The sequence below is a fragment of the Ctenopharyngodon idella genome, chromosome 19, assembly GCF_019924925.1.
Source record: "Ctenopharyngodon idella isolate HZGC_01 chromosome 19, HZGC01, whole genome shotgun sequence".
In the NCBI taxonomy this organism is placed as follows: domain Eukaryota; kingdom Metazoa; phylum Chordata; class Actinopteri; order Cypriniformes; family Xenocyprididae; genus Ctenopharyngodon; species Ctenopharyngodon idella.
This window is the reverse complement of record NC_067238.1, coordinates 28,154,629-28,215,576: the sequence shown is the minus strand read 5'-3', so window position 1 is coordinate 28,215,576 and position 60,948 is coordinate 28,154,629. Positions and strand designations below refer to the sequence as shown.

General features: G+C 35.9%; 1 protein-coding gene across 3 annotated transcripts; it reads right to left on the bottom strand.

The window, feature by feature from the left end:
* Positions 1 to 3,927: 3,927 nt before the first annotated feature.
* sfpq (splicing factor proline/glutamine-rich) lies at positions 3,928 to 29,222 on the bottom strand. 3 transcript variants are annotated; one of them, XM_051873247.1, is made up of 14 exons: positions 28,487 to 29,221; positions 27,849 to 28,037; positions 27,464 to 27,765; positions 27,264 to 27,359; positions 26,732 to 26,928; positions 26,540 to 26,624; positions 26,345 to 26,459; positions 26,197 to 26,245; positions 24,421 to 24,530; positions 15,226 to 20,714; positions 7,058 to 15,140; positions 4,826 to 4,878; positions 4,660 to 4,738; positions 3,928 to 4,048 (listed from the first exon to the last, which is right to left on the bottom strand). In XM_051873247.1, exons 1-10 carry the CDS (start codon positions 29,051 to 29,053, stop codon positions 20,595 to 20,597), a joined length of 1,830 nt encoding a protein of 609 aa, XP_051729207.1. In that variant the 5' UTR covers positions 29,054 to 29,221; the 3' UTR covers positions 3,928 to 4,048; positions 4,660 to 4,738; positions 4,826 to 4,878; positions 7,058 to 15,140; positions 15,226 to 20,594. The 3 variants fall into 3 exon arrangements, with proteins under 3 accessions (XP_051729207.1, XP_051729206.1, XP_051729208.1); XM_051873246.1 differs by having other exon boundaries at positions 7,058 to 20,714; XM_051873248.1 differs by lacking the exons at positions 7,058 to 15,140; positions 15,226 to 20,714 and having other exon boundaries at positions 28,487 to 29,222.
* Between the last annotated feature and the right edge of the window lie 31,726 nt (positions 29,223 to 60,948).

Here is a 60,948-nt window from a genome sequence, read left to right as displayed (position 1 = left end):
GCTGTAAGCCTCTGATCTCTGTGAACCGCCGCTGACTGCGAGAAAAGGTTTGTGTAACCTTTGGTACAGGCCTCAGAGGCTGAGAGAAATGCATGTAAACTTGATGATAGCTCTGCTGAGGGGTCTTTGTGTTCTCAGGGGTCTTGCAGGAGGAAAGAGATGGGCCACTTTTGAGTAAAAGGGGGTGGCGGTTTTTTGAAAACCCCTCGAAAACCGCCCTCTGGCCTGGGGTGAACAGGGAAGGCTCACTGATACTGTGAGATCAGAGGAGAGACCAAAACAGACACACATGAGGTTAATCAGAAAATCTTCAGGTTATACAGCTGAAGGAATGGACATATTAAGGACTATCAAATACCTACACTACCGTTCAAAAGTTTGGGGTCAGTAAGATTATTATTATTATTATTATTATTATTTTATTTTTGAAAGAAAAGTGTTAGTTCACCCAAAAATGAAAATACTCATATCGTTCCACACAGGTAAGGGTCCGTATACACCAAGAACAATAACTATAAAGATAACGATAAAGATATAGTTTTAAAAATCGTTCTAAATATAAAAGAATAGCACTGTCCACACTACAGCTATAACGATAACGATATAGGGAAACAATATCGTTGGGATCGCTTTCAGAACGATTTTTCCCCCTGCTGTTGAACGATAAAACACTGCCAGCCAATCAGAATCCATTCTCGCTCGCGCATTTAAAATGGCCGACGACTTTGCGGAGAAGTTAATCGCCGAGGTCCAGAAAAAGCCACATCTGTTTGACAAGTCAAACCCCATTTTCAAGGATACTTTAAAGAAAATGGATATATGGATAACAATCGGGCATACCCTTGGAATAAATGGTGAGAAGTATTAACGATGAGATCATTATGCCAGGCTAGCAAATAGTGTAATAAAATTACCTCAGGTATCTAGCGTATCAGGTATCTAGTTTCGACAGCATTGTCTTACTTCCTTTGAAGTTGCAGTGAAAAAGACTATACGTTTTTATTCCAATATATTGACTACAGCTAAGTTCACTGTTAGATTAGATCGTTACACTAACTATTCACTAGAAACATAGCATGCTGAGGACATCTGCTGGTTTAAACCGTGTAAATGCAACAAGAACAGCAAAAACGTGTTGTACACACTTTAAAACCGCAGCGCGTGAGTTTAGAATAAACAGACCGTTATCGTTAGTTGGTGTGAACGCAAATTGTCGTTATAGTTATCTTTTTAGTTGTTGTTCTTGGTGTGAAGGGCCTTAATGATGCTAAAAATTCAGCTATGAGATCACATGAATAATAAATTACATTTAAAATGTTTTCAAATAGAAAGTTATTTAAAATAGATTTAAAAAAAGAAAAAGAAAATCTTATTGACCCCAAACTTTTGAACAGTAGTGACTTTAAAGGGATAGTTCACCCAAAAATGAAAATTCTGTCACCGTTTACTCACCCTCAAGTTATTCCAAACCTGTACGAGTTTCTTTCTTCTGCTGAACACAAAAAATATTTTGAAGAATATGGGTAATCAAACATTGTATTCCAAAGTATGGAGAAAAAAAAAAAAAAAACTATGGAAGTCAATGGGGACTAGGTACCAGTATTCTTCAGAATGTCTTATTTTGTGTTCAGCAGAAGAAAAAAAATCATACAGGTTTAGGTCAACTTGAGGCTGGGTAAATGACAACAGAATTTCCATTTTTGGGTGAACTATCCCTTTAAGATATTATAATTTTGATAACTTTGAAATACCAACTGATCTGCCAGTCTAGAAACACAGAACAAATGGGTCATTAAACTCTAAATCAACTGCTATTATTATTATTATGAAAAAAAAAAAAAAAAAAAAAATCATTTTGATAATCTTTAGTTGGTTCAGGTTGTAAAATGTGGTGAGACTTCCCAAAAAATACAGAGATTTTTTGAATGAATAATTCATATTTAAAAAAAAAAAAAAAAAAAAAAATTACGTCTTCCTTTCCTCTGTTGATTTTAAAACATATCCATCATACATTGTGCTGCTTGAGAAACCCTGGCAACATTAGCTGCTGTCATTGGATAATCAGTGTAATATAGCTGTTGTTTTTTTCCTGTGAGCTGTTTGGGTGTGTTGCCATGCAAGAGGAATGTTTCTCAGGTTTCTTTCTCTTCAGGTTTGACACTTCCTGTTACTAGCTGATGAAGAGATGTGTCTGCAGTCACATTTGTACAGCTTTGAAGTTTAATGCAAACCCCAACAAGCTCTGCTAATTCTGGGTATTGCACTGCTGTAAGTATTAAACTTGTTCTGAATATTAAAAATAATAAACTTATTTTAAAATGTTTTATTGAAATACTATAAACATTAAAAATAAAATACAATTTCATATGTGCCTTCAATTTTTTATTTAAGGATATTAATATCAGAGTAGCTTAACCAGGTCCTGTTATGCAACAATACAGTTGTAGTAAAGATTCCACTGTAAAAATTGGTAATTTGCCATTAACCTAAAGTGCTATTTCTACCTGATTTAGTGCATAAAAATGTTTTTTTTTTATGTTGCTATAAATCAACATATTCAGATGGATTCAGTGATGTTAATAGTTTTGACTTGAATAAAACCAGTCAAATTAGCAGTTACCATTTTTAGATTAACATTTTTTCCCAGTCTATACAATTGACTTTTCTAAAATGTATCCTGTAGTCCCAGCCAATAGATCCTAGACTTCGAGGCGTCAGATATCAGCTTACCTGAGAGGCACCATGGTGGTCCGACCATGTGTTGATCTGGACAATGATGGAAGCCTGAAATCATCTCTGCTCCGTGAGCCAGGAAGTGGAAGCACAGAGCTGGAGAGCAGGTACGTCCGGACCAGAGTGCGATTTCTCTGCATTGCCCACTGATGCTTTAACTCCACAGTGTTCACACTCAGCCCAGAAGGTCTCGTGGTTGCACTCATGTCTGTACCGACAGCACCAGACGGACTGCAGCCGCCCCTCGGGGGTGCATGTGTCCACATACAGTGATCAATCATTCATGCACATTAAAAATACATCAGGTAAGCCCATTGGTTGCACACCACCAAATTCTCCCTCCCTGTCTCCCTTTCCCTCGTTCCGTTGTCATCTTACATCTCACAGAAAGACTTGAGCGTTTCTGACATCTTGGCACATGGAGATATCTGATGTCCGGGTTGTCTTTGAATCATCTTCAGTTCAATAAATCCCAACATTGGCAAATAAATTCTCTACCTCAGATGAACCATTTAAAATAAACTAGAATGCATGTTGTAGTAGCGTGTTGATTTAAAATTACCCTGAAAAGGAACATGTCCCAACCTGAATACTCATAAATCCAAGTATTCTTAGAATTGTGCATCACATCGAACTTTTTCTGCCAACTGCTATGTCAGTAAATATTTATGGTGATTAAGTGATCATATTGAGTCACTGTTAAATTAATCAGACTACAAGGATGTGATATCCTATTTGACAATCATAACTAACAATCCTTGAGAAAAGTGTTTGCTAAAAACACTGCCCAAAAACTCTAACCCACATTTACCTCACCACACTTCTCAGACTGCAGGTTTATTTTCCTTTTTGAACTATTTCCAGAAGTAGCTGTCAGCCAATAGGACACAACAGTGATAAAACAAGAGAAACATAGCACCTTGACCTTAATTGATACTGGACAGCAGCCTGGGTCCTACTGGGTTACAGAGGTCTGTCTGTGTTTATAGACCTGCAGAACTCTTAAACATGTTATTTTCCTCTCTCTTTCTTAAAGAAATCTTGCCAGTATGTTTAATAAAAAGACATTGGATTGATATGCTAAACCAAAATACTAATATTCTAGAAACAACTCCAAAACAAGTTAGCTACATGATCAAGGTTCTGCATTTTCAGGTAATGGTTTCATCTTTAAAAAATAAATTCACACAAAAACCAGGGATCTTGACAGTTTATTAACAGAAAAAAAATATGGATACAATTATGATGCATCCAGTGCTGCTCTAAAGATTTCCCAGCTGCCACGTCTCCATCTGTATGTCACACTCCCACAGGACTATACAGGACAAAGATAGATAAGGTAAAAATAAGTAATCTGGTTCCATAACAGTATTTTCTCATCTTGAATTACAAACAGTAAATTTAAAGAGAACCTTTTATGCCTTTTCACAGGATGTAATACAAGTCTCTGGTGTCCCCAGAATGTGTCTGAATTTATATCTCAAAATACCCCACGGATCATTTATTATAGCTTGTCAAATTTGCCCCAATTTGGGTGAGAGCAAAAACACTCAATTTTTGTGTCCCTTTAAATGCAAATGAGCTGCTGCTCCAAGCCCACTTTCCAGAAGAGGGCGGAGCTTTAACAGCTCACACTTTGGTTGCTCAAAAACAACAAAGCTGGAGGATCTCACGCAGCCAAAATTAGGATTGTCAGTAACAGTTTTAGAATGTTGCAACTTTTAGAATGCATCTGGACGTTTCTGAATGGTTAGTGGATAAATGTATGTAGTTGCTGTGGAGTTGATTCAACTCATCGACTAGCATGTGCCGTCATGTTAATCTTTTGTGCAAATCCAGCGTTGAACTGACCCTTGTTTATGAAGCAGTCCGGCGTAATATAAATATCTATCTAAAAAGATATTTTTCTATTATAACATCACAAACCTGCATATTATCGTCCGCTGTGCAGGAACATCTAGTGCCGAACAAGTCATTAGTTCATAGAACAGGTTCCTTGGTAGATCTAAAAAGACAAGAACTTTTTACTCCATCACACAAACACGTGCGGGATCATCATTTGCTTTCATCATTGTCTTCGGTGAATGCTTACCCATTTCTGAAACTGTATGATGCTTCTTAACCTCCTTCAATCACCTGAGGCCCCTGCAGTAAGAGAAAGACAGTGAGGATACAGAAGTAAACCAATACAAAGTCCTACCTTAACTGCTGTACATGACTGAATCAAAGCAGGCTATTATCATTAACATCTAACACTACATATATGAAATGGAAAACAAAAGGAATTATAGCTACTTTAGTTCTCTTTCCAAAACCAAAATCCCCCCCCATCATGAAAAAAAAAAAAAAAAGCACATAACGTGCAAGTAAGTGGTTAGGAATATACAAGTTAAACATAGCTAAGTCACATTTTTTTTTTTGAATATACTGCTGAAGAGCAAATATTACTTCATCTCATGCAAAAACACGGATGCTGTACAGCGTAAATGACACTTGGACTCATTTCCATACAGACGACACCACCTCAAACACAAATCGCAGATTTCTAAAAGATAAGGATGTTGGGTTAAAGATCTGCCTCTCTGAGGAAGCTGCTAGGTCAAAAGGGTAGTTCTGGCATCACACTCCATAGAGCTGAAAACTCATGGTCAATACTAGGGTTATCAAAATGACAGATTGGGACCAAGGTGAATGGATCACAGTGTAGATAGACACCTACACACATCCAGACAGTCAAAATGCTGATCCAGCATTATACATATGTTGTAAAGATCTGCTCCATTCATCCACAGGAGCAGGAATACTCGCGCACACTCACCAGAGTGAATTTAGGGCACCATCAATACAGTAACATGGCTGCGATACACTGCTGGAGAATGATTCATTGGCATGAGTGCAATACTTTTGTGAAGAATAAAAGAACACAATAGATTAGGGAAAACACCAAAGAAATGTACCTTAAAGCACTTTGGTTACTCAGAGTATGTCCCACCCCAGTCCACATTGAAAAGTTCATAAAGAGTGGAGGCAGTATTTCTGTGATATATAAATATACCAAATAGTTATGAATATATATATATATACACCAAATAGTTATGAAGTAAACAGACTGGATAGACTGCCAGGATTGAGAAGAGAGAGAGAGAGAGAAAGAAAAACGACTTACACTGCACAAATGCACTTTGCAATGACAAAACACTTAAAGGATATCCAATATAGTGATTTGTTGCACACTACAACAGATCATGTTGATAGGTTTAAGCACTCAAGAGATTGGAAAGAATATGAGTGGGACAAGTCTGCTGTGGTATGTCGTGGAATCTAATATGCTTGTCATCAGAAAATACAACTGAATTAATAGAAATTGTCTACCAAGATAATCCAAACCACCCAAAATCAGTCATTATCAGGGAAACTACTAATTACAGACAACTAATAAATATAATTGTAAAACTGACAGCGACAGGAAAGACTTTTATATTATAAAAAAATTCTACATAAAACAAATTATGAACTGTTCAAAGATTCATGAAAAGTATCACGGTTTCCACAAAAATATTAATATTAAATTTCTTGAGCATCAAATCAGCATATCAGAATGATTTCTGAGGGATCATGTGACACTGAAAATTCAGCTTTGTTATATAAATTACAGGAATAAATTTATATTTTAATATATTTATAAATGTAAGAATTTTAAATTGTAATCTCACAATATTACTGTTTTCACTGCGTTTTGATCAAATAAATGCAGCCTTGGTGAGAATAAACTAAAAAAAAAAAAAAAAATTACAAAAAACAAAAACCTTACCGACCACAAACTTCGGAAGTGTATGTGTATAGAAGCAATGAACAAGCAATTGTGTCATAGATTTTGCAGCTTCACTTCAGCTGCAAATGACAATGCAATTGATTTTTTTTATTACTTTGTTTTCAAAAAAAAAAAAAAAAAAAAAAAAAAAAAAAAAAAAAGTAATAGTGTGATTTCTCCAAGCACTCTACAATACTGAGATCTGTGCAAATCCATGTTGCTGTTTTTCCAGTCATTAAAAAAAAAAGATGGGAAAAAGTAAAATCTGGTATACAAAAAAAAGGAAATTACTCTGAAATTTTTTTTCCTGAGTCTGTTCCAAAAGCAAAATCATGTTTAGAAAGTCCCCACACAAAACCGTGAAATTCGTTGTGCCTTTTAACTAAAATCAAAAATGCTTTATCTGAACATTTCCATTCAGATTTAAGTTCAAAGCACCTTAGCGTTCATAAACAGACCATATTTTGTTTCGTCCCTGCCTAAGCAGAAAGAAAATACTGCTTCTCACAGTACCTTGAGTCAATAGAATGCCACCACCCCCTCGATCGTGAGGTTCTTGATATTTCATTAGTGTGCAGTGTTAAAATGCATGATGCCTGGTGAAGCAGTGATGCTGCTGCTGTCCCCGAAGACAGCTACTGTGAGGAAGACATTACAGAGCAGCTGAAATACACACAGAGGGAGCCAAAGTACCAAACACATTTCAAATATTGCTTACAAAAACAATTTCTGCACTGTGAATCCATTTTCAGGAGTGTGATGCCAGAACCCTGGTAGTATTTCAACACAGCTGATGAAAGTAGTACTTTATTTTCATGGAACAAAGACAAGATCACTTACCTTTTCCGGTGATATGCAAGCACACCTCTTGATGCAAATAAGTCCAGGCTCAACTGTCCACTGATCTGTAGAACTAATCCTCAATGTTACCAACTGCTGGAGTCTGTGGGTAAGCTGGACACTGGCCCCTAATGCTCAGCTATAGCACCACCATTCACTCAATACACAGTACAGAGACAAGCTCTTGCCATGTTGCTAAAATCTCAGGAGCCTGAAAAAGGCAAGTTTCCAATGTATTCTGCCAAGGGGATAAACAGTCTTAACCATAGAGTCTGAGTCACACTATAAATAGTATATGGAAATTCATGGTCCCAGTGTACAGTGCTAACTACATGCAGGGGATGTCAAAAAACTGGCAAAAGTTGGCTGTGTGAATTCCTACTAGCTTATCAAAATGTCAGAAAATGAATTAAGATTTAAAAAAATTATACACTATATAAAAATTAATTCCAATGGCTCCAAGCTGGATACAAGTCAAATGTCTACCCAAAAATTAAAAGTGTGTCGTTTACAATCTCTTGTGTCACTCCAAACCAATGCGGCCTTCTTCTAAGGCCCTATTTACACCTGGTATTAAGATGCATTTTGGTCGAACGGATCACAAGTAGATGAGAGAGAGACACATTCCTGTTTACACCTGATGTTTTATAGGGGGCATTTACACAACACAGTTTTAAACTAAAAAAGGAAAATGTGTGTATTTGGCCATTCATTTACATGACAATGGCATTTGGGGGGCCTGAAAATGCAAACTTTTGAAAGGAGGTTTCAAAGTGCAAGTTTTGGAAAACGATACTATCGTCTCTGTGCAAACTACAAAAATCTTTAGATCTGAAAAGGAAATGGAACAAACATACGGAGAGCATCAGCTTTCATTTCTGCTCTCATAGCCACAAGACCGCACTGAACCTGGTGAGTTTTTAGGGATTAAGTGAGAGAACATTGTGCTTAGTACCTTTGTCTTCAAACCAAACTTGGGATTTCAGCTGTCAGCTGAAGACCCATCTGGCTAGCGCGTTTCCCATAATGTTTACACATTAGGTCAGAAGGTGGAGAGTGGACAATCTTTTGTGGCTGTTCCAACGCATTCGACAACCCATGAGCATTTACACTATGAAAGCAATCCTGTCAAATGCATTTTCAACTACCTCAGAAAGAGGTTGAATGTAGACAAGCTCAAACCATTTTAGACCCTGTTTACACCTGTATAGGGCCCTATGATTTCCGCAATGCAGAAAAAGCGGACAGAATCACGGAATCCATTCATAAAAAACGGAATTTACTATATAACGCGGAATGTCACGGAATTTGTCAAATTTTTGATGAATGAATAAAAAGCAAGTCAGTACACTTAAATTAAAATCGCAATATAGACTAGTGTCTGTGAATATTAAACCGCAACAAGACTATTTAAATGAATCCTGCATGTCTGTGTGTCTCTGAAATTAATGGCGCAGAAGCGCGGTTTCATTTACCTCACACACACACACTGAAGCATGTGTTACGCTCGGTGTTTTCATCCTCTGTCACCTCACTATATGAGGACATGAACGCACAAAATTCATCTCCAGAGCTGCTCTGAGTCACTTCATCAGCATTTTACCGCTTTAAGAAAATCTATCATCATAAACACACAGAAACTCAAAGCTCTTGGCAACCCGTCAAAATAAAAGTTCGATTTAACTTGACAACATATTACTGTTGTACAGTAGAATTTAGATGTTTCAATGTAATACTAACACTAATAGACTTATTAAAACTATTTTTAATTAATCTGTTTTTCTTCCATGTTTTAATTTTAACAGTAAAGCTCTGCAGCACTTTGTTTGATAAAAAGTTTAATTTCATGATTAAAAGATAAATTAATGTTATCCGTTCATTTGATTGCCAGAAAAATTAAAATATGCAACAGAATTTCTGAAAAAAACCCCCCCAAAATTTCATAATACATTTAATTAATAAATTAATTAAAATAAAATAATAAAAATTAGACATTCTTTTTGATTATTAAAATTGAACTATTAAAATCAAGTCCAAAAAATTAAAATGGAAAAAAAACGGAATCCAGAAAAATTAAAACGGAAAAAAACGGAATTTGGAAAAAAATAAAACGGCTTTCATAGGGCCCTACCTGTATATATCGTCATCCACTTGTGATCGGATCAAACAAAACATCCCAACACCAGGTGAAAACAGGGCTTAAAGGTGCAGTCACATTTATCATTGAGCTGACAAATTTCACACATTTGTCTTTGTAGTCAACCTCTTTTTGAGTCATCTGAACTCAAATCATATTGAGGCAACTCTGAGAGGACTATGGAATCTTAATTGGTTATTCCACTTAATCAATTTCTGTATTTTACAACTTCTAAATAAGTATGTATTGTAAGTATATATTGAAATACACTGTACATTTCATACGGACTTGTATAGCGCTTTTTGATGAGCGTGAAAAATGCTGTCCACTATATATTTGTGTTACTTGGAAGAAATAACTTACAGGTTTGGAATAACACAAGGGTGAGTAATTTTCATTGAGTGACCCATCTTTTAAAATATGGTCTGAAGTTGACTAGTGATTTTTTTCCCCTAATCCCTCATCTCCCCAGTGTGAATCTGGACTAAAAATGTTAAAAAATAAATAAAAATATCCACCTTATTCTTCAAAACGGAAGTAAGATTTTCTGTGAATGTGCTGAGACTTCCGATTAATTTGCCACTATAGGGAAACAACTGGAATAACAAAATGTAAATGAAATTATTTGCACTAAAAAAACAGTTTTAACACAATTACAATAAATTAAAATAGTATGATAACTAGTAACAGTTTCCAATATCAAGCAGCATAACAGCCAGTTTTTGTACAGCTAAAATAAAGTGGGTGAGACCGGAAGCCTCAACACATTCAAGTTATAATGGCAATGCCTGCTCTTACTTTAAAAATAAGGTGGATACTAGTAAACTGTAGAGCTAAATTGAAACAGGCACAATTAAAATGTTTTGCTTGCAGGACTTGGCAGACTGTAAAATAATCATGCGATTTGCACTTACCAAGCCTGGAGGTGGTGTAGTGTTCTTGAAAATTGAGAAGCCAGTTAATTTTTATCTTTCTCTTCCTGCTAATATCCAAGAAACTAGCTACAAGAGCTTCAGGTGGGAATGAGAAAACTCTTCCCATACATTCAATGCTTTTTTTCCCCCAAGAAGGCTAAAAAGATTGAGAAGGTGCAAAGGCAGGAGAATATTCAGATGAATTCATTTCCTGATGCTTCTAAACAAGCCTCATGTCTGTCTAAACACTGAATACTTAAAGGGGTCATGAATTGAGAAATCAAATTTTCCTTGATTTTTTTTGACATGTAGGTCATTGTACTATAAAAACTTTGTGTAAGTTTCAGAACTCAAAACTTCCTTGTTAGTCCCAAAACAGCTTTTATTGAATCCAAGCTCAGAAAACGTCTCGTTTAAAATTGTCACATTATGATGTAATAGTGAGGCGAAAGACAGCCTCTGCAGAATCAGATCAATGCCTACATCATTGCGTCTTTGGCCCCACCCACTGGCATGTTAGTGAGACAAGGACAGAAGAGAGATACAGGATCACTGGACTAAAAATCATCCAAAGGATCGTAATGCTAGGAAAGTGGTTATTAACTATGTGAATGTCTCTGTCCGTTACATTTTACAGTGGATTCTTTGATAAATCAGTCGTAATTTCAGCGCAGGCTTTGCAAACAGACTTTTACTGTAAGATACGGACCAGACAGTGCCCAATCTGTGATCAGTGATTTCTGATATGTAATGATTCATGTACAATCAGATGTTTTGTCTCAATCGTTTATGCGTCAGTAAATCAAGCCAGTGACTAAATGGTCAACTTCACATTGCTTCTCTTACTAGCATGAAAATAATGTTATTTAAACTGTGATTAAATTAAATAAAGCATTTAAATAACCCCTTTTATAATCGCTGGAGCTGTCAATCACAAGCACGAGTTTATCAGTGACTGAGTTCTGGACTCTCTGCAGAACTCTGTTATAATCAATGATGCTGTCTAAACTGCACAATGAATCTCTTATTTACATTGTGTTTGCACTGTTACGATGAAAGCATTTGAAATCGAATCGAAATCGAGCTGCAATGACAAGATCATGCATTCAACACATTAAACGGTCATCGGCTACAATGCTCATCACTGCAACCTTTCATGTCACAGGTGTAGATCTAAATATAATGCTATAAGCAACACTTTATGATTGTTTAATCTCAAAAGCTGTAATAAAAGAATGCAGTAAAAGTTTTAGAGAGCTCCATATGTAAAATCTAAAACTTATTTCATATGCAAAGACGTTAACCAATCATAGCAGTGGGCGTTTACATTGAAATGTCTCAGCAGACATGCCCCATCCAAGAAATAGCCTAAAATCAGAGTAGAAAATGGCCTTTTATTAAATTATGACAATTTTTGATGCAAAAAAAAAAAAAAAAAATCATACTAATGTTACTAAGTGAACCTCAGGAAACATTGTAAAAAAAAAAAAAAAAAAAAAAAAAAATTATATATCAGTTCTTGACCCCTTTAAGTTCATTTGAAAACTGACTGGTTGGTTTAGAGTAGTCTTTCCAAAATAACAGATTGTGTTTTTTGACAATGCATAGCAATTTGAAAGCAGTTCATCTTCCTCAAAACTAGCAAATTTAAGTATTATGTAAATGTGGATTTATGACTCTACAGGACAAAACCCCCAAGTTGCCAACATCAAGGACAATCCTCAGCAGTTCTTTATATGGTTTATCACTTGTTTCTTGAAGAAATCAGCTTCTGCAATTTGATGGTTTGATTAGATTCATAAATTCAGAAAAAAAAAAAAAAAAAAAAAAAAAAAAAAAAAAAAAAGGAAACTTATGGTAAAAATATTTCGACCCTCAACAATGCAGTCTAGGAAATGTAGTCTAAATTGAACAAAGCTGCTCAAAAAGGAACCACATAATAGAACAACTTCAATAATCACAAATAAATTGGCTATTCTACAATTATGGAACACAGTAATGAAATTCTAGAATTAAGAACTATGGCCAGATTAACAAAGCTTCTTTAAAACATTTTCAGTAACACTTTACAATAAGGTTTCATTAATATGAACTAAGAATTAATAATTCTACAGCATTTATTAATCTTAGTTCATGTTTATTTTAACATTAACTAATACATTATTAATATCAAATGTTGTATTTGTAAACATTAGGCTTGTTATTGCACTGAACTAACATGAACAGCTGGATTTTTATTATTAACAAAGATTAATAAATACTGTAACAAATGTATTGCTCATAGTTCATGTTAGTTGATGCATTAATGTTAACAAATGAGACCTTATTGTAAAGTGTTACATTTCCTTAAAAGCATTGTTACAAACTCCTGGGAATTTATCTCGTGTAATTCTTGAAAAATTCTCAAGTTCTCAATTATTTAAGAAAATAGGCTTTGGTGTTATCCAATTTTATGTTGGCCTCACTGATTAACTTAAGGCTGTCTTTTTGGCTGTCTGTAGATTAATGTAATAATCTGCAGCAGTGTCACATTGTTTAACGTGCTGTATATTTGTAATTATTTAATTCTCAATTTCAATTCCAATACCACAGTAAAAACTACTAAAGGCTTGAGGCAAATATTCATGAAAATGTTCCATGAAAGTCATGAGAATAAATTAAGAATAAATAATGAATTTTTTTTTTTTTTTTGCAATCCTAAATGTTTGCTCACTCTATGTATTTGTGTTTTATAATGGGGTATTTTTGCGCAATTGCTTACAAACAGCACAAGCTTGATTTCAAATTTTGAATTGAATTTACAGTCAAGTAAAATGAGAACAAATTAATTTCAAGCAGTAGCAAAAATACATACAATAGAATAATAGACTGGATAGTCACTGTAATTAAGAACAGTAAATTCACCGTAAATTAAAAACCGATAAATCCTTAAAAGTTAAAGTTATTCAGTCGAGAGCAGTTAATTCTGTAATTAGGCTAACTATAATAAATCCAAGCATGGATCTTGACTATATTGTTTGCGACTGCAGAATAAAAGCACCTTACGCAACCTGTTTGACAAAGTCTTTTCTCCTGTCGTTTTAATAGAAAAACGTTCATGTAATTTGGAATTATTAGGAATTTCAGTGTTTCAATTATTGAGTGTTTTTACTTTTGTAGTGTGTTAATTTGATAAACACCCTATAATAAATCAGGAAACTAGATTTAAAAGGTAAAACAAAAGATGCGTATGAGTTGATATTCTGAAAGTGCAAAAATTCTGATAAAATGTCAAATTTCTTAAAACGACAACAATCGTGATAATTGAACAAAATAATTTAACAATTATGCAGCATGACAAAATTGTGACAGTTTTCATTGGATAAAACTCGACCAAAATGCCCAGATATTTAGTCGACTAAAACTTGACTAAACAAAAACAGTACAAGCTTGACTAAATGATAAACTAAAAAGTACATTTGAGACAGAACTAAAATAAATAAATAATAGCTGACAAAATTAACACTAATGTGAAAGCTATTTTACGTGAATATGACACGAGTGAAGCACAAAGCTTTCCCTTACAGAAAACCACATGAATTTCATGTATTCCATGTGATCATAGTTGCATACTTTACTGTGGTAAAGTAGAAAAACGCCATAGAACAGATACCTTTTTATTTGTACATCAAATTCTATTTAACAATGTGCTTGACAAACTTGACGTGCCTTATCAAGTCTATCGGATAGCACATTTCACACACTGATAATTTAGTTTGGCTTTCTCTGGCAGCGCAACATCAAATATAGCCTGATTGTCTTGCACCTGTGGAAGATAAAAATTTGCTCAGACCTTTTACAAGTGTCAGTTGCTTTGGAACATCGGGAGAAAACCAAGATATTAGACAAGAGATGGTCTCTGTCCTGCACGTGTCCCACATCCCTCTCAAAGTGCAGAGTAGTATACATGATGCATTTATCTTAACTTCACATTACAAGCACAATTTCTGCATTGTGTATTATTTGCAAAAATAATAGGCTATAATGGATGCTTGCCAAGACAGGCATTTTGACAATTGTGTATTTGATGCAAAAGAGAACTGAATTTGGGAGTCTCAAAGGCAGCTTTATGCGTGCGCTTCGATTGTGTACCCGATCGGGCCAATGACAATTCAGTCAAGTTCCCAGGCAGTTCTTATAGTCAAACCGTGAAACGCATCCTGTATCTGTGTGTGCCTGCTGTCTTACCTTTTGGGGATTTAAGACAAGTGTAAGTTATCCTAACTTTGAGTTTTTTTTTTTTTTTTTTTTTTAAATGATTACAACCTTTTTTTTCCAGGAATTCAAGGTCCTCTTTAGTTTGTCTTTAGAACAATCTTAAAAAAGGGTAAGAACATTAAAAAAAACATTTTTTTTGTAATACAAAATGTTCTAAACTTTATTTTTAAAGTTAGAAAACAAAATAGCAACTATGAAAACTGTATTCTGAATGTTCATGAATCCTGCCCTAGCACTTTAGAATTAATACTAATACTCTAAATTTGGGACAAAGATGTAAGAAGCCACACTAATAACTGTAAAGAAGCAAAACAAACTTGGTTGTTCCAAATCTGACAAACAGGCCAACAAGGATTTGGTCAATGATAAATAAGTGGTTACATACCATAATGTCATATTTTGTAGTGGATTAGGGCTCACATATTCATTCTGCCCAAAAACAGATGACCTAAAGCAAAAGGTGACAAACTGACATGAAGTGACCAACAACTGTCTGTTTTAAGAGATAAAACTAAGAACAAGATGTAACATACAGGTGTGTTCAATGATGACTTGTCTACTTGCTACCAAGGGTCTTGAACAAAGCTCCTGAAGTTTTAATGCCTCGACCTCACAATCTTTGGCAAATCCAGCGACTAGTTCTTCCTCTGAAGTGCTCATTGAAGACTGGTAAATTGTAAGTATTTCCAGGTAGACTGATAAAAAAACCTAAGCACCCTGAAAATTAAAAGCCAGCCAATCAGACTAGAGACTGGTATTCTGCAAAATCTCCAGCCATTTTGTCAGTATTATGCATTAGATGCATGGTGAGCAGTCCATGGGCATGCCGTATGAGGCTGAGATTAAGTGGATAAATGGCTAAAATCCAAAACAGTTCCAAACTCGAAGATACTTCGGAAGTCACGAACAAACCTGTTAAGGAAGAAAATGTATAGAAAACCAACACAATAGACAATACATTTTACCAAACAATGTATCTGGGAAAATCTGTATGTGAAATTACCTTTTTCCAGCTCCATTCTTGATGTTAAAATAACTACATAAGCCATGTAACGTTTTGTATTTAAATCACATTAAATGTACGCTAGCAATAAAACTTCAACTATTACACATGGCTTTCAAATTAGGAAATGTGTTATAATTACAGTACCATTACATTTTTTTTTTTTTTTAAATGTAGAAAGAAATGAAGAATGTAGAAGAAATGAAGCTAATTGTTTGCTGTGGCAATGGCAAAATAGAGTGACTTGTAAATGACCAATGGCATGGGTCAGGAATAAGGAATTCTCTCTACACAGGAAAGTGAAGCCCAAAATGTAGGCCTCGCATCATGTAAAGTGCAATGAAATTAATTTCACAATTATATTAATAGTAGAAAAAATTAATGTGATAATTGACAAATTGATTGCTTCTGCCTCCATGCTTTGACAGCAGCATAACGTGCTAGAAGAAAAGCGTGACAGCATTAACAGTAACTTTGTGGAGAAGGAAGACAAACTTAAAATATTGGCTTTGTGTGATGTTATGCCAATATGGGTTTCTCAAAAAAAATAAAAAATAAAAAAAAGGAACTTTAATCAATGATATCTTACAATATAGAAGTCAAGCTTTAATATGAAAAATGGTGTTATAATTGTTATAATTATTCTAACAGAGAAATATGAGTACAGTAGAGAACTGTTATTGTTATCTTACAATATCAAAAGTCAAGCTTTAATATGAAAAATGCAATGCGTTATTCTACCAGAGCAGGTATGAGTACAGTAGAGAACTGTTAGTTAACTGACCTAGGTTTCACAAAGATAAGAAAGGTGTAAACTATTTTTAGAAACAGTATTGCTCACAACACAAGTCAGAAGCCTTGCTTCTTGCTCATTTTGATTTGTAGTTTGCATTATTCTTAGAATTGTTCTTGTATTTTGCTCATTTACAAGCTGCACAATATAACCTGCAATTGGCCTTACTCTAAAGTGGTTGTCATTTAAGGTCTTGCAAATTTACAGACAACAAATTTAAAAATAACATTCTATGCAGCACCTCTCAAATCATACTATGACATGGAGGGTGAAGCAAATCAAGCAATTTAATTGTCTTGGAACACTGAAAAATGCTACTATGCAAATTGATTTTGTTTTGACTGGCAAAATGAAATAATCAACAAACAATGAGGTGGTGTTGTGGATTCTACACATTGAACAAAATTCAACCATTTAAACTATGTGCTTTCATGCATAGATGAGAGTAGCAATGTTTTTTTTATTTGAGTCATCCATCATAACTAGAGAAGGATATTCTTTTAAATGGTAGAAATTAAATCACTACAAGAAACATGCTACTTGGTGAACAAGTATCTGTGTCCCTGTAACGTCTGCACAGGTAGTTGAATTTCACTAGTTCTACTTGCATAATAACTAGGGCTGGGTGATTTATTTATTTATTTATTTTTTGGTAAAGTTTTTTTTTTTTTTTTTTTTTGAAGTTTTCATATCCTACCTAATGTTGTCCTCCAAACAATGCGTAAATTGAAAATTGGCTATGAAAACAAATACAGTGAATGTATTGATGTAGGCTAGGCTGTAAATTGTGCAAAAAAAAAAAAAAAAAAAAAAAAAAAAAAAAAAAAACTTAATATAAACATTCTAAACAATGTTCGAAAATTTCAAACAGTCTAAAATAATTTTTGTAAAATGTATATATTTTAGAATTATTGCAAGCCATCTGTTTGACATGCATGCGCACAGCGGCGCTCATTCAGAGAAGTTTACTTGCTTAACTTTCTAACATTTACAGATGAGCATATACCATGAAACGCAAGTTATCTACTAAGGAAAACATCTCAAACATCAGAGCAAGCTGCATTAATCTATGCTTACGAGCTAGTTTAAAGCACTTAAAGCAAGTCTCATGTTTAGGACAATTTAGATCTTGCACTTTTCCACAGCAGCCCACTCTGAAAATAAATGTTACTGCTTACCCTATTATCACATTGTGAATATATATTGATATAGCTTACAAAATCTATACACCACCTAGACCTAGTAAGATCATGTCAAATCATAAAATGTTATAGTTTGAGTAATTCACCTATAATGGCAGCAGTATACTTTTCAAATGGATACATGTAAATCATGTAAACAAAATAGGTTTATAATGTGTGTGAAAGTTCATCCAAGAACACAAACACTAATTAGTTTGTTTCTCTAATCCCTTTTGGTTTCATAAAACTTAGGCATTGCTTGTGAGCAAAAACTATAGAAAGACAGTTCACTCCTATTAGTTATGAATGGGAGAAACTGCAATGCACAATATGGCAGAATAGGTTCCGCCTTCTAAGTAAAAGGGCCAATCTCTCATTGAAAGTCATTACGTCACTGCAGCTGCTGTTAGAAATGAAACCTGATTAATCCAAGCCATTCCCATAGAAACCTGACACTCACGCTTAAGACTGCACATGCACATTGGCTCGTCTAGCCTGAAAAATAAGCCTTTTTTTTAAACGCTATGAGCATAATTGTTATTGCTGATTTGAAATGGTATTTAATTGTGAGTTCGCCAAGCAGTTAAGATTTCAGAATTCCCCAATTAAATAGATAGGACTTGGTCTTGGATGCCCGAAATAGCTGCCCGGAGGCATTGCAAATATGGTCGCCAAGTGAACAGATTTTCCTTGAAAGGGATTTGCTGAGAATCAACTGTCCACACATGGCAGGAATGGTTTGTTTAAATTTTTTTTTTAAATCAATGTTTTCCCAAGCTTTTGCAAAAAAACAAAAACAAAACAAAAAAAAAACCCCTGAAGTTTGCTTGTACGCCATGCCAGCTTCTGTGGCTATTTTCATGGAGAGAAAAACTTATATCAACTATATCAGGTGTTTACAATTTTATTTTTCCTTAAAAACAAACTATACTTGGTTTAACTTTGTTAAAAACTTCTTCAAAAGAGTTACCTGAATAAAACAGGTTTCTCACAGGGTTAAAACCAGCACAATCTAATAAAACATGCTTCAATGATAAAGAGTTTTGACAGAAAGAACATTTTGGTGGATAAGAAATTGAAGTAAAACAAATATTCATCAGGAGGATTCTGTTCAAGTTCCAAATTTCCAAGGATTCCGTCAAGAGCCAAAATGTGTCCATGACACCACTCTGGGTTCTACTTTGTAAACAAATGAAACCAAGTCAGATTGTTTAAGCTATACTTCCAAATAAAAAAAAAAAAAAAAAAAAAAAAAATTGATATCACCAGCAATCCATATTTAACTTGATAGTCAGGTTGGCAGTGATAAATCTAAACTTAACTATAATAGAAAAGGTATCTAGGGCTGCCCCCTAATAGTAGACTACAATGTTAGTCGATAAGAGGAGGCTTAGTTGACAAATTTTATTACTTTAGTCACCAAAAAAAAAAAAAAAAAAAAAAAAAAACTCCACAGGATGTGGCAAAGTCACACAGCCCTTGATGGACAGATCGTTAACGGCGGGTCCTTGTGGTAATTACAGCATGTCGTGCAGGAAATCCAAATGTTCGCCTATCATTCATCGACCTCAAATAAGGCCTATCATTTGAAACATACAAGTAATAGCAACTTTACATGGCTACTCACTCTAACGTTAACCTAGATAAATGTTCGCTATCATTAGTGTTTGTGCGGAGTGTGAAAGCTAAAGTATTAGCACACTTACTGCATGTCGGTCACTTGCATTTATTACTTATAACAGCGGCGGGGGGGGCTAATACATCATTCGAAAAAGGTCTACCTTTTATTTGTGTAAACTCAAAAAAGCGTTGTGCTTTTGAAAGAAACAAAACAACAGGATGCGCTTTCTGCAGTCTGTCTCCTTGAACTGGAGCATGTCACAAAGATGAACCGAAACTCTATACCTATACGAAAGTAACACATAGGCTACTTGCCTCAGACATGAGAAATATCTATAGAAAGCTTGAAATGTCTACTTTTAGAGAAACCAACGCAAATTAAAAACAAATACTCCGATTATGTAATCCGTATGAAAGTGTCATTTCACTCCATAGGCGCCTTCACTATACTGCGGAGATGCCGAGGCAGCATCGTCAACATCTTTGCAGTCGACTCAGAAAACACAATTTTTTAAATAATGTCTCATTGCTATTTTCCCAACACAATCATAATTATTACTTATGCCAGTGCTTTGCTGCAAACTTTAATCGTGCGCTTGAGTGCAGAATAGGCTATATATATATTACGCCAATATATATTAAAGGCTGATTATGTTTTAGTACCCCCCCCCCCACCAGTATATACTTAATAAAATTAAATATAAACATGCGATTAGTTGACTAATGGCTTGAATGAATGACTACTAGTCGACTAGAAATATCTTAAGTCGGGGGCAGCCCTAAAAGGTATCCATAAGAACAACTCCAAGCGACAACCTTTAAGATTAAGAAAATGTACTAGATGCCTACATGTGTCAGATGTGTCAGGTGTTAGATGCCCGACACATCAGAAAATTAAACATTGTGCCAACAACACCTGAATGGGGTTTGGGAGAACAAACTGCACTCTTTATTGAAAATGTACATGTAGTATTTTAAATGTTAATGGCACAGAACACAGCCATAGAAAGATCAGAACAAATTTACAATATTTCACCAGCATAACACAAGTAACATGACAAGATAAAGACTAATAAGAAAGGGGATTACATGTTGGCAGCACTAAGCCAGTGCTGACTTCAATGGTTTTATTAAACCTATTAAGAATGCAAAATAAAAATAGGACGAAAAAAAATCTTGCCACAAATGGGATGAGTTTTCAGGCTAAAATTGCAAGAAAATTCTTTAAACTTAAATACATCAATTATGACTCCAGAATCGAGCCTCTGGAATTCCACATACAAACTTTGCTTTTAAAGTGCCAGATCAGAAGCGTGGCTTCTTGGCAGATCCATCATATTCCTCACGGACCCTGCCAAATCCTGGGTTTCCAGCACCCATGCCCCTTGGACCACCTGGCCCACCTTGCGGGAAACGCTCATTGCGCTACATGGACCATTTTCAGTTATGTATCAGTTGGGGATTTAGTTTTGTAGAAATTATGGAGTTTACATCCATGGGTATGGGAGAAAAGCAACAAAGGGTAACGAGTTCCATGAGTTCATTTTTTGAGCAAAGTATTATTTAAGTGGGATCCAAGGAAAACAATCGGCGAAACAGTTCCAACACGCAGATCCACAGGTGCCAGAGGTGACATAGGAAAAGGAAGAGAGGGTAATGTATTCATTAGTCAAATACCATTACATTGCATTCCAATAGCGCTGCTGAGATAAATACTGCAGGATACTTAAACTAGCTCCACTTGCATGGGAGATTTAGAAGCAAAATTGTGTCAAAGTTGAGCTTACTGTTGGATGCCCCAAATTTACGATTATGGCAAAGAGGTTTGTACTTTATTACTAGACAAAACCCTCAGCCATATGGGCAATTACAAACTACTACATTATGAGTACAAAATTAACCAATCATTTTAATTATCCTTCTAAAATGTATTTCTGAACATATGGATTTAGTATTTATGAATTTTATAGGGTATTGTTTCACCAGGCCTTGTGTTTGAAAAGATGGCACATTGTTTATTCAAAGACTACACGTCAATAATTTTTTTTTTTTTTTTTTTTTTAAGTATTATACAAATCACTTTTGAAATACTGGTAATGATTGGGTTTTTACATTCATGTATTATGATTTTAGAAAAAAAAATTTTTGCAAACTATTTAGCCATCATATAGTTCAATGTTAAAAATCCGACTTAAATTTATTGTAATTACGATGTTCATCTCGATGACATGCAGTCGTGATGGTTAACTGGATGAAATAAAATGTCTGCAAATGTGACAAACGGCATCCTGAGTTTGCAGTAGAAACGCATGCAGCATTTTCCTATTTTATCTTTTTTTTCCAAAGTTTAACTGTAAAGTTTAGCCCATCTAAACTGACAACACAAAAATGTGATGCAGTCAATCAAATTTGTTACAAATTTTAGATGATCAATTCTTTAAAAACTGTGAAAGCGTAGGGTTGTTAAACTTAAAATTAAACATTGCTACAGCACATTGACAATCTGCAAATAGAACTGCCACTATATCCACTTGTTTCAAATCCAATTTTTTTCTGCAAAAACGGCTGACTGTTTAATGTCAACCTGAAACTGCACTTGCAACCCATTTTTGTTTGCTAAAGCAACTTTTCTAAGCCAAACAATTTTCAACAGAATAAAAAATTCTAAGGCAGGACTTGAAGGCAAAGTCAAACATGCCAGACTTGAAGGTGAGTGGAGGAATATTCTTCTCTTAAAACACAACCAGCACTCATAGGACTAAATTTAAGTGGCCTTGGTGACATAAGCCAAAGACAATAGTTTGAGGTGGAGCAAGTAATAACATTTGATAAATTACAAAATGTTTATCAGAACAACATACACAAAAACAGTAACTTGTATTGAAGAGAGTACATGGGGTCCATTTTGATTTCGTGTTGACTTTAAGGCTACGTTCACACTCTGTCAGTCCAAATCCGATTATGTGTATCGGATTGGAATCGGATCTAAAATTATTGACTTCCACACTGTGTCAGATCTGATTTGTGTGTCCATGCTGCTTTTCTCCCCCACACCAATATCTGCATTAGTTTCTATGGCAATGAAGTTGAGTTGGTAGGCAAATGCCAAAAATGAAACAACCGCAGCATGGAGGGGTTTGCAGTACAGATGTTGTCTTATTTACAGCATGAAATTGTAGCCGCCGCACACTGGACTACTGCGTTATGATGAGTCAACGGCAGAAAACACGTCTCCGTTATATTGTTATTTCTCTCGTTTGGCACTTTGCAACAACACAACCTTGTTTCTGCACCGACTCTCAGCATGTTTCCTATAACAACGTCTGACATTTACGTTTTACGTGGCGTGAGAAAGTCACAAACCACGCGAAATCCGATCAGAGCAGTTAGACAGAAACGGATTTCCAGAAATGCGATTTGAATAGGATTTCAAACCACGTATGAATGTAGCTCGAAATAGATTTGTAAAAATTGCATTTTATAATTTTTGGCCATTCAGACTTGCTAAATCTGATTTCAATCGGATATGCACAAAAATCGAATTTAGACTGACAGTCTGAACGTAACCTAAGAGTTAAAAATGTCAGATTCTTACCTACTAAAAGTTCATTCAGATATACAACTAAACATCTTAAGACCAAATACTTGCCTTCAGACACTTAAAAAGATCATACAGTTTCAATAAAGAAAAGCATCTTTGCTCTGCTAATTGCAAATTCCAGGGGTGAGTTCCACTCATGTTCAAATGAAACCATTATTGAATTTTATATCTGACAAAAGGATGAGATCATGCTCATGAATAAGGTTTCACTTAGAGATTCTACTCATTAAATGCCTTTTTGAAGTGTGGAGATATTTTATTCCTACTTGATGAAGCCTATCAGAAGGAAACCCCAATTCCCTGATTTCTAATAACACTGCCTGTTAACTGGGGCATCAAAAGGTTCAGCTATAAAAATACTGAAGTGAAAGTAGCACACAGGCAACAAGTTCAACAATCCAACAATTTGGAAAGCACTGACCTTGCTGTTGAATTACTTTCCTGCAACCCACAGCTTCCCAACAAAAGCTTGGGACAGGTAAACATGTAATACAAATTCACAGGCCTGTGATAAAATGTATGGACTTAAAAGGTTTAAATAGCAAGTCTCAGTGTAGCTAGCTACATAATGAATACAAACTGCTGTTGTATTGTTTTGAGACGAATGTTTAAACTCTTGAATTAAAATAGTAGAAATATCCAAAGCACACCAGAAAAAAAAAAAAAAAAATCTTGAAGATTACAAAATGTGTGCCATGTTTAAGTAAACTCTTAATCTCTTTTCTTTACAGCAAATATGGGTCAAACCCAACTCCATTCTTGCTATCCAGTATCAACCAAGTTTAAGTATGGATGCCAACCAACACCTCCAACCAGCTCCTCAAAAGCTCAGCCACATTTTCAGTCACTGTAACTTCATTTCATGATCATTGTGATTAAGTTGCTCAAGTTTATCTGCACTAAATGCCCAGTTTCTCAAAATTACAAAAAAGAGCTCCAAGCATGGAAATAGCATTTCCATGCGATTACCATCGCAGCACTGACATGACTATGACATGGATATGCAACAGTAAACAAAAACAAAAAAACTACAAAAGTATTTCACCACAAAATCAAGTACAGCATTTTATAGGGTATTGTTTCACCAGGCCTTGTGTTTGAAAAGATGGCACATTGCTTATTCAAAGACTACACGTCAAACAGAGCGCAAACATGCCTGTCTTTATTTGCAATTTAGACAGGACTTACAAGTTCATGTTGTAAGCAGGTGTATAAAATTCTTGGGCCTTAGTACAGACAGACTTGCAAAGCAACAAGAGAAGGAAAGTGAGGGGAGCTGAGCTTGAGTGCTGACAACAACCTCTGCCACTAGATGGAGGGATTACAATCAAACAACAACAGGGATCAAAACACACTTCCCACTGACGGGTCTACAAATGATCCATCCACACCTAACTTATAAACCTTCAAACACAAAATGGCCTCAGTTCCTATGAACCACAACAGGTCAACTCAAAGATTATCAAGCATTCAATGCACACACATACTCCCGCCACATTCACTCCAGCTTTCAACTCAGGAATACATTACCATTTCGTTGGACACCATGCCCCCTGATGCTTGTCCCCCCATTCCTTGGTGACCTTCAAAATTCATTCCTGCCAATGGGAACTTCTGGCTAGGTGACCCAAACGGCATATCTGTTTATATTTTTAAAAAAAGCACACATTAGTTTCATTAAGCATGACATTATGGAATAATATTTAAGATAATATTTAAATGCTTAGTTTAATGATCAAAGCAATGTAGTTTTAATTGTGAGAGGCAAAACAATGCAACACAATGATAATTGAGAGATGTATGAATTAATGTTCCTCAAAGCCTTCTGTATCATATTTGACAAATATTTCAGCATGACAATGTATGGATAATCAAGTAAACCTGAGTTGCTTCAGTCCAGTACGTGTTGATCTTGAAATATTACTAACAATATAAAAGTTATTCTTAGGTTTACTTTTCAAAATCGTTAAAAGATTCAATCGTTAAAAAAATTCAAGTAGCACAACCTGAAGGTGGACATTTATAATAAAACAAAACAAAAACAAAACAAAAAAAAAAACAGTCAAATCATAGGGCAGAAGGCATGTCGTAGGTTGTGCGCAACAGGTTTATCAGATAAGTTTTGATCATGTTGATAATTTAGAAACCTTAGAAACATATCAAATAGGGCTGGGCATTGACACAAATTTCACGGTTCGATTTCAATTTACAAGCTTACGATTCGATTCAGATTTTGATTCAATTCGATTAGATTAATTTGGATATATCACGTACAGTGCATGTCAAATTTTCTCAAGGGAAAAAAAACCCTCAATTAATGCTATACAGGGAATCAGGTGGTACTACATTATTGAAGATTAAAATTACTTGTTTTGTATACAAACACTTAAATTACACAGAAGTTTTTATAAAAATAAATGTATAATACTAAATTACGTAACTACAACTTTCAACTACAATTCATTTTTACAAATCAAACTTTTTCTAGCTGACTAATGAGTCACTGAATGTCTTATCTGAGGTTAATGTAACATTATGTGTCATTTTTACAAGCTGTTGTAATGACGCCTTTCTGTGGTTGAAACACTGATGGAGCGATTACATGAGACATGATACGGATTTCGATAAGTTGCACTTTCTTTCAACGTACCATCTGTTGTTCATTCATTATTTTGTGCTTTAACTTGTAGTAAAGTGGAAGAAATAATCAGTGTCAAGCCACATTAAAGAGTGCCAAGACAATATTTGTTTGAATTTCATAATAAAATTGACAGAATTTGAAATCTGAGACTTTGTGTCATATCAAAAGTAACAAAGCACAAAGCTTATTGAGATTTGACGGGAGGTGTGCTACAATGTTCTGATCATTTATCAACTCAAAAACAGCATAGACCAAAGATCAATTCTTGGGATTTAGGAATTTATATTGGTTCATAAAAATGAGAAACAATTAAAATCATGAAATCAATACATTTTACCCAGCCCTAGAATCAAATATAATAAATTAGGATTTATAGGGTTGGTATACAATGAAGTGTTGGAATACTGACTTCAGACAGTGAAACACAGAGAAATGCTAACAATACTTCATAGTTTATTACATATAACACTTAATTTATCCATTATTTTTTATATATATATATATATATATATATATATATATATATATATATATATATATATATATATATATATATATATATATTTTTTTTTTTTTTTTACACCCACAAACATATGAATACACACTAATCAAATCAGTTCATTTATGTTCACTTTATAAGGTTTCAGATGTAGAATGCATCTTACCAGCCAATCCAAGGCCTCCACTAGAATTCATTCTCATCTCCCTGTCTCTCTGTAAAAAAAAAAAAAAAAAAAAAAAAAAAATGTTTTATTTGAAAGGACTCAATCAATGTTATTTAAATGCAAAGAGCCTTCTAACTGCACTACTTACATTATCCATAAAGCCACCCATTCTGTAAGACTCCTCACGTTTGCGCCTCATCTGATCTTCAATTTCCCTCTGCCGCATCATCTCCTCCTCTCTCCTGCGGCGTTCCTCTTCCTGCCTGTGGGTGAGAACAATCAGTCAGTTAACTAGAATCACAGCAAGGGTTTCAAGCACCACAATATACAACATGAGACATACCTGAGTTGCATTTCTTTACGTTTCTGCATCTCCTGACTGTGCATTTCTTCCATACGACGAAGTTCCTCTTGACGTCTAAGAAGGTCTTTTGAAACAAAATGAACCCCCAAAACAATTATTCATCCCAAAATCTTAACATTTTTTTAGTAAAACAGCCAAACATAAATACACTGACTCAAAGACAATACTCACCCTGTCTGAGCATGTTTGCTTGATGCTCATGATAAGCATCTTCCATCTCTGCTTCTAGCTTCTCACGGGCCTCACGAATGTTTTTCTCCACTTGCTGCCTCTGTTGTTTCTCCATCTCATCAAGGGACTTCCATCGCTGGGAGTATTCAAACTCAAAGGTGCCAGGACGGGCGAACCGAGGAGGCTGATCTCGCTCCCTGACGACAAATCAAAGCCCATTAACAAATGTATCTATCATTATGACCAATACACCAAAGGGGAGGAACCCCCCCCCCCCCCCCAAAAAAAACAAGTAATTTGAATGAAGAAAGCTCTTTTACAAAACTAGGCATGTGGAGTATAACAAACATCTTTGTTACTGCTGCCAAACCACCTGCATCCAAATGCTTGTCACACCATCTGTCCAACTTCATTTACATGATAAAAAGCCTATAAATATTTTACAACCACCAGAGCTCAAAATTGATTGCTAATCTCAAGAGACTCATTCTAGTCAGAGAATGTAAAATAAATGTGATAATTTGGAACTTACTTCTGATAACTGGGGTTCTTCTGTGCAAGCTTCTCTGGCAAACCATCCTCATCATCATATTGCTCTAACAATTCAACCACAATTGGACGGGGTGACCTAGAACAAAAATAAAACGACGATGTAAAGATATTTTCTACGAGTCTATCCAGTACAATGAATTACCATTTATCCAGGTTGTACATATAAGAACTTCATCTTACGATGTGAGAAGGAACACTCCATCACTGATACGATCAATAGCCTTCCGTGCAGCTGGTTTGGAAGAAAACTCAACAATGCCTTTCCCTGTTGAGCGGCCACGGTCATCTACAATAACTACAGCCCTCTCCACCACTCCAAACTGAGAGAAGGCCTCTTCCAGCAGTTCATTGGACACAAATGGAGATAAGTTGCGCACAGAAAGTGCAGCAGAATGAGTGGCAAAACGAACTCTGAGAGGCCTGCCTTTCATGGGAATATCATCCAGCTCAGCTTTTGCAACCTCTGCCAAGGCACGGGATTCCTGAAGACAAAAAAATGACTAAATTAATTGTAGGCGTATTTTAAAACACTTTACACTTACATTAAAGGAGTTATAAGTCTCACCAGTCTGATGAATCCAAAACCTTTGCTTTGATTGATGAAAATCTCACTGGGCTCCCCATACTTTGCAAACAATTTCCTGAATTCGGGTTCAGTGATGTCGTTTGGTAGGTTCCCAATAAACAGACGACAACGCTGAGTATAGGTTTTCTCTCCAGGCTTGCGCAGCAAAGATAGCGTTGCCTTCAACTCCTAAAACCAAAAATTACACAATAAAAACCCAAGTCTGCTTGTAAATCTATCGTGGGGCTCAATTTGATCGACAAATTGCAAATGCTACTTCACAATGCTTGCGAACGGTCTCACCTACAACGCAAACGCATTCATGAACTAAATTTATCAAACTAGGCCACACTATAACATCAAAATTATAGCAAAACACGTTCATAACGCGAAATAAACGTATAAAAACATCTAATTTAATGCATTTTATACGGACAGAGTTACAAAAGCACTGTGGGACCAGTAGGGAGTCCAACCTTTGTTTAAGTGTCTACAAAATGGCGGATCTGCCTCGGCAAACACGTACTAAAGAAAATGTGTTTTAAATGTGTAAGTTTATAAATTTAACTTACTCAAACCGCTCATATACACTCACTAAACACGACACTTATGTTTTTCTAAGAATTACGTTGTTTTACCTGAGGCTGAATGCCCTCATTGCTCGTGGTGCTCTGTTGTTGCGGTGGTACTGTCTTTTCCGGTTCTTTCTGCACGGGAACATTTGGTTTTTGACCATTCCCCATCCCACCTTTTGGTTGGTTTTTTCTGAGCTGGTTCTGTGGGGAACCGAGGTCTGGGTTCTTCGCATTATTCTGTGGCGGTGGAGACTGGATCTTCTGTGGAGGTGGGGACTGGATCTTTTGTGGCGGTGGGGACTGGATCTGCGGCGGAGCAGCGATGGCGGTCTGCTGTGGCGAAGGGCCTTTGTTGTTGCTCTGCTGGGCCAGACCAGGGCCTTGCGCCGGAGGTGACTGGACCACTGGCTTGTTCTGACTGGATTCCTGCGGCTTCTGTGGTGTAGAGGCCTGGCTGGGCTGATTTCCCTGATTCGGCTTAAATCCGCCACCCATATGGGGTCCTCGGTTTTGATAAGGATGCTGGTTTTGATTTCTAAAGTTAGGGTTTCCCATTCCACCACGCATTCCCATTCCTCCGCGGCCTCGGTGCTGGAATCCTCCACGGTTACGGGAGCGGTCACGAGACATTTTCACACAAGCGGACAGAAAAACAGTTTAAAAAGCCTTTTGAGGGTGATAGATCAGGTTAAATAACGCACTATATTCAAAACTAACGATAAATGCCGACGAGGAGTGGATAACCTGCACTCTCAACGCTTGCTTTGTAAAATGGCCGTTGGTTGCGTGAGAAGATCGTAGAAATGGGAGGAATGACGCGCTCAAGAGCCTCCGCCCCAAATCAAATCCAAGCGGTCCAAAGGGGTACTGGCGCCCTCTAGTGGCGCTCGTGAGTTCAACCATTACTGAGTGAGTGTACTAAAAGTACTTGGCTTTTTGTTTTTTAAATGTAGGGAAAATTTTGTGATACTTTTTATTGGACGCTGGAAAAAATACCCAAATACACAATGAGTAAAAACCATTTCTTTGTGGAAAACAAGTATACTTTAGCAAACTTTTGAGTATACTATGGAAATAATATACTTTAATAATATACAATAATCCTTGCATTGCATGTAAATATGAAACGAAGTGAATTTGTACATTTTAATTTGTTTGAAAGACAAAAGCCTTTCAAAGACAGTAATGCATAGTTAAATGTCTCACTGAGTAATAATTTAAATAATTAGCCTAATGTGTTTGTCAGAAGCTGATTAGATATGCAATGTTGAGAAAACACTTAAAGTAAAATTATTTCTGTAAATCCAGTGATCAAGTGCTGTGTGGCTCTTTCAGGCACATGACTAGTGGCTGTTCTTTGTGTGCAAAACCTGGAAGCTCTTCTAAATATTATTATGTACCTTGTACCTTCCTGTTATCTTCAAGATGAGATGAAGCAAAAGTAGCCAGGTTTATTTATTTATTTTGCAGGTAAAAAAAAATTAGCATCCCCATTCACACACCATTCATTTTATTTAATGCAAGAGATGTTTTCTCATGCTAAAAGATAAGCAGATGCATGTTTGTGAGGAAAAGGGCTTATCAATTGTGTAAAAAAATAAAATAAAATAAATGACACAACAAATGACAACAGTTCATAGTCTCTGTTTTTATTTAAGCTGTTTTTATTCAGGTATGTTACACATCGGAACATTTGCTTGCAGTTTACCATCAATGTCAGGGATTTTTTTTTAGCGGAAGGATGGCATTTAATGATTTTACTATACATTGGCTTATGGCTTTAATGTTTGTATTGTGTGGTATCCATTTTATAAAAGCAATAAGGTACTCGAGGTGTGCTGTAGCCTACATATATTCCAATTCGTGTCGTGCCTAACAACACTCTTCTGTCTTGACTGTATTTATTCAAAATACAGCACAGTCTCTTGTATCTTATTGTTTACAGATAATCAATTTTCATGTTGTGACAAATATAGAGATTTATACAGTGCAGCCCCATGCAGTCTGGGTACCTCAGTCTGAACCATACAGTTTAGTACATTAGATTAGTTGCTCTGTGCATTCTCAGAATTAAACGTAAAGATGCAATGCCACAAAAAGGCCTCAGCCCGTAGTATAAAAGAATACAGCTGTAATTGCTGTGTTAATGCATTAAACCAACTCTGAGCACCATTAAGTTCTCTGTGTAAAAATAACTAAATGCCACTTCAAAAGCACTTCTGTGTCACTGTCATCTACCTTCCTGGTAAGTTTCCTATAGGCCATTTCTTGCAGTGCCAGCTTTGACTGACAACTCTTGATGGTGGTGACGTAAGGACCCCCGGCCTAAGGGGGCCGACACTAATGTCCTTGCATTATTCAGCCTGTGTTATGAGAACACATTCATTTGTTGGTGCTTCAGAGCAAAACCCCTCTATTTAAAACATTTCAGCATCTGTAAGTCTCAGCACTGTCAATTTAAATGATGTTTTTTTGTTAATTACTTCAGTGTGACAAGAGAAAATTTAGTTTAAGCTCATTATTATGGGTTGCATTGTCTCAACAATCCAATTTTGTTTTTTGACACATCTTCAAACTAAAGTTTGTTAGCCTGAAGCTAGACATGCCCTGAAGCTTTTCAACTTTAGGTTTTTGATTTTAAACAGTTATTCTACTTTAAACTGAAGTTTGCGGCGTCTAGTTGCTGACCCTCATTGTGACATTGTCTGTTTCAATTTGAATGTACTCTCAGTGCAAACTCAATACACTTGTACTGAGCACAACCAATACATTTCAAGTATACACTGTCTGCTTTTCAATTACTCTTAAAGTAACCTACTCTTCTGATACAGTCTTCAAGGACACACAAGTAAATTATACCGAACCTTAATGAACACCTACAAGGGACATTCTACCAGAAACGTACATTTCCACTTATAAAAAATCTTGGGGGAAAAAAGATCTTATTCTTAAATTTGAACGCTGAGTCATATTGAGGACTATAAGAAACACATATCATGCCATCTCAGCATGTTTTTATGATTGAATAAAATACATTTTTATATGCATTTCATCCCTAAAATGTCAGGCCCTGTCACAGACAAATTTGTATATGTTAGAATGGTTTCCTAATGAATTTCTTTGATACAAATAGCATTTTCTTATTGGTCATACGTCCCTGATTGTATCTAACATGGTTTTGTAATTCCTATAAGTATAAGCAACTTTTCGGTCAACTGTAGTACACAAAATCACAGAATACCCGCCAGGTACTCATATAGTTGTAAAAGAACTACCTTTATGAGATTTATATACCCCCACCTTCATCTACAAAGTTAAAGAGATTAATTCATCAATATTTCCTCAAATAGTACATTTTTATTTAATAATTTCCTGTGTGACAGGACTGACTTTATGGATTTCATTGATGCAGTTTTGTGTTCTTTTGATAAGCATTAAGTTTTGCTCATCAGCACCTGTTGGATTTTTTTTACATTTTACATTTACATTTATGCATTTGGCAGATGCTTTTATCCAAAGCGACTTACATTGCATTATACTATACATTTGTATCTGAGTATGTGCAATACCTGGGATCGAACCCATGACCTTGACATTGCTAGTGCCATGCTCTAACCACTGAGCTTTTTTTATATCGCTCTTTTAATCTTTTTTCAGCTGCTAAGGCCCCTTGTAGCTCTTTCACTTTGTCCTGGAGTTTCTTCCTCTCTTTTGCCTGCAATATACATCACACATACTGCCACACAATTTAACAGTCATTAAAAGGTTACACTACTCTATTCAGTTACTGTGTAATATAACTTCATAATATATAAAGTACATTTTACTATGATACAGCAAATGTAAGCAATAGACATTTAACTGAATAGTACAATGTAAAGTAACTGTGGTACCACATCATATTATGGCTCAGTAATAACAGGGTAAAACTATGGTAATATCTACATTATTAAATTACATGGTAATAACGAAAACTGCATGTAATTTCCTAGGTAATAATGTAGATATTACCATGGTATCACCCTGTTATTACCAAGCTGTGATATGAAGTGGTCCTGTGATTGAAGCCCTTTTTTAACCTTGAAGGCCCTGGCCCTGGAACTGCGGCCTTTCTTTTAAGCCTAGATGTTTTCTGTTGCTCTTTCCATAATTTAGTGGAATTCCATAACAAGTCTTTGGTCTCGCTCATTCAACTCGTGAATACTTTTCCTTCTTTCCTTTTTTTCTGCCTCCATCTCTGCCTTTCTGATGGTCGGCCATTTTAAACTGCCATTACTCAGCCTGCTAGCATAAAAACTGTTAACATGCAAGCAAGGAATTTCAGTAACCGTTTTAGACATGTTTTGGATTTAAAGGGGTCATATAATGCCACTTTTACAAGATGTAAAATAAGTCTCTGGTGTCCCCAGAGTGAGTATGTGAAGTTTTAGCTCAAAATACCACAGATAATTTTTTATAGCATGATAAATTTGTCACTTTTTGAGGGTGAGCAAAAATGTGTTTTTGTGTCCCTTTAAATGTAAATGAGCTGCTGCTCCCAAGAAGAGGGCGGAGTTTCAAGAGCTCTTGTTAGTAGCTCCGATTACCTCATGCAGACTCACTGAAAATATCAGAAACTGTTTAGCATTTTATGTTCAAACCGGAGTCGGACATTGATAGAGAGATTCAAGAAGAAGTGACAACATGTAGAATGCAACAGGACATTTCTGAATGGTTAGTTGATGAATTTATGTAGCTGATGTGGAGTTAACTATCTTAAAGTCATTGATTTGCATATTCTGTCATGATAATCTATAAATCGGCCAGAGCCAGAGAATATATGCTGCATGAAGATAAAACAGGTATAGTTTAATTACGATTATAACTTACATTGTCATCTTGCTTTTATGACATGCTATTGCATTTGTGTTACGTACTGTATTGCAATAACACGGCCACACCCCTTTGTTGTGTTCTCAGGGGCAGGGTTTATGTAAATATTAGGGTTAGTGATGTCACTAACCCGGGAAGAAGCTCATTGTAGTCAGTACAAGCCGCTTGTTGTAGTCCCTAAAAAGCGATTTCTTTAAAAGAAAATATCTCCCTTTGCATTGAACTTTGAGCATCATAACTTTGCAGATGTTGTTTATTCTCTAACAGCAACATTACACACTAACTAAAGTTTAAAAAGTGAAATCATAATCAACCACCCCTTTAAAACATTTTCATTATTTTCTGGGATGTTTTACCATGACAGGGCCTGACCCTTTAGCTCGTCTTCTTCTTCAAAAAAACAAAACAAAAACATACAAAAACAAGCTTAAAATCATACAATTCAATGAGAGAACCCACCCTTGATCAGTGTCAGCTTCATCTCGGTCAAATGATGTTACTTCCTCTGAGTCATACCCTTAAAGGTGTATTGCACACATTTTATGTAGAGTTTTAAACGCGACAGGACTGACTGAAAACATGGGGACAGTTGTAAAATAGTATTTATTTGTAGAATTTATGTATAATTTCATGTTTTTAATCAATTGATGTGAATGATAACAACTTAAACTTGTTATTGATGGAGTATTTTTCAAAATGACAGTTTTTAGCATAACAAAACTATGAAAGCTAGAGCTCCAATTTGGCTGAGGACAAGGACAGGATTTGTAATTTTCAAAAGTGCTTTTAATAAAGAAACAAATATCTGAGAACCCAATGAATCAGTCAGTTTTAGGCATTTTTGGATGAAATGCTTTTTATTCACTCTAACAATTCAAGGACAGATACGTTTCTGGTAGAACGTCCCACAATTCAACTTCAAGTACCTTCTCTTCCCTAAAACACTTAGGCACTGTTTAAACTTGGTATTGAAATCTGCTGCTCTGTAAATTCCAGTGTGGTTTGTGGCTCTTGACTGCCGTGCTGAGAAGGCATTTACCAAGAAGTGTTATCTTTTCTTTGTTTATGGAAAAATAAAAGAGTAAATACAATAGCATGTTTGAAATGAATCATGCATTCTATAATACAAAATGAGATAGTACAATAAAAACTGAAACCAGTAATAATAGACATGCTCACATAAATACAACATCTTTTATGATTACGAGTTTAACAAGTATGTTCACATTATACACCGGTTATACTCCCACTTCCTGCGATTTCAGTTGAGAGGGGTCTGGGAGGTAGGTCAGATTCTGGGTCTTAGTGCTACTTTGTGATAAACATTTTGTAAGCTTTATATTCTAATCGATGAATACATGGAGTCACACTTTTGGCAGAGGTCTAATGTCCTTTCAGCCTGAGGGTTGCACTCTAATGTTGATTGACAGGCTTTAGTATTTATTGCCTCTGAATGTCGTGGAGGAATTCCGGTGAGTAAAAGAAAGTCATGTATAGTCTCAGAACAAACATAAACTATGACATCATTTTAGGTTTGAAACAAATTTTTTCATATAAACAAATTTTATAAATATCAGTAGTTTTAAAGCTGTTGAGATAATTGAAAAACATTTGTTCAGCAATTTGAATGTCAGGGTGGCACAACTGCAAACATGGAACTTTTATTATGAATCGACAAGGCAATAACATTAAACATGATAATGCATCATCAACTGATCCTTGTGGCAGAGTGAAAAGTTTTGTAGATCTCTCTCAAATACTGGTAAAAACTGCTTATTTCAAGTATGGGTAGGTTGGTACACTTTCTATGTCAGGTGGTACAACTACAGTATACATGGGTCAATGATGTGACGAGTCATTTTTTTTTTTTTTTTTGTCCAAAGGCCTTAATAATAATAAAAAAAATAAAGATTTGACATCCGAAGTATGTAAGGTAGTACAATTAGATCTCTTTTATTGAATCCAAAAGGTTTTAATTATATTTTGCTACATATAAAGGTATTTTAAAGATTCTGAAGTGTCAAAAGGTCATTCGGTTTAACTGTCCAAAGGCCAATACAGCCATTTCATTTGTGATTAAAATATCTTAAAATGTAATAAAGGTATATATTTTTTATTCTGGCATGATTTTACAACATCATATATCAACATAGTGCAAAATGGTATTAAAATTATGTGTAGAAGTCGTTGCTTTGCTATGAGAAAGAATGTCTGGAAAAATAAATTTCATTGATGCCATTCGGAGTAACCAATATAAAGGGACCATTTTGGATCAAGTCATGCAGTCAATATCATGTGACAGGATGTGACATCATTCAGACACTTGCAAAGGACCACATGGTCATGAAGCAAAGTGACTAACTCTCTTTTAACTATTTGAATGATTCATGTTTTCACTTACTTATACGCATGTCCCAAAACATCAGGTCATTCGATACAACCGCTATAAAACATGGAAAATGTTGTAATATTTTAAAAACTTGTACTAAATATAAAATGTTTGATATCTTGCAAGCTATCTAGCAAGCTAACTAGCTAGCTAGCTAGATATGAGCCTGTTAGCATTGTTTGAAAATATCTTCATTTGGTATAACCAAAAGTGTCATTCGGTAGAACCGAAATTTTGGTTAAACCAAATGACTTTTTTGGTTACAAATTCTTTTAATAAAACTTCAAAACTTTAAAAACCTTATTCGTCAATGACCCACATACAAATATTAGGTTGTACCACTTGACATAAAAACAGTCAAAAATGAATTTAAACACTTTGAAATGTTATTTATCAACTGAAACTTGTTTAAACACATTGTTTATAACTCAAAAAATAAGCATTGCATCAGTTTTGAAAAGGTAAAAAAAAAACCCCACCTTTTTTGAAGCTTTATTTGTCAATAACCCATTTACATTGGAAAATTGTGGGGCGCTATACTAAACACTTTCTCAGCTTGAATTAAATTGGTTTGTTTTTATGGATAAAATCTGTTCCTTACCTGTCTGCTGGGTTTGTGGTGTGTTTATTTAATCTAACAAAATCATAAGCCTTAACTTTCTGCAGCTGCTTTATTTTTTCTTTACACTAGAGGACAGTATCAGCCCATAAGAACTTCAGTTTTCTCTGGCCTCTGCTTTCAGTGAGGATCTATTTATTTATACATAATTGTTTTTGTTTTTTTAACATTTCCGGACGGTTTTTCCATTTCATCAGGTTATGCTTAATGCTTTGATGTTTTCACCTAATTGAATGGTGCATTTATGAATAAAACAATTAAATACATAAAAGACAAGATAATATTAATCATGGGGTGATCTCTTTTTCCTGTCCTTTTTTTCTAAAAGAAAAATTATGCAGAATTTTGTATGGATCGCAGCATTTATGTTGGTCATTTCATTCCATTGCATCTTTCATGAGATACCATAAAAAACCAATGAAACGAAGGCAACTGTTATTACTGTTATTAAGTCTAAAAAAATGACAAGAATGTGCTCTAGGTTGTTACTAATGAGTTTTGCCTGAAACATTTGATTGCTTCTGACACATTTGAGAAAATCAAACAAACATGATTACTGCTATTAGTAACTAATACAGGAATAAATATATGTTAAACACATACATCAATTAGTCTGTTTTGAACAATTGTTTCTGCTCAGTGCACTCTGAGTTAATTCCCAGAGTGATGAGAACACATTCATTTGTTGGTGCTTCAGAGCAAAACCACTCAATTTAAAAGAGGGTTTCAGCATCTTTAAGTCTCAGCACTGTCAATTTGAATTTTTTTTTTTTTTGTTAATTACTTCAGTGTGACAAGTTTAGTTTAGCTCATTATTATGAGTTGCTTTGTCTCAACAGTCACATCTGACACATCTTCAAGCAAAAGTTTGTTAGCCTGAAGCTAGACATGCCCTGAAGCTTTTCAACTTTAGGTTTTTGATTTTAAACAGTTATTCTACTTTAAACTGAAGTTTGCGGCGTCTAGTTGCTGACCCGTCATTGTGATATTGTCTGTTTCAATTTGAATGTACTCTCAGTGCAAACTCAATACACTCACTCAATACACTTGTACTGAGCACTAACAATACATTTCAACACTGTCTGCTTTTCAAATACTCTTAAAGAAACCTACTCTTCTGATACACTTACATTTCAAGGACACACAAAAGTACATTATACCAAACATTAATGAACACTTACAATTCAACTTCAAGTACCTTCCCTGCCCTAAAACACTTACTCTCACTCAGTTACACCTGGATCACTTCAATTACCATAAGTGCATTCACATTATAGACTAGTTACACTCCCAGACAGCCAGTTGATACATTAAAAACAAGATTTTGTCCAGAATACTAATGTAAAAATGAATGCACACATTGCAGGTGTTTCAACAAGACAGTAATGGAAAAAAATGTATTTCTTGAAATTTCTGAATCAATTGCAAACAGATATTCCCATTGTTTTAAGGAGCTGAAAAGGGTGAAGATCAGTAGTCCTTATCTTAGAAGGAAAGGTTCTATATAGATTAGAACCTTAAAGAGTTCTGTCAGGTGCTTCATAGAACCGTTTAGGGGTTCCATCATGGGATCATATTATGGATTTAGTTTTAATACTGTTTAATACTGTTTAATTTTATGAATTAAACAGCTTGTAAACATAATTTATCACTAGAAAAAAAAAAATTGAAATTGAAATAACCTGATAAACATGAAAGCATTGTGCAATCATTAAGACATTTTTCTTGAACCTTTCTGTCAAGTCAAGTCAAGAACCCTAGGGTTCTATATATAATCTGAACCTTATATATATATATGTATATATATATATAGACTATGCTTGTAAAGACTTATCAGCCACTTGATGGCTCTAGTGCTGCACCATCGAGGAGAGATTTAGGGCCAGATATATTGAGTCACAGCTTCAAGGAGACACTAAATGAACGTAGCATGTAAAATACCCAAGAGAAATACACTTTATCTTACCATTTAAAAGCCATCAAAATAGGTTTGGACGTATTTAGTTTCTTATGTAATTATATAAATGTTTGATGGTGTGCTTGTTTTGTTACTGTGTGTTCTCATTTTATTTGATGCCTCTGTTTGGTTGCTATTATAATATATTATTGTCATAGTCTTGTTGGTGTGCTTGATGGTGGTGACTGGAACAAAACAAATTTCTGAGAGATCAGGTAATAAAAAATTATGATAATTGTGAATAATGATCTGACTATTAGGGCTATTAACTGCTATTACTATAACTGCTAGACACTAAATAACACTGAATAACACAGAGAATTTATATATATATATATGGTCCCTATTGTTATCAGTCTGACAAGAATAATATAAGAGTAATATAAAGAATAATATAAGAGTAATATAAATGGTCAGCAAAAATCATTGAATATGGAGGAAAACATTAACTTTACCTTGCTTAGAAAGTTCTTAATATATCTTTTGAAAATGGCAGCTAATTGTTTTATCATTAATTAAAGTTTAATCAAATAGACCAACATTTACACTTTGTTTTGTTTTCATCTCAAGTTAGAATGCCATTGCAGCTTAACCTTTGCGCAGTCAATTTTATTGTCTATTTTCCCTTGGCAAGTCAGCGAGAAAACCAAATATAGTTGACGGGACACCTTGGAGCAAACATTTAGAAATGAGGGACACTACATACAGATTATATACAAACAATAGGCAAAGTAAGCATAAATCACCTAGAGCAATATCCTGTAACAATATAAAAATCAATTGCTTGTCTTTTATAGTGAGTGTAATAATTTGTAAAGCTGCTTGAAAGAGATAAATTATTAAATGTGACATGCAATGAATATGATGTGATGTGCAATTTATTGGCCCATATAATCCAGATTAGTCTGTATGGGAATGTCATGTATGTGTAAAAGAGAGAATTGTAACTGCTTGTGGAAAGAAAGGCCTTTGTGTTGTTTAGGTGGATCCTTACCCTCCATCCTGAGGGTATTGAGTGCACAAGCTGTGTGAAGGATGAGTGAGGTTCTTCCTGATGACAGCAGACTTCCTTTTGCTCCACACAATGTAGATGTCTTGGAGGTGGCAGGGAGGTGGTCGCTAGTCATAGAAAAACTGCCCACTGGGCACTTTTTAACATGCTCTTCAAGACCTTCCTGTCAGAGCGTCCATAGCAGACAGTAATGTTGTTTGTCAGAACACTCCTTATGACACATGTATAAGCTGATGAGGGTGGGGGTCTTCTGATCAGTCGTTTTTTACATGGCTGTCTGGAATACTTAAAGGGTTAGTTCACCCAAAAATGAAAATTCTGTCATTTATTACTCACCCTCATGGCGTTCCACACCCGTAAGACCTTCGTTAATCTTTGGAACACAAATTAAGATATTTTTGTTGAAATCCGATGGCTCAGTGAGGCGTCCATAGCCGGCAATGACATTTCCTCTCTCAAGATCCATTAATGTACTAAAAACATATTTAAATCAGTTCATGTGAGTACAGTGGTTCAATATTAATATTATAAAACACAACGAGAATATAACAAAACGAAACGACTAAAAAAACAAAATAACGACTTATATAGTGATGGCCGATTTCAAAACAATGCTTCAGGAAGCTTCGGAGCATTATGAATCAGCGTGTCGAATCATGAATCGGATCGCATGTCAAACCGCCAAGCTACTGAAACCACGTGACTTTGGCCCTCTGAACCGCTGATTCGACACACACTGATTCATAACGCTCCGAAGCTTCCTGAAGCAGTGTTTTGAAATCGGCCATCACTATATAAGTCATTATTTTGTTTTTTTGGCGCACCAAAAATATTCTCATTGCTTTATAATATTAATATTGAACCACTGTACTCACATGAACTGATTTAAATATGTTTTTAGTACATTAATGGATCTTGAGAGAGGAAATGTCATTGCTGGCTATGGAGGCCTCACTGAGCCATCCGATTTAAACAAAAATATCTTAATTTGTGTCCCAAAGATGAACGAAGGTCTTACGGGTGTGAAACGGCATGAGGGTGAGTAATTAATGACAGAATTTTAATTTTTGGGTGAACTAACCCTTTAGTTCTGATTGGTCAATCGCGGTCAGATATTCAGTGGCCACTTATCACACCGCAGACTCATTCTCTTTTGTTTCATTTGACCGGATCTGGCGCCATCTTGGGTCTTAGTTATCCAATGTAGTAAAAACGACACCTTGAGTTACTGAGGGCAGAGGTTAAAAGACACAGCCGTGGTACTAGGAATATTTTTAAGATTTTTTTGTAGAATGTGGCAGCCCATGATTTTGAGGCTGAGCGCACAATCCAGTTTCTCTGCTGCTGAGTTGTGTAACCAACCACGCAGTGATGGAGGGGGAAAGCATATAGCACACTTTCTTGTCCGCACTGTAGAACTACAGAACTCCTCACGTCTACACCCCGTCATTTTGAGCTAAAATAGGAAAAAGAGTCTCTGGTGGATGTTTTTTAGAGTCTTAGTAAAGTCTTGGTACAGTCTTGGTGTTTTTTTTGTTTTAGAGGAAAAGAAACTTAAAGAAATAGTTCACCCCAAAATGAAGTTTCTCACCATTGTACTCAGGCTCATGTCTTTTAGAAACCTATAAGACTTTATTCCATTCGTGAGAAATTTAGAGCAAAATGTCTACCATAAAAGTTAGTGGTGATCAAAGGTTTGGTGTGAATTTTTTGGGTGAACTATCCCTTCAAGATTTGCCACCATCTTTGAAAATCAAACATCAGCTTTGTAGTTTTGGAGACGCTGTGTTAATTGCTAACCTTAACTAAGGTCAAAATCCAAATGACACAGGAAGTGATTAACTCTGCAGGCACTGAAATAATGACAACAGACTCATAACATGCTGGAATTTGCATTGCAATTAAAAATATCAGTAAAGACTGAGGCAAGGTCATCTATAATTTTAGGGTTGCAGAAGATATCAAACAGGGTCTGTTGCTTTGCTGCTGCTCTGACTTCACAGCGGTTTCCAACTCTAATGTTCCTTTAGATTGAATGATATGTCGGCCTGATTGTTTGTTGATAAAGCAACAGCAGAATTTGCTAAGGGAAAAAGGGGGAGCTACACATCCAGATTCAAGCCTGCATCCCCATTTTGGTCTTCTCTTCTTCTCCTTTTAATGAAGGTGCTAAGGCCCCGATATACTCACATCATAATTCTTTTTCGTTCTTCGTTTAGGGGTAAAAAGAAGTTGGAAATTCATGTGTGTAACTTCATCTGCTTCACCTTGTTAAATGTCCCCTGAAGTTCACAAAATTGAATAGTTTGGTCTCTGGAGGTTATAAGGTGTGCAAATAATCTCTGTGTCAAGAGCTAAGCTTTAAATTAACATCTGCTTTATCAAAGCGCACTTCCACTGTACGCTGCCAAGGAATCTTTTTGAATAGCTCCGTTTTACATTTTACAGATGGCTAATCTATACCGTATTGAGAGATGTACAAAAAAATGCAGTCAGACGTCAATGTTAATGCACTGGTTGAAGGTCATTGGCTTCGAGCACCCACACTATCGAGTGTGCCCACATAGTCGAGTGGGTATCTTTGGAGAAAAAGAGGAGATGCTCGAGCTGAATGATGGGTGTATTATCCTCAAGATCATGGGCTCATTGTTGGGGGATCAAAGTGCTATTTATTCCTGCAGTTGAATAACGCAACATGGCCCTTAAGTGAGTCAATTAGGGGATAAAAGGGAGTGAGCAGAGAACGATAACAAGAGATCAGAGCAGTCATTACGTCAAGAGCCATCTAACCTTGGATATTAAAACACACAAATGTTGAGAGAGGTGGATATGCCTTATTTTTTGGTCTCAACGCTTTATCATTGCCTTTATTATATTACATTAAATGTTCAAGGTTATATTTTGAGCATTGTATGTTAATCGTAATATATGCTGAACTTGGGCACTATGTAAAGTCTCAATGCAATTGAAATGATTTAAAGAGCACATTGAATGCTGCATTAATGGAGCACTGCTCTGAAAATGTGCACACAGAAGCATGATGCTAATGCACACTCCTCCAAAATCTTATGAAATGCTGAAGTCTGAAAGATTAAAGTGGTTTTGATCACTATGTTTATTTCTTGATGAAATGTGCAAATTCACCCAAGAGAAAATAATGAATGTCTCAAGGGGAGTTATCGCACATTTCTGTCTTCTAACAAACTTTTCAGAATTTATTGAGGTTTATTGAAATGCTTTAGTGAACCGCCCTGCATCCATCACTGGGAAGGCAAGCATTTCCCCCACTTCCCTAATTCTGATCAATCAGAATTTGTTGAAGAGCTTGACAAGTTTAGTTCACAAATGTGTCAGCTTTCTCATGCTGTGAGCTGCTCATAAAAACTTTGAAGCTGTCCTAGACGCAGTCATTATATTAAAATGAAGTATACAGTGCACTCCAAAAATGCCCTTTTAAAGGGGGGTTTTGGACAATATCAGTATGATACAAGTATATTTCTTGTCATGAATGCATTATAGGTTATTTTATTTGTTTACTTCTATAGAGCCCCTAAAGGGACATAAAGGAAAAAAATCTGTCACTGCTTTTGCGTTCTCTTGCAAATGTTTTGCGTTCCTCCAAGAAATTTTGTGTTCGCTCTGTAGTTGTCAAAAGTACCGACTTCGATACCAAGTCAGTACTGAAATTTTAAAAATGTGATGATACCAGCATTTCCCGCTAGCATTTTGAGTGGATTCTGATTAACTTAAACACCTCTGATTGGTCATTGTGTTCACACGCTCAACAGATATGTCTGTGATTGGCTACAACCGAGCCGAGAACGTTGATCATTGTAGCCAATCACAGACATATCTGATGAGCACGTGAACACAATGGCCAATCAGAGGTGTTTACGAATCCACTCAACAGCGCTCAAAATGCTAGGGGGAAATGTTGGTATCGTCACATTTTAAAAATTTCAGTACTGACTAGTGATAACCCTAGTTCGCTCACAAAAACTTTGTGTTCCCCGAGAAACGTTGCGTTCGCTTGCAAAAAACACAAAAGTTGTGCAAGTGAACGCAACGTTTTTTGGGTGAACGCGAAACATTTGCACGCAAATGCAAAAGCAGTGACATATCAGTGCATTAAAAAAAATAATAAAAAAAAGAACGAGAAAATGATTTATGCTGATATCATACAAAACCTGCATTACCATTTCCAAACTTCTGGCACTGTATACAGTGGTGACTAAAAGTGATGTCCAGCCTAGGAAAATTGACATCTTCATTCTTTATTCAAGATTTTGTAAGCATATTGCTTAGTTATGCTTGGAGTCAACTGTTTTATTTGTGATAATGCGATGAATCATGCCAAATTGTACAGGCATAATTTTTGGCCTGGCTGCCATAGAAAGAAATTATGAACACATGCAAAAATAAGAGAGAACCAACAAAAAATTAATAACTGATTATGTTGTAGTCACTGTATGCTTTTTCCTGTAAGCTTTTTGTTTTTCTATGCATTTTTTTTGCATAGTAAAATTAAACCTGTAGCTGTAGTTTGCCTTTTTTTTGCCAAATAATTTTGTCAGATAAATACCTTAACCAAGTTTAGTGTTTTGTTCTTCCCTCATATTCAAAATATTTAAAAATTATAAAATATTTTACGCTTATTTTTATGGTTTATTCAATCTTGTAGGGTCATGCAAAACAAATATCCCCTCCGGACGTCACTTTCAGCCACCACTCTATTTAATTTTAAAAGGTTTTAGGTGAATCAACACACCAATTGGTTGCATATTATTGTGTATGCATATTAAGCTGAACGTTTAACATACAAGCAAACAACGGCTTGAAGATCTGTAACAGGTGGGCTGCATCAGTCAGGCATCTCAGTCATTCCGATTCTCTGAATTTCCTTTTCAAATTTTGCAAATGTCTTTGGGGTAATGCGGTCCTGCCCTGTGGCTCACCCTGCCTCTCATATGGCGTGAACAGCGAGGATTAGTTCTAAGGTGCTGGGGAAAGATAAACGGTGGCAGTCATGCAGATGTACTCTCATATAAACGTTGTGCATTTCCCCTTGAGTCTGACCTTCCCTGCATGGCAACTGGCATAGATGATAATGATGTAGGAGGCAATTTTCTTTCTGAGGTCACAGGGGGGAAGAATTTGAGATATTTGAAACTCTAGAAGACCACGGGGACCATGTAGGAGATGCTGATGGCTGTTTGTAAGTGTGTGTGTCATATGAACTGTGTTATACTGAGGATTTGTGCTTAGTTTAACTTTATTAACTCATTTTGATCTTATAAGCTCCCTGTAGCTTATATTTTAGTTTCATGGCAACGCATTTTAATTTATTTCGTTTTCTTATCACTTCAGTTAATTTTATCTGTTGATACACACTTTAATCAAAGCAATATTATTGTCTTTTTAGGCCATAGAATATTTGCTGCAAAGGTATTTCCAACTTTTTACTTCTAAGCGAAGAACGAACAATAATTTCACCGTGAGTATATGGGGGCCTTGAATCACGTTCATTCTCTTGTACTGTGCGGCACAAGCAATAATTTGCTGCAGTTCACTTAATGACCACCGGTGTCACTAATAACAAGGGTTTCTGAATTCTACATATAGCCCCTTTAAACATGAAATTTTGAAGTAGAAAGACATACTTTATTTACAACTTTTTTTTACAGTGTATATAGCAAGCTCTTTTTCGACATGTCTTTCTAGGAAGTGAAAATTATGTTACCCTTCATAACCAATCAATTAATGGTGAGAGCTAAACTGTTGTTAAATGGCTGAGTTGCTGATCGTCTTGAGGGAGAAGGTGTGGAGAGGTTATAGAGTCACAGATACAATGAAGCTTACAAGGCAAATGCGATATATGGAAATGACAGGATCCACTGGCAGTATTTGCATATTGCAACTGCTCTTATGATTTTACGACAGTTTTATCCAAAGCAACAAATGATGAACATCACAAGCAATCTGTCTACAGTAAAAAAAAAAAAAAAAAGAAGATTAATAAACAAGCTAGGTGAAATACAGAAAAGAAGAGAAAGAGATTTTGCCACTTCCTTTTGATGTTAAAGTCACCATGAAATAATTTTTTTTATTTTTTTATGGAATATTGCAGTATTTATTGTAAATGATTTATCCGTGCCCATATATATATTTTTAAATTCATGTGCCTTCATAATCTTCAATCAAAATATCTTCCCTCCTTCTTGCAGCGATATCTCTTATCTTCTCTGATGATGTTTACTGCTGCGAGGGCGGGACAACTTGTCACTCACATGAAGTTGACCAATAGCAAACCACAACCATTCAATCAATTCCCAATGGACAAAATTAAATCCTGCCCTACATTTTTTCTTGTTCGAGAAGCCATTTCACTCAGATATACATCACGATAGGGAAAAAAAGATGATTACATCTTCAGTTTTATGTCGACTTTACATATGTATGAAGTAACATACAGTATGTCTCCTTATACTTGAGGTTTGACCACTGATAATAATCAATATTTTCCCAAGCTTCATAGTGCGTTGCAGTCAGATTAATGCCTTGAATTATTGGCGACTCTGCATCATTGTTTTTACACCTCATCTGATGGCATTGTGATAGACTCTATCAGGCATCTACATTGTACTGCTGCTGTTCTAAGAAGGATGATATATCAGCTAAAACCTGATATTGTAGCACAATCCCCAGACTGAATTTAAAATCTGTCTGACGAAAAACAAATAGCAAACTTTTCTGTGATATTTATTGACTGCAGCCATGCTGGCTCTAATATATTTTCCTTCTATTTCTCTTAACATTAAACTTTTGTGCACTGTAGATTTTATAAACTGTATACACTGTGGATACAAGATGTTTTCCTTTTGTGGAGATGATGTTGCAGAACAAGCATGAATCAAAATTGATCACTTGGGACAGAGTGTGTTCAGGCAGAAGGAGTTTGGTTCAAGCAAGGTCATGGTTTCCCACCGCTTCTAACAACAGCTGAGATCTACTATTCCTTATCGTGTGATCCAAAAAGGATTTAAAGACTTCTTTCTCTCTTTCTTTGTTCAGCACTTCACTGGATGAACAGATGACCTTCTATTTTTTTTTTAATTTTTTTTTTTAAGCTTGTCTGTTAGGCTATAAATTATCTAGTCCAGACGTTTTGGACTGGAACGGGGCACAGATTGATTCAAACTATTAATATAAGTAATAAAAAATAAGTAAAATAATAATAATGTATTGTATTGTAGCCTAACCACTTTTAACCAGCACTGACCACCAATAATCGCAATAAGCTCTGTGTTTCATTACTTTCGATAAGAAACAAAATGTCATCTTTCAAATTCTGTCCATTTTATCACGAAATTCAAACAATAAATGCCATTTTGACACTTTTTGATGTGGTGTAACAGACGCTGTATAGGCGCCTCAGTTCAAGCAGCAGCGAACGTGATCATCCCTTCCATGAATGAATGAACATCTGAAGGTATGATGAAAGATAGAGTACAAATTACTGAAACGTATCATATCTTGTGTAATTGCTCAATCTGTGTTTCATCCTTGGAAAGACTTGAATAAAACAGCTTTTAAACAATGTCAAGTAGCACATTTACCTAAGAAAAGCCATTCAGTGTCCACAGCTTTTTAGTTCGCTAGATAAATTAATCCTCGTTCCAGACATGGGAGACCAATTATAGTTATAGGCCTTGGCCAAGAACATTTTAAAGCTGTGAATTTTATGAAAGCAACACATCACCACACACCTTTTATTATATAAAATTCCAAGGCTGACACTGTTCAGCGATGTTTAACATAAAGAAAAAAGAAAAGAAATGAAAACGTGATTTGCATAATGTCACTAAATGAATTGTTTATTTGCTTTTGCCACGGGCTGCACCAACAAACAGCCTCTCGTAAATTTGTCCATTAATTTGTATCCAAACAATCAGCATCTGCAATTATGCGTCGATTGTTTCATTGACCCTCAAGCACTTCATCACGGATAATCCGAATTTCTTGTAGCAAACAGACAGATGGACGTCCAGAAGGCAGATTGATGCTGTGAAACAACTATGCTGAAGAAGCATCAGTGTCATGAATTTCGCTTTGTCTCAATGACAGTATTTAGTCTCTCAAATGAATGCTAACACGATGCTCCAGAGCCACCTGCTGCCATCTCATGTTTGTCTTCTTCAGATTGTAGGCAGTGGCGACAAACAAAACAGCTTGAATAGAGTGATACATCTGCCTCTTTTTGTACTCAGAGACATATTGGTCTTCCTGGTGTAAATGTAAATACAAATACAGCATATTCATTTTTATCCCAACCTGTGGCCTAGCGTGGTAAACTGATTTCTGGTGCACAGCTGGATGAAAGTCATCTGGTTTGCTTTCCCGCGCCTCAGTCCACTGGATACACTGCAACCCAAGTTAATGCAAAGCATATGATAATGATTTCTCAGCGCCAGATATTTGATTATACATTCAGAAATGATTCCATAATTTAAGCCTAATGCGTGACTAATCGCATCTTCCTCCATCTCTATCACCAGGGCTCTTGTTTTTAATAGCCTTCTATTGTGCAGATTTCAAGAGTTTGTTACAAGTTTAGAATATGGAGAAAAAAGCAACCAAAAGATGGAATTCATGCTGTCGTTCAGCCAAAGGAAGATTTAATTGGTGCCCTGGGGAGAGGCACTCTTTACATTTGCAAATTTCTGCCTTTGTAGCGGAGACGAAGACTTGAGCGCCCATTGGGGACGACGAACAGTTATGTTGACAAAAAGTTAAAAGGGCTTAGCTGGAATATACAGAACGTGTTTCTTTGCAAGTTCATTACGAGGCTGAAAATTTCCTCTGAAGGTTAAAGGATAAGGTGTTGTTGTCTTTAAACTTTTCCTTTTCTTTTTAAGTGTACATGTAAACGTAACAGAGGCCAGCAAATAGTCACTGTGCTAGTAAACCTCACTCCCCTTGCCCCGCCTCCCACGCTGGAGATCTGGGCTTGAGGCCTGCACAGAGCGAGGCAAGTAGAACCTGAGGGGTTACATTGGTGCTGTGACCCAGATGGTGGTGAGGTTTAGGGGGTGAGTATAATGGAGGCCAGCTAGTAAGAGCTGTGCGAGTAAACCTCACTCCCCTGGCCCTGCCTCCCATGCCAGAGACCCGGGTTTGAGGCCTGCACAGAGCGGGGCGAGTAGAACCGGAGGGGTTACATTGGTGCCGTGACCCGGATGGGAGTGAGGTTTGGGGGGGGTGAGTGTAACCAAGGCCAGCAAGTAGTTGCTGTGAGAGTAAACCTCATTCCCCTGGCCTCAAGAGGCGCACTGGCAACTGACGCTAGAGGCTGCAGCCTTTAGCCTACTTGTTAGTGTGCCCGCCTCCCACGCCAGAGACCTGGGTTTGAGGCCCACACAGAGCAGGGCGAGTAGGACCTGAGGGGTTACATAAACCCTACTTGAATTAGTTGCATTTATCTTCATGGCCCTCCTAAAGTGAGCTGGTGTGTTTTTCAATAGTATTGAGCTGTTGTCTGCAAACAGGACAAAGAACTGGGATTTAAACCATAAAGAAATGTATACATCAAGGAAGGTACATGAAGTGCAATGGGCTGAAATAACAATGGCTTAGGGAGACAAGATTGACAGGCAGCCGTCACACATGAGTAATTACCTGCCACTTCACATTTCACTTCTCAGTCAAATCCTTGAAAGGTCATCGGTGTCATTTGTGGATGTAGAAAAATGGAAGTAGAGGTTAATGCTTAAGGAAGCGTATGGAGCTCTTGCACCAGTGTAAAAGTAAAAGCCTGTAGAAACATTTGCATTTCAATAGAGCTCGTCAGCCAGCACTTGTGAAAAACTGTCTGATGGGGTCTGGTCCCACTCTTTTAGTTTTTTTCCTATACCTACATTCAGAGGCATCAGGCACATATTTTTATTAATGCCCTGACTTTTTACATAAAAGGATTTATCACTTAAACAAAAACACTTAACAGTTCATTGTGAAAGTCCAAGATAAGTCACTCTAGTGATATGGTTTTTGTTTAGTGTGTAAGGAAAAAGAGAAAAAAACATTTATGCAGTTTTATTTTTAAAGAAGTTTTTTGTTCATTTAAATGTGTAAATGTCATTTAGATATGTATAATAACGTTTCTAGCTTCATATAGTAAACAGAGAGAGGTTAAAATTCCATCTATATTTATTTATTTACTCAATAAAAACATACATAAAATATAAAAACACATAACATATACGCTTCACAAAAAGGTTAAATTTGTCAAGGTCTTTAATTTGTTAGATAATATATTAGGTATCACAAACTAAATTAAACTAAAATAAATTAACATTATTTAATGTATTCTATTTAATGTATTCTAAGCGTACTGTGTAGCTGTGCTTGGAGTCAATATGAGAATAACTAATTTTTGGCCAGGCTGCCATACGAAGAAATTATGAACACATGCAAAAACAAGAGAGAACCAACAAAATATTAATAAATGATTATGCTGTATCAGTGTATGCTTTTTACTGTATGAGTTTTTTGTTTTTCGATGCATTTTTTTTTTTTTTTTTTGCAAACCTTTGCCTTTTTTGCCAAATAATTCTGTCAGATAAATACCTTAACCAAGTGTAGTGGTTTGTTCTTCCCTCATATTTAAAATATTTAAAAATAATAAAATATTTTCCTCATATTTTGATGGTTTAATTGAACTTGTAGGGTCATTAAAAACAAATAAACCCCTCAGACGTCACTTTTGGCCACTACTATATATATATATATATATAAATATGTATAGTTAGAATGTATGGTTACTTTCACAACAGGTGGTGTTTTCTTGCGCTCCTAACCTTTTCTTTCAGTACTGCACCCCAAATACCTCTCCGCTGCCCCCCCTCCCTGTGGGTTTCCATGCTGTGTTTAATAATGGATACAGCACAAGGATGGCTCCGCACACAGATTGGGCACCACATTGACTGTGGAAGTGTAACATAGTTCTGATGAAAGATTCATGGCCAACAGTGGGTCAGCTAGTGCTTAACTAAGCCCACGCTGTCTCACGGCCCTGCTGAAGAGGTGGGTTTGGCGCAAATGCGGATAACTAACATCATTTAAAACCTGGAGTAACCTCGCAGACTTCCATCTTGATGTTAACTCAGTGTGATGTTATCCATGGCCACACAAGTTTTGATGAAATTTAGCAGAGAAAATGTGCTAAAAAACAAAAAAGTTTGGGTTATTGTTCTGACCTTGTTTACAATGTAGAGATTTATGGCAATTCCTTTATGTTAATGACTCTTTGATTATATTGTGCTCTCTACAGAAATGTCCATCATTTTCACTCTGCATATTTTGATGGAGAGAGTGGAGGGAAATATGTTGAATGGCATTGGCTAATGGGGTCCACAATACTGTAAGCTACCTCACAGGCATGAGCACATTATGTCTTGAGGCTGAAAATGATGATGTATCAGCTAATATAATTCTTGGCAAGGCTTTCACTTGATGGCAGCACATGGATTTATTTTTTTCGGCTCCTGAAAGCACAAAGAAAATGTCATCCAGTCCTCACAGAACATTGGTATGACTGACTGTATTAATAGTTTCAAGGCTTTTAAAATTGTATATTTCCTCCCAGCAGAACAGGGCTAAGAGATTAAATTGTAAAAATGTTATTTATTTTACCAATAAATTATCAGATTCTTGTAATTGTCCAGAATGTCGCACTGGTGGACATTCTGGAAATGACAGATATCGTAAATTTGTTACTCACACCTATAGTGGCAAATGCAAAAGCAGATATTTAGAGAAAAAGATCAAATTAATAGTTTTTGTCTGCCCCTATGAGTTATCCTGCTCCATGTAAAATTAATCTTGTCTTCATTGTCTTCTAAAACAACAACAACAACAACAAAAACCCCAATGCTTCCTATTTCCTCAATAATGTATTTTTTTAGGTTATACACTTCCTTTTTTACAGTTCTGCGATCTTATGCTTTTGATTTGTTTTGTTGCCATACATGCATGTGTCTGTTCTCAGCTTCCCTAAATCTTGAGTCATAAGCACATCTGCATAATTCCTCTGTGCATCTGTCAGCTTCGATTTACACTGGATTCTGTTCCTTTAGCCTGTGGCCATGTACCAATTCCATTAGTCACAATGTTTATATCTTTTTTTCTTTTCTTTGTCCCTTGTTGGATTTCAGTGGGTAAGAATGGCTGAGGTCGAGGCATTGCTCTCGTTCTCTCTCAGTATTATTTCAGCACCAAGAGCGCTGGATTGGACATCATTCTTAGTTTGTCACCTGTGCCAGAAACAAACCTCCGGGTTCATCTGACAGTCATTTAGAGCTAACAATTCACTGTCAGACCATGATCATTTACAAACCACCAGTCCAGATAAAACAGAGGAAAAAATAGTCTGCAAAGTTTTACTTTTTTCTTTTTTTTTTCTAATTACAATGCATACAGAAAGGTCACAAAAGTTAGGGAACTTAAGTTAAATAAAATAAAATACAGTTTGTGTAACCTAGGCAACTAGATCTGTGTAATTTAAATCTGATGATAATAGCATTCTATAAGACCTTTATCTTCTTCATATACCTGGAACATTATGTACATTTCGAAGAACTTCTCCAACTGGAGAATCCTGCTGGTAATTGACACCTGTGGCAATTTGCAGGGGTCAAAGGCTGAACATCAGTGGAACTAACCTATTTTTAATTCTCCAGCAAAATACATCCACATATTTCATCATATTCTGTCAATGGAGTACATGAACTTAACAGGGATGAACTTTTTCTCAAAAAAAAAAAAAAAAATACAGTATATTCACATATAATATTTATGACATCTGTAGCAGTATACGTTTTTCTAATTTTTCTTAGAAAGTTTCAAATAAATGAACAAAATATTTTGATGAAGAGAATTGTAATGTCTTTTTGGTGAGAATATAAGTGTTTTTTTTTTCAATGTCAGAGTGCCAACTTTTTGCTTTATTTATTCATTTTTATTAAATTTTTTGTTGTGTACCTGTGTTAGTTAGATGGTTGTCACACTTTTTGCTTTTTTTAACATCTATGTTTCTTGCCTTCCAATAGAAGTAAATGTGGGGGAAAGTCATGCTGTCTGGGTTGTACGAATATCAAACGAATGTCTTGATTTAGGTGAACATTTGAGTAAATGTTATATCAAAAATTAACCAAATGAATCTCCTAATGTAGATAATGCCAGCAAAACAAATTATGACTCAAAAGTGAAATTATGTTTTCCCTTGATTTTAAACAAAAATCAACATTTTAAATAGAAACTGCATTGAGAATATGCTGCGTTTGAGATAAGGTTGGAAGTGGGAATATCCAAATTGAAATGTCACTTTAGACCTCAGTGAGTTCTAAGCTGTGTTTGAAATCGCCCCCTATACCCTCATTCACTATTCCCCATATTACTTCACTAATAGTGCGCACTGTGCAGTCCGCTTTTGTATAGTTTATGTTTGCTGTTTAATAATCATTTAAAAACTTAGCAAACTAACAGTTCCAGTAATGAAAAATTGATCTTGAACTCTGTCATGGAAACTAGCATGTATAAACCTTAATTAAACAATTTAATAATCAATTAGAAAGGAATTTATACCTGTATAATATTACGCTGTAGCCACATTGGACAACCAGTTTGGAAAACGGATGAATGATTCAGCTGCGGGCGGCATCTTCTGGCGAGATGCGGGAATCCCTCAGAGTGCATTATGGGTGTTCTCTTGCCTTTGAGTGTACATCAGTTGTGCGCTCTTTATTGTGGTGAATTGTGGGATTGAATAGGTGCACTCGATAACGTTCACTATGGTTTCGGACACCACTATAAATGGCTGTCAACTTCAAATAGTGCCCTGTTTAAGGGTATAGGGGCGATTTCGGACACAGCCCTAGTCAATCACACTAGTCAATTTCGTATTTTTGTGTCAGTTATGGCAAAAACAGAAAAAAAACAAATGCTGGTGTTTGCTTTGGAAACTGGCGAAAAGCAAAAAACAAGGTATCATTTAAACTCAATGATAAAGTTTTTTTTTTTTACGTTTGACATAATGTAGCTCAAATTTGAGCATTTGAACTAGTAGGAGGTGGGAAAAAACTATTTCCGAGTTGTCTGGAACGCAGCAATACTTCAAGCGAAATCAAAGAACGAACTGGTGTGACATCATTTTGATCTAAATTAGGCCAAAATGAAGTTTGTTTGGTGTTCGTTTCAGGAGTTCGAAACAGCTCTGCTTTATTGTAGAAAGTGAAGTTGTAATTCTAATTGAAAGAGACACTAACACCGTTTTTGTTTAATACTGTAAAGCTGCTTGCTTTTAAACAATCTATTGTATAAAGTGCTATATAAATAAACGTGATGTGATTTGACAGAGCCTAAGTGCAAAGATATCCACATTGCTATAATTAGATGCTTTCTTAACTACTTTTAAGAGGTCATGCGATGAAATCCCAGGTGAACATACTGCGAAAAAAAAGTTAGGGCAAGTCATTTTAGGTTTCCTTTTGAGAAAACCCATCTCACGTTTTCTGTTTAGGTTTTTTTTTTTTTTTTTTAAAGGATACTACATCTGAAGCCTTTCTTAAAGTTTCTGTAATATAAAGGTTCTCCTAAATTTATTTAGATCATCTGTGTATAGATACAAACCTCACAATGACTTAAAAATGTTATGGAAATTATTCAGTCTGGCGTAATGAGCTGCCAAGAGAAACGTTCATATTTTACCAACTTATTCGGCCCAGCTCTATCCTCCCTTCCCATCAAAGACTCCGTTTGATGCCAAGGCTGAATGTGCTGCTCAGGGCAGCTTTAATAAAGGCTGTGGGCTCGACAGAAGTGGGACCGAACATAGAGACTTACCTCTGCTCTGTTTTTGGGTCTCGCCAGCTCACCACTGACTTATGCTGACGGGCTGTTTGTCAAAATGTCTAAATATTTAGCGCACTGTGGAAAATATGAGCCCTTGGAATGAAAGCAGCATTGGTCTTGTGCTCTCTCACTGTATTTTTCTTTAACCTGATTTGAACCCACAACCCCCAAAAAGTGAGCTTGTGTGTTTAAACTAAAACAAATGGCATCTTACGCCTGGTGCTTGATTGAATCTCTGTCAGAGATTAATAGCATCTTTTTGTACCTGAAAGATCTAACCTCTTTTCCCCTCTCATCTTACATTGTGTCCTAACCAGGTGTGTCACAATAAAGCAACAAGCAAATATAAACTAGTTTATTTTCCATGGCACTGTTTGTGCAAACATATGTTTGTATGTGAATGTACACTGTAGTTCAAATTTTTGGGGTCTGTAAGATTTTAAAATGTTTTTGAAAGAAAAAGCCTGGTGCAAAATCATACTGTAACTGTACATTTAACATGTTCTGACTGGTTGTGATTGCGTCACATGAAGCTAAATGAGAGTAGAACCATTATCTTAATGTTCATCATATGATTTAAACCAATCAAACTAAATAAAGACTCCAGTAGAAGTAACTTTTTGACATAATGGAAAGGTTTTTGTGAACTCAACAGTCAAATCATTACTCACATGTTCTTTCATTATATTCTTTACAAAAAGACTAATTAAAGTGTTAAACTGTTAAAGTGTTAAGGCCAGAACAATGTTTGCAGAGACAGCTGAAAACAGTTTTCAAATGCACTTTGAAATCATTTTATTAGCTGAATGTTTTTTTTAGTTGCTATTTACTGAGAAAATAACTTTTTCAGTAAGTGTAGAATGTTATGTGCTTCAGATGAGTGTTTTTGTGCTTGATGAAATAGGCAAGAAACAAAAGTAAATGATTATCTTGCAGCAATCATGAACATATTGTTTGCCTTTCTACTGATTTGTCTAATATCATCCATTTTGTCACCCTAAACTCGGCACATGTCATTTCATCACATATATTTACCACTAAACATTACTAAAAGTCATGTTGGCAACATATTCTGACACAGTTCCTCCTGTTTCCCCTATAGTATAAGTTATTATTAGATACTGAACAAATCAGAGACCTACAATCAATCTTTTCTGTCAAGGTGTTATTGCTGTAGTGACTACAGTCTTAGAAGAAGAACCTCAAAGGATTATGTCAGGTGCTTCATATAAAGAACCTTTTAGGGGTTCCAATCATGGGATAATTTTATGGATTACGTTTTAGGGTGTGTTCACACTTGTAGTTCAGTAATGGTTTGTTTGGTCCAATTCTGAACCAAAAAAGAAAATGATAAATTTAGTTCTGGTTTGCTTAGAATTTACACTATCATTTTTTTAAGACCAAACCTTAAGAGATATAAAAAAAACTTTTATGACATATATTTTGCGGCTGAACTTACCGAACATCCTAAACAATGCTGTTTGCTGAGCTAAATGCACTCGTTGTGTGTGAGTACATATGATGGTAAAATGTGTAAAGGAGTCAAAAACCCTAGGAATTTCTCTGTTGCACACAAACCAAGATCTGCTGCAAGGAGACGTGTATATGTAATGGGCAACGTAGCTCCTGTGACAAAAAGAACCAGGTATGCTTGAGTATTCTGTCCTTAGGGTCACATCTTGTGACATCATATCCTATTTTTGGTTCATTTAGATATCTAGATATCCATGTTATAATTAAAAGATTTCAACTTGTACAATTTGTTCACATCCTCATAGTGCTCGCAATTACAACTAGTAATTTTCTGAGAACTCCTACTTGTACCATGTGACTGCTGCAGATTCATTTAGACGTTGATAGTGTTGCAAGAAATGCATAATTCCCAGAAATGTATAATTCAGTTCCTCAGGGATAGGAATAATTGAGAGCGAGGAGTTGGGGTGGAGGAGGGATGATGGAAAACTGTTGTGGAACAGAGGTAAGTTGGTTATATAGCCTATATACCTCCTCTAGTGCTGATTGGGTAGATTATCTGAACGTGCTCCTCCCGAACATTGTTAATAAAACATCATATGGCGGCGTAGATGAAATAAAACATTCATGTGTGGGGGGCTGTTTGCTTACTTATCATGTCTGGACACCCTTTGGCTACATTATCTTCTTCAGATGTTTATGTGAATCCTGTAAAAGACTAAACAGTTTTTAGTTCAGTATCATAAAATATGTTAATTTACTGGGCATTTATCATCCCTGAAGTGTCAGTGTTGCTGTAGCTGTGCCACTTTGTCACCACGGTAGACAAAAGTGTGAGAGAAAGCACTACCTCTCTCAGAGACAAGCAAATGGAGCTTGAAATGAGAAGCGCGTTGTGCCGCATTAGCATGGCCCTCCGTATTACCCAGCACATGTTGCTTTTCCACGGTAACACGATTTACCAAACTACAGGGATCTTCTGCATGTTCCATGCCCCTGATGAGAACCCTCTCCATTAGCATTCTCTTTATACCTTTGCCCCTTAATTCAGATTGAACACATTACCATCCTACACATTTGGAATCCTGTCATTTGAGGCAAACACCCTGCCCCTGAGATTTTGTTTAGGGTGAGTGCCAAGCAAAATTCTGGTTTGCATTTGATTTCCGTACAGTGGGCCTTACTCAGCTACTTTCATCAGATGGCATAAATATTTCAAGTATAGCACAACAACAGAGTACAGAAATAGCTGTGTTTTAAGTGCAGCCATTTGTGGGCCTCTTAGGGATGTATTTAACTTGCTAGTGTAACTATTCTTGTATAGAAAAGCTCAAAATAGTACATTAAGTGAAAACACATCAACCTGAAACTAAAGAAAGCATTTGATTTCTTTTATATAGGCCATATCGTGACATAGACCCAGCTAACAGGGAACGTTCTGAGTACTTCCTGTCTATCGTTCTGGCAAAGTTCTCTCAAAGTTATGATCAAACATTTTTCCAGTAACATTAATAGAATGTTTGTTCAAGGTTATCTGATCTATAATAGTCCTTTGTCAGGTTACACCAAAAACCAAAAAATATATAACCAAAAAAGAAGTTAACACTTTATAGTCCAATTCTCATTATGAACTAGTTGCTTATTAGCATGCATATTACTAGGATATTAGCTGTTTATTAGTACTTATATAGCACATATTAATGCATTATTCTGCGTGACCATATTTTACATCCCTTAATCCTAAAGACTGTAGATATAGAAAGACAGTTTACTCCTATTAGTTGTAAATGGGTCAAACCGCAGCTTGCAATATGGTGGAATAGAGTACCTCAGGGATGACGTGTTTTTGTAGGCAAAACCCGGAAGCGAGTTAGCATTTTAGGACTTCCGGTTCCATCGCCCTTAAGTCTATGGGTTTTTTTAATGGGTTTTTGCTAAATCGCCTGAAATAAGGTCTGTGTTTAACAAAGCCTCTAAATATTTTCACGTTTTGATCTATGACATAAAACACACCAGTTATAACCCGCTTGTGATTTTTTAAACCTTTATTGTGTCTTAAAAACGGCTAACAAATTGCTAAAAGGGACTACTTCCTTTGGCGGGGACTTCACAGAGCAGATCATAATCAGCGAGCGTGTTTTTAAATAAAGTTGTTTTTTAAATAAAGTTTGAGGAAGCTTGGTGGTGGTGACGTTGATCCGCGACCATGGTGTGCTGTAGTCTGTTTATAGCCTACTGTTAGCTTTTTATATCTGACGACTTTATTTAGGCTTCAAAATGTATAAATGTTGTGTTAACTTGTAAAGATTATCTTGATAGACAAAACGTGTAAGTGTCATAACCCTTTGTTAAACCCAGAGCTTATTTTTTGCGATTTTCCAAAAGTCTATGGGAAAAATGCATAGGCTTTCGATGGAGGGAACCTGTGCGCCGCTAACTTCCGGGTTGGCCTACAAAAATACGTCATCCCTGAGGTACTCTATAGGCCCCACCTTCTAAGTAAAAGAGCCAATCGCTGATTGATAAAGTCATTGCGTCACTGCAGCTGCCGTTAGAAGCTCCGGTTCACATAGAAACCTGAGACTTGCGCTTAGGACTGCACATGCACATTGGTTCTTCTAGCCTGAAAAATAAGCTTTTTAACGCTATTTGAGCATAAGAAACAACATTTATGGGACAGTTCATGTCTGCTTTTGTTGCTGATTTGATATATGTTATTTAATTGTGAGTTCGCCAAGCAGTTTTTGAGATTTCAAGATTCCCCCATTCAGATAGATAGGACTTGGTCTTGGATGCCTGAAATAGCTGCCTAGAGGCGTTGCAAATATGGCCGCCTAGTGAACAGACTTTCCTTGAATGAGACTTTGCTATTAATAAGCAGTAATTAGGAGTTTATTGAGGCAAAAGTCATAGTTAATAGTTTGTTAATAGAGAGAATTGAGTTTATGATTAAAACATGAAGAAAAACATGTTGCTGAAAAAAAAAAATCCCCATCACTACTAATAATAAAAACATAATACAAACACTGAATTCTTGGACCCAAACTATTGTATAAGCTAATATACTTTAATATCATGAGACAGTTCCAATAGGTCATCCTTGTTACCAATCTCTGTTCTCTCCTGCTTTTTTGTACTGTTTGCTGACTTTCATGGTGTGTTGAGAAAGCAACCTCTTGATGAAAGACTTTAAGGAACAAGAAGAAAAATTCATCTTAGCTCACTAAAAGAATGTGTAAAAAATGACACCATAAAAAAGTGAAACGGCCTGCTTTCGTAGGCTCTGTGTGGCAACACTGGCAGATAAAACTCAAAAGGGAATGTCTTTGTTAGAAAAGCGCAATCATGGCGTGATGAGGGTTGATGGGTAATCCCCAGTCATTTCTTGGCCTTGTTTCTTTCCTCTTCAGGTCTTTCCTCGGTTGTTTGAAGTGCTCCAAAGCGATGCTTTACTTTGTGTATCATTTTCTTGTGGTTTGTGTGTGTTTATGATGAAATTTTCAAGAACAAACACTGATTCTGATTCAACATCTTAAAGGCGCAGTAAGCGATTTCTCAGAAATGCAGTTGAAAGTGGATCGGACGGAGAACCATAACACTGTAAAAAAAAGAATTGTTGGTTTAACTTAAAAAAGTAAGTTACCTGGTTGCCTTAAAATTTTGAGTTCATTGAAATTAAACTTTTGAGTTAATACAGTGAAGGCGATTGGTTTAATTAACAAAAATTCAAAATATTGTTATCTGAACCACATTAAAGCCACAATATGTAAATTTTCGCCACTAAAGGGCACTTATTCAAAACAAAGGTGTATCTTGATGACGCCTTGATTTCGCAGAATTATGGGATGTGTTCACGTCTACAGCCGGTGAAAAAGAATCGGGATGGGACTTGGTCAGAAATCATGTTCATGGATGAGATTATTAACATTACTGTAGTATGAAGCATTGCCTGTTTGTGCATTTTGGGGGCGGAGCAGTGAATGGAGGGGTGTGTTTGTTTGGGTTGACCTCAAATATCAACAGACAAACCAGGTGATTGTATTTTCCTTCACTTGAATGTACATCTCTTGCTTCAAAAGAAGTCTTTGAACTGCAAAGCCTCCTGCATTCAGAATGGTTTCTACTGTAAGCTTTGCATCTTTTACTTTAATTTAATGTTTACTAATTTGGTTAGCTTTAATTAACAGTTTCATTCAGACGCCTGCATGAACATCTGTTTTGCTGTGTGATATGGGTAAAGATGCCAGTATATACTGGCTGCTGAGTTCACCTCTCTGTCCACGGAGATGTTTATAAATTCCTCCTCATGTATTAATCAGACTGTACAGCACACAAGCATCTCTAGATGTGTTTGAAAAGAAAATTTTAACCTTGTTTCTGTTTATTCAAGACTGTTCTTTGCTTCCCCTGTTGTTCCTTTGATATTCAGACCAAGGATAGTGGAAACACCTCTGTTACCATTTCTTGGCCGTGCAATGTACTAAATAATGTAAATGTGAAAGATTACAGCCAAAATAAAAGAGATAAGAAAAAATGGTTTAAGGGTAGAATGACTTTAGCTCAACTCACTATAGACCTATAAAAAAGTTAAAACCACGGAGAGGTGTATTATGAACTAATATTGCGTCTACAGTCCTTTTTTGGGGTCTGGAGCTTTAGTTAAACTTTTTCAGCATGTTGTACAGTGGGCTCAAGCCTACATGTGACGAATTAATCATTGGCCTGTATTGATTTATTATTAAAACTGTGAATAACTCTATATTACTTTTAACTTGTGTGTTGCATCAGTTTGGTTCAGTATCGCTAAAATATGCTAAGCTCATATTATGCAGCACATGTATCATATATATTCATATCTCCCATCTAATCAATAATCTAAATTTAAACTTTCTGCTAAGGTTTCATGAAAACTGACCATTGTGATTAATTCAGCCACTGATGGCTGAACATCTGATGCATAAATTGGAAACACTTCAGGACTTTCGAAGTCGTCATCTGGTTGGTTGAATTCTACAGGATTTACGAGAGACATGTTTGTCGCGTTCTTTAACGGTTCACCTGGAAACAAAGATGCCGTGACGCCAAACCCCTCATGGAAGAAGAAAACCATAGTGTTTACAACTGACAATGAGCGCTTATTAGGATCAACTAAACGCTGGATTATTAAAAACATCTGAAGTATGTAAAGTTCGCGGCATAGAAACATTAAAATACACCCGTAAGTTTTACACACCGGTCTGTTATTGTAGGGACATTGACGTTACATTTCCACGCCCCTAAACATGACACAGAAACAAAA

What these genes read in the sequence shown, in the direction of transcription:
- sfpq (XM_051873246.1), bottom strand. Translation starts at nt 29,053, where the DNA reads ATGTCTCGTGACCGCTCCCGTAACCGTGGAGGATTCCAGCACCGAGGC. An exon ending in GTTTTGGATTCATCAGACTG is followed by an intron (nt 27,766 to 27,848) that starts GTGAGACTTATA and finishes TTTTGTCTTCAG; the next exon opens with GAATCCCGTGCCTTGGCAGA. An exon ending in GGAGTGTTCCTTCTCACATC is followed by an intron (nt 27,360 to 27,463) that starts GTAAGATGAAGT and finishes TTTTTGTTCTAG; the next exon opens with GTCACCCCGTCCAATTGTGG.